General features: G+C 34.6%; 1 protein-coding gene and 1 pseudogene across 1 annotated transcript; both read left to right on the forward strand.

Moving 5' to 3' along the window:
- The first annotated feature begins 16,085 nt into the window (after positions 1 to 16,085).
- Positions 16,086 to 21,488, forward strand: LOC120131757 (annotated as a pseudogene).
- A 21,313-nt stretch (positions 21,489 to 42,801) lies between these two features.
- Positions 42,802 to 43,212, forward strand: LOC120131775 (stigma-specific STIG1-like protein 1). Its single transcript, XM_039148692.1, has one exon. The coding sequence runs from the start codon at positions 42,802 to 42,804 to the stop codon at positions 43,210 to 43,212; it is 411 nt and encodes a 136-aa protein (XP_039004623.1).
- Positions 43,213 to 62,180: the final 18,968 nt, after the last annotated feature.

Genomic DNA, 62,180 nt, shown 5'->3' on the forward strand with positions numbered 1-62,180 from the left:
ACAACAACTCCTCGACACTCACACAGTTTCACCTTACCCAATAGATTCGATAAAGCCCTCATATCCGAGATAGTATGACGAGAACGCGAACTGTGAATATCATGGTGGTGTGCATAGGCATTCGATTGAAGGTTGTCTCATATTCAAGAGGCTTGTACAACGAATACGGAACAAGAACTGGATCACCTTCAACTCTGAAACACCAAACGTCGCCCAGAATCCCTTGCCTAATCATCCGGAGGCCAAAATTAATGCAGTTATCACCAAAGACGATAAGAGAATCAAAACCAAAGTTTCAGAAATCAAAGCTTCTTTGGCTTGGGTATGGAGCCAAATGGTAAAGGCAGGGCTTCTTGTATCCCAGTCATATGTAGTAAAAAATGAAGGTGGTAGCTACTGTTGTTACCACAACGAAGAGGGGCATAAAGTGCAAGAATGCCCCGAATTCAAGACATTAGTCCAGCTCATGATGGACCAGAAAGAGCTGGAGTTTTATGAAGAAGTTCAGGATTCCCTAGAAGCAGACATTTGCGCTACCGGAGAATCATCATAAAAAAGACTCGGCAGGGGTAGTCCTTTAATCATCACCCCTAAGGCAAAGACGACAACGACAACTCCACAAGCAAAGGTGGTGATTACAACACCTCGACCTTTTCAGTACAAGGACAATCGGCAAGTGCCATGGAAGTACGGATGCCAGGTGAGTACTTCCAAAGGATGTGACAACAATGTGGGGAAAAGACAACTAGAGCCCTTCAAGAAAGATGTATTGGCTATCAATGAGCCTATAAAGGAGGAAGAAGCTAAAGAATTCCTCAAATTTCTGAAGCATAGTGAGTACAGTGTTATAGAACAGCTCCACAACTTGCCAACACGCTCTTCAATGTTGGTACTTTTATTAAACTCAGAAGCACATCGGGAGGCACTGTTGAAGGTCCTGAATCAGACATTCGTGCCACAAGACATACCAGTCAGTAAGATGGGTCGACTGGTAAATAATATTCAAGCTGATAATCTCATCTCATTTTCAGATGATGAGATTCCATCCGGAGGAAGAGGCCGAACGAAGGCATTGCACATCACTACCTACTGCAAAGGGCATGCTCTGCCAAGTGTATTGATCGACAACGGATCAGCCTTAAACATGATGCCTCTAGTAACATTGAAAAGGATGCCAATAGATACATCGCATATGAAAGCCTGTCAGAACGTGGTCCGAGCATTTGATGGGACCAAAAGAGAGGTTATTGGTAAGATAGATGTGTCACTGACTATCGGACCTGTCACCTATGATGTCGAGTTTCTAGTAATGGATATCATGTCTTCCTACAAATGTCTTCTGGGAAGGCCATGGATTCATCAAGCTGGTGCAGTACCATCCACACTGCACTAGAAGGTTAAATTTGTTATTGACGGGGCCTTAGTAATTGTCGATGCTGAGGAATATATTGTGGCAAGTGTGACAACGGAGGCCCCATACATCGAGGTGGATGAGAAAGCGGTGGAGTGTTCATTCCACTCCTTGGAGTTTGTGAATGCCACCTTTGTGGCAGAAGGAATAATGATTCCTAGACCCCGGCTTTCCAAGTGTACCAGAATGGAGATCATGCAAATATTGGGATGAGGTGCCATGACTGGAAGAGGGCTTGGAAAGTTTCTGCAGGGGAGGATTGATCCAGTCCTTCCTATTTCAAAGCCAGATCGGTTTGGGCTCGGCTTTTAGCCCAGTTACCATGAGAAGAGAAAAGAAGTTCAGAAGAACCGAGAGAGAAGACTAGCCAGATTGACTGGAAGTGAACTTCAATGGGAGCCCATGACATTCCCGCCTCCTTGCCACACATTCAAGTCAAGTGGTTATGCGTTTGAGACCACATTGTCAGACTTAGAAGCGGATTTAGAAGAATTGAGCATCAATGTTTTATCCACTGGAAATACTGATGACGCAGTTAGACCTGGGATATACCCTCTGCCACCTGGGTTCGTGCTTAGCCGTTAGTCAGTCGAAGAACTACCTGTGGTTTACAAGAGTCTTTCAGAGTAATATTTGAACTATCCCTATTCGCCTATACCCGGGGAAATAGGTGATCTTTTGTAAGGGTTAATAAACATTATGTTTAAGTTCAATAAAAATGCATTTTTTCTTTTCCCATAGCAAACAATTTTCCTTTGTTCCTTTTTGAATTCATTGTCTATCTTCTTCATTTCGATACATCATTTCCACTTTCCCTCGAATTTAATTCTTGATTATTTCGTGTGGGATATTTTCCTCTCACACATGCACATTTTCCCTTCTTTCAGATTCCCAGATAACAATAATGTAGGCACTAATGATCCTAATCCGGAGGTGGATTTTGAATCGGCCATTTGCCTCGGGGAATTTGATGAGTGCGACACTGAAGAGGAGTGCAACTTGCCTACTGAATTGTTGAGAATGGTAGAAAGAGAAGATAAACAAATACTGCCCCATAAAGAGACAATCGAAATCTTGAATCTGGGTACTGAGGAAGATCGAAAGGAGGTTAAAAACAGTATAACTCTTTCGACGAAAGCAAGATACAACCTGATAGTCTTACTTCAAGAGTACAGAGAGGTGTTCGCCTAGTCGTATCAAGACATGCCTGGATTAGACACGGATATGGTAGTCCACAAACTGCCAATTAAACCAGAATGCAAACCAGTGCAGCAGAAACTGAGAAGGATGCGACCAGAAATGCTCCTTAAGATCAAGGAAGAAGTTAGGAAGCAATTTGATGCTGGTTTTCTTCAAGTGGCCAAATATCCGTAGTGGGTGTCCAACATAGTGCATGTGATGAAAAAGGATGGGAATGTACGCATGTGTGTGATTACCGAGACCTTAACAAGGCAAGTCCCAAGGATAACTTTCCCATACCACACATAGACACTCTGGTGGACAATACAGCCGGGAACAACTACTTTTCATTCATGGATGGATTTTTTGGGTACAATCAGATCAAAATACATCCCGAAGATATGGATAAGACCACTTTTGTCACGATGTGGGGAACTTTCTGTTACAAAGTGATGCCTTACGGATTAAAGAATGCTGGGGCAACATATCAGAGAGCTATGGTGACTATGTTCCATGACATGATGCACAAAGAAATCGAGGTTTATGTCGATGACATGATTGTCAAGGCACAGACCGAAAATGAACACGTCGAGCATTTAAGAAAGCTCTTCCAAAGATTGAGGAAGTTCCAGCTTCGTCTGAACCCTAGCAAGTGTACTTTTGGGGTAACATCCGGGAAACTGCTAGGTTTCGTGGTCAGCAGAAAAGGCATTGAGGTTGATCCTGAAAAAGTTAAGGCCATCCATAATCTACATCCACCTCGAACACAAAAGGAGGTCTGAGGTTTTCTGGGCAGATTAAATTACATAGCTCGGTTCATATCTCAGTTAACCGATAAGTGTGATCCAATCTTTCGACTTCTCCGAAAAAATAGCCCTGGGGCATGGGATGAAAACTGTCAGATTGTATTCGAAAAGGTGAAAGAGTACCTGTCTCATACTCCTATCTTGATGTCCCCCATCCCAGGTAAACCTCTGTTCTTGTACCTATCTATATTCGAGAACTCAATGGGGTGTGTCCTGGGTCAACATGATGATTCTGGAAGAAAAGAAAGAGCCATGTACTATCTGAGTAAGAAGTTTACCAATTACGAGGTCAGATATCATCCTATCGAGAAAGTTTGATGTGATTTAGTCTGGGTTACAAAAAGACTCAGACAATACATGTTATATCACACCACGTGGTTGATTTCCAAATTAGATCCTTTAAAATACATGATGGGTGTACATGCTCTATCTAGAAGGTTAGCCCGATGGTAGATGTTATTGTCTGAATTCGACATTGAGTACGTGAGCCAGAAAGCCATAAAAGGAAGTGCCATATCAGATTTCTTAGCAAGCAGAACCAATGAGAATTATGAGCCATTAGACTTTGATTTCCCATACGAAGACTTGATGGCTTTATCCTTAGAAGAAACATGTACTTCAACAGACAGTTCCTGGAGAATGTACTTCGATGGGGTATCAAATGCATTAGGACATGGCATCGGGGCCATCCTGATCTCTCCAGAAGGGATTCACTACCCATTTACCAGCAGACTGAACTTCGATTGTACCAATAACATGGCAGAGTATGAGGCATATGTCTTGGGAATTCGAGCTGCACTGGGCAAAATGTAAAGACTTTGCGGATATACGGAGATTCAGCATTAGTAATCTATTAGCTCCGTGGAGAATGAGAAACCAAAGATACAAAACTGATGGAATACAGGAAGCTAATACTGGATCTGCTCGAAGAATTCGATGAAATCACTTTCCACTATGTGCCAAGAGAAGAGAATCGAATGGCTGATGCTTTGGCTACCTTGGCAGCTGCATTCAAAGTTGGCAGGGAGTAAGGGTGTTCAAATCCAATCTGATCCAAAAAAAATAACCGAAAACCGATCCAAAAAACCGATAACCAAAAAAAACCGAAACCGATTTAGTGTGTTTGGTTTTTTTTAGAAAACCGATCGGTTTGGTTCAGTTTCGGTTTGAAAAGCCAGAACTGATCCAAACCGAACCGAACCGATAGTGTTAGCTATCTCCATACGACACCGTTTCAAGTTTTGTGTAAAAACTGAAACCCTAACCCATTTTCCCAATTTTCTTCACGTCTTCGCCTTTTCTCATCCTATTCCTTTCCTCTGTCCTTTGACCCTTTGAACAGAAAGCCAAGCGGCTGATTTGCGACAATAGGTTTTACTTCTTTGGTTTTCTTTCAGCATTGCACCTTGTTTTCCTTCTGTTTTGCTTAATGCATTCAATTGCTAACCACTTTATTTTTCGATTGCAGTTTGGGCTGAGTAATTTTCTTGTTTGTTTTCCGGGAAAACTCAAGAAAATGCTCTTCTGATTGATCGTTGTTTCAGCAAAAGGTGAGCCAAGTACAGTTCTTTTCATATTTTCATACTGGAATTTCCCCACTTGTTCTGCTTTCTAATTGTCTTTTCATACTTATTGAAATTTGGGTTTAAGGATATGGTTTTAGATTGCATGCAAGTTCCTATTAATGGATCTGGTATTTTGAATTGTTTTATCAATTGCACATGGTATTTAAAGAACACATGGTATTTACTAATTTTCAAAATCTGATTGAAAGTTGCTCGATGAAAATTCAAGTCACTCATTCAGTGGGGACTAAGTATGGAAGGTAATGGTTGATAAGGAAAACTGATAAGCATATCAATGACTATATTTGATTTTAATGTAGTTGATGGGATTGAGAAGAAAACAGTACAATAACGTTAAGAGCAAGTTATGGAACAGACAAAATCCAATAGGGAATTCTTCACTCAAAACAGTACAAGATTCGTTCTGTATGGATGAACTTGATGGAAATTCTGTTCTTGGTGTTAGAACACACAAAGAGGTTGTCTGGTTTCATTTTTTATTGTTCAATGTGATGCAAGTGTAAAAATAGAATAATATTAACATGCACATTGTTGGAAAATGCTTGAAGTAACTGATTAGGCGTCTAATTCCTTGAAGCTTCAAAATGTATTTACCAAGTAAAGTTCATTTGAAATGTGCAATTTTTCCTTCTATTGAATGCTACCAGTGAATTTAAGACTGAGTTTCCTATCAACCTCATTCAAAATTTTGTTTCTAATTGAGCTCACCATGTCTTCCAGAGTTCTCTTTTGCAAATGAGAGTAAGATACTGTAAGAGCTGCCAGACATACGTACAGGGTTTTGACCACTACTGCCCTACTTTTAGAAACTGTATTGGTACTAGAAATCAATTTGTTTTTGGCAATACATTTTTTAACTATTTTTTTATTTGTTTATACCTTCTTAATCTGTTCTTACCATGCAAATAACCCTTTGTTTATAAGATTATTCTTAACTAAATATTATCCTCCTTTGCGATTGAAGTTTTTATGTCATCATGGGCAATAACAGAATTTTGAAAAATTAGAATCCAAAAACCGCACAAATCTAAACCGAATCAAACCACATTTAATCGTATCAGATTTTTTTAAAAACATCCAAACCGTAAAAAATTACACTTTCGGATCGGATGAATTTTTAGCCAAAAACCGATCCAAACCGACCGCGAACACCCCTAGCAGGGAGTCCGAGATGATGCCAATTGACATGCAGTCGTAAGAGTACTCGTCTCATTACTACCAGATTGAAGAAGTAAAAGACACTAAGCCTTGGTACGACGATATTTTACAGTATATCAAGCATCGAAGCTATCCAGAAGAGGCCACTGAAACCGATAAAAGAACCATTAGAAGGATGGCAGCTGGATACGTCCTTGACGGAGAAATCTTGTACAAGAAAAGCCATAATCAAGTTTTGTTAAGGTGTGTCGATACTGAAGAGGCAAAAATGATAGTGGAAGAAGTACATGACGGAGTTTGTGGATCACATGCAAATGGACATATGATGTCGAGACAGATAATGAGATGCAGATATTTCTGGTCCACACTAGAAAGTGATTGCATCAACTATGCTAGAAAGTGTCATAAATGTCAGATTTACGGAGATAAAATAAATGTTCCACCACATCCGCTTCATGTCATGACGTCACCATGGCCTTTCTCTATGTGGGGCATGAATGTAATTGGGTAAATCCATCCAAAGGCTTCGAATGGTCATCGTTTCATCCTTGTAGCTATTGATTATTTCACTAAGTGGGTAGAGGCTGCTTCCTATGTCAGTGTCACTCAATCTGTTAATTGTAAGTTTTTGAAGAAAGAGATCATATGTCGGTATGGTTTACCTGAAAGAATCATTACCGATAATGCTACAAACTTGAACAATAAAATGATGAAAGCTGCTTGTGAGCAATTCAACATAAAGCATCACAATTCTACTACCTACAGACCAAAGATGAATAGTGTAGTAGAAGCAGCAAACAAAAACATTAAAAAGATAGTGGAGAAAACGACCGAGACCTACAAGGACTGGCATGAGAAGTTACCTTTCACTTTGTTCGCTTATCGAACCTCAGTACGAACCTCAACCGGGGTAACTCCATTTTCACTAGCTTATGGAATGGAAGCAGTACTGCCCATTGAAGTAGAAATTCCGTCACTACGGGTCTTGACTGAAGTCAAACTAGATGACGCAGAATGAGTGCAATCCAGATACGATCAGCTTAATCTGATAGATGAAAAGAGACTGAAAGCCATTCACCATGGTCAAATCTATCAGAAACGAATAATTCGAGTACATGACAAGAAGGTACACCCAAGAATATTCCATGAAGAAGATCTGGTGCTAAATAAAATTTTGCCAATTCAAAAAGATTTCCGAGGAAAATGGACGCCAAATTGGGAAGGACCCTATGTCGTGAAAAATGCATTTTCTGAAGGGGCCCTTGTCCTGGCCGAAATGGACATACCTGACCTACCACATCCCATCAACTCAGATGCATTCAAGAAATACTACACTTAGGATGAAAACTTGAAAGGGCGTCCTAAGTAAAAAAAATGTTTAGGGTGAAAACCTGAAAGGGCGCCCTAGATAGAAAAAAAAAAAAAAAAGAAAAAGAAAAAAGAGCAAAAAGGTGGGTTCACGATGAAAACCCGCAAAGGGCGTCTTGCAACCAAGGATGGGTCCAAATTGAAAACTCGAAAGGGCGATTTGGATAATTCAAGAAATCCAGATAGTTGAAACCCCCCGGCATCTGAATTTTCCATAGGATCAATGAGTCGGAGAAAGGTTGCACTCTCCTGAATGTTGTCGTATTTTCAAAGATCCTTTGGAAAAGGCTGTATTCAGGGTCACCTAACGGCTTTTCAGTTCAGAAGTGCCCACATTATTGAAATCTAAGACATTCATTTATACCTCATCATGTCTTCGTCTTCCAAAATGTTTGTCATGTATTATTTGTTCTTTTTTCCCTCATGAATAAAAGACAATCCTTTTCTCTACACCAATTCCTTTTGAGCATCTTGGATTGAGCTTAAACTTAATGATTTATTCACTCATCCAAAATATATTCGTATATTACTGCACAAAGATTCATTGAAAAGTACAGGTACTCGGAGGCTGATCAGGGCTCATGCATATACTTGAGATGGTCAAGAGGCAGTTCTCGGATCAAGGATAAAAAATAAACATCATTTGAACATTTGAAGAATTCAAGACCAGGGTCTAAATCTTTAAAATTCCATATAGGCAACCAAAGATCGAGATTTCTCTCCAAATCCCATAACTTTTTCAAGTTTTAGCCGGAGTCAATTTCAACTTCGCGACGAAGGATATTGAACTCACAATTTGCTCGAGAGTAGATTTCAACTTCACGACGAAGGATATCTAGCTCAAAGCCAAACATCCACGATTTCAACTCCACGACGGAGAATATCATGCCACTCAAGACAACACAAGTTCAACTTCACGACGAAGGGACGGCTGGTTGTCAATAACAATTTTCAAATTTCGGAGCCAATTTCAACTTCACAGCGAATGATATTGACCCGAGATAACACAATTTCAACTTCACAACGAAGGGACGGTTGGTTGTCAACAACAACTTCCCAATTTCAGAGCCAATTTTAACTTCACAGCGAAAGATATTGGAGTCTAGACAACGCAAGTTCAACTTCACGACGAAGGGACCGTTGGTTGTCAACAACAACCTCTCAATTTCAGAGCCAATTTCAACTTCACAACGAAGGATATTGGACTCTAGACAACTCAAGTTCAACTTCACGACGAAGAGACCGCTGGTTTTCAACAACAACCTCCCAATTTCAGAGCCAATTTTAACTTCACGGAGAAGGATATTGGACTCCAGACAATGCAATTTCAACTTCACGACGAAGGGACCGCTGGTTGTCAACAACAACCTCCCAATTTTAGAGCCAATTTCAACTTCACAGTGAAGGATATTGGACTCCAGACAACGCAAGTTCAACTTCACAACGAAGGGACCGCTGGTTGTCAACAAACAACTTCTCAATTTCAGAGCAAATTTCAACTTCACAACGAAGGATATTGGACTCCAGACAACACAAGTTCAACTTCACGACGAAGGGACCGCTGGTTGTCAACAACAACCTCCCAATTTCAGAGCCAATTTCAACTTCACAGCGAAGGATATTGGACTCCAGACAACGCAAGTTCAACTACACGACGAAGGGACCGCTGGTTGTCAACAAACAACTTCTCAATTTCAGAGCCAATTTCAACTTCACAACGAAGGATATTGGACTCCGGACAACGCAAGTTCAACTTCACGACGAAGGGACCGCTGGTTGTCAATAAACAATTTCCCAATTTCAGAGCCAATTTTAACTTCACAGCGAAGGATATTGGACTCAAGACAACAAGTTCAACTTCACGATGAAGGGACCGTTGGTTGTCAATAAACAACTTCTCAATTTCAGAGCCAATTTCAACTTCACAGCAAAGGATATTGGACTCCAGACAACGCAAGTTCAATTCACGATGAAAGGACTGCTGGTTTTCAACAAACAACTTCTTAATTTCAGAGCCAATTTTAACTTCACAACGAAGGATATTGGACTCAAGACAACGCAAGTTCAACTTCACGACGAAGGGACCGTTGGTTGTCAATAAACAATTTCCCAATTTCAGAGCCAATTTCAACTTCACAGCGAAGGATATTGGACTCGAGACAGCACAAGCTCAATTTCATGGCGAAGGGGCGGCTGGCTGTCAACAAACAATTTCCCAGGTCCAGGACCAATTTCAACTTCACGACGGGGGATATTGGACTCGGAACAATATTTGGATTTCAACTTCATGACGAAGGATATCCAATTCTTAGGCTCGACTTCACGACGAATGGGCCATATACAATTCCAACCTCACAAACAGATTGACTCAACTTCACGAAGAAGGGGTCATCTGTAACATCACAACACCAAAGTCTTCAGGTCAAGTTCCACCTTCACGACGAAGTATATTGAGCCAGAAGACGACTCAGAGGCCACTTGTCAAAAGCTTTGAGCTCGTTTTCAACTTCACAACGAAGGATTTCGTGCTCAGAGTTTTCCATTTTTGACTCAACCTCACAATGATGGAGTCATTTTGTGATTGACAAACTAGTCTTAATATCGGACTTCAACTCTACGGCAATGATATTCGATATGGCCAAAATTTGTATCTTTTAATCTTTGCTCTATTTTCGTTACACGATAATGAGCAAAGAGGGGGCAACTGAAGATACCAAATTTCGCCCAGAACCAGACTACACGTGGCCCGACCCGGTTTAGGACCCGGACCACCCAAAGGTGCAGAACCCTAGTTCGCCGCAAGCCCTCAACATAGTCAACCCCACGATTCTGGGAGAGTCCCGATTCCGGTGGCAACGTCCTCCATTTTTCTCGGTGTTTGAAAACCACATGAAGATCAAAGACAAAGCAAAGAGTTTTAATCTCATTAGAACTATAAAACATCACGGAATAGGCTTTTATTTTTTCTATAAATAAGTGTAAAATCAATATGTAAAGGGGGGAGGAAGCAAGAAAAAGAGAGAAATTTCTTTCAATCGAAACACATTTATCAGCAATAAAAACAAGAATGAACTGAAATTGTTTCAACCAAACCCAAAGGTATTCCAGCTTTCGTTTTTCGTTCGCTTTCTTTATATATTTGTTAAATCCTTGGTGTAATGGAAATTTTGTTCTTAAGTTCACGTAAGTTATAGGCATAAGAAATAATAAATAAATAAATACTGGGAATTACCTTGTTGTGGCTTCGTTGTTTGGGTTCTCAACTGAGGTGATGAAGGCTGCTTCGGTTCGTGGGGAGCCAACTGCCGCGGGATGATGAGCCAAAGGAGGAGAAGAGTGAATGGGTGTGAGGCTGCGAGCAGATTGAAATTGGGGAAGAGATGGGTTTTCTTATTTTAATTTTGGGCAAAATCACGCAAAAGATCCTCATACCTTTAGCGTGTTTTGCATTTAAGTCATCAAGTCATGGGTTAATTATCCATAGGTCCTAAAACGTTAAGCATCTACTTATATTCTGGTCACTAATTTATAGGGTAAACCACCATTTTAGTCCCTCTTGTTCCAAGTGTATGTTATCATAACCCCCAAATCCGATTTTTAAACCCAAATTTATTTTGAATTCGACCTTCAATCGTGGTTTTCTTTCAATTTAGTCCTGTTACTATTATTTTGCTTTTTATTTGTTTATTATAATCGTTATTATTATTTTTAATATTGTTACTTTACATATATACATATTTCTTATTTTACTTTATTTTTATATTATTACTTTTTATTTTGTTTACAAATTATTATATATAAATTATTTTTATATATATTAATATAATTATTATTATTATTATTATCTTCTTTTTTACTCATTTATATATATATATATACTATTTATTTATACGTTTCTTTTTTTTAATTATTGTTTTCGTTTATTTGTTTTGGTTTTTTTAATATTTATTTATGTGTATATACGTATCTATTTGTTTTTTTTTGAATAATGTTTCCATGTATACATAATATAATTATTACCTTTTCTATTTTAAGATACCATATTTTATTTATATACATATCGTTTATTTTATTCTTCCTTTTATCATTTAATTTGTTTTCTCTCTTTTTTTTATTCACTCATGTTATCATTTTGTTTATTCTATTTTATTTATACTTACATTATTGTTCTCTTTTGTGTTTTGTTGTTGCTCTCATATTTACATGTCTTTTTCTCCTAATTCGATCTTGTATTTCAATATAAGTCTAATACTGTTAAACTTTTAAGGGAATTTTCACCAATCAGAAGTAAGTAATTGGGATCTTATTTTTTTAAACTTTAAATTTAAACTTATAATTTTCTTAATCAAAGACAACTGGAAATTATATAGTACCGAAAGGGCGGTTCGAGGGTGTTAATCCTTCCTTGACCGTAACCGACTCCCGAATCCGACATATCACTGGTAAGACGCAGATCAGGTAAAAAATAAGGTATCTAGTCAACCTATTTTTTCATAAAATAAATGATCGGTGGTGACTCCAATACATTTTCCTAAGTCGAAGCCCAATTTCGAGGTCCAACCGAAAAACAATTTCGACAATATCATTGACCGCCAATAAATATAATAACCCACCTTCTCCTCTTCCCCCTTCGCAGTTGTCGTTATTAGCTCATAGATTCTTGAATAAACATTCTCCTAACATTCCTCATTATTTTCTTTATCGAAGCCACACCTATCAAGAAAGCGACTATTTCTAGCAATGGAAACCCTAACAAGAATAACAAAAGCAGGAGCTCAATTGGTACGTAGGTGATCGGTGCTGCTGCTGCTAAGAAGACTGTCGTTATAAGCAGGAACTCAAATTGACAAGTAAAGAGGAACCATAGTTTCCTCTCACTGTTACTGTTTCCGCTACTTAATTTACCTCCACCGCCGCTTAAGTTTCGCCTCTATTCGGGCAACTAGCTTGGGTCATCGTCACTGTTTAATTTCTCACCACACTACCAATGTCATGTGAGGAGTTCACCATCGCGCAGCCACCGCCAACGCCGCTGGTTGAGCTGTTCAACCACCTCGCTGTTGAACCACCGTTCTCAAAGCCTTCATCGTTAATTTCTCCTCTCTAAAATTTTCTTTTATCCATCGTTAATCATCGCAACTATCACTCAAGACTATTACTTGATAAATCTGTTACTATTTTTCCGAGATCGGAGTAGTCTTCGTTGCCGGATTATTGATCTTAGTTATTTAATCGCTAATATTTATCCTCTTGATTTGTATTCACTTATTGATGTTGGAAAGTATAACAAAAAGAACAAAAGATGGATACCCCATTTCGTTGCATGTTGAATCGACTGTCATTTGCGAGAGTAGATTTGACGTGTCGACTTCGTCGTGTCTTTGTGGCTTCTAGAGTTTTTATTTGTTCAGTCTCGAATGTAATAGAGATTGTTTTTCGGACATGGGTTCTCGTCGGTGAACCATCGGTGTGGAAGGGTTATCGTGTGTGATGCCTTGTGTTCTTGAACTAAACGGCTCCCAATCTTTTGAGGAGGAACCATTGAAAGGAAAAAAAGAATAAATAATATATATGTGTGTGTGTGAATTGGAGAATAATTTTGATGTCAGTGGTGATAATTTTGCTGCTGCTGCTAATAATGTTCAAGCTTTTGATTGGAAGAAGAAGACACGTAAACTTTTTGTCTTTTTTTTCCACGTCACTTACAGATGATTTATGATGATTTGTTTATTATTTTTAAATTATCTCGTAATAGTTTTGTTAATGGATTAAAGAAGTTAAACGGTTGATGGATTTAAACCGAACAGACTAAAAACATAAGAGACTAAGCGCGTTTAATTAAAAAATCGATGACCAAAGTCGATCAAACCAAAACAAATAGGATTATTCGCATAGTTTACCCATAAATCATTTCATTACTGTTTTCATCGGATAACGGTTTGAGTCACAAGATCTTAACATACATTTCAGTTTTCCAATATCTTTAGGATTAAAATGTCTAAATTATACATTTTCACGAATATATGCGTAAAATATTTTTTTACTCATCTTGGTACTTAATGTTATAAACATTATCATTTTAGGTGTTCAAATCATCAACGACCATTAATTTCTTCTATTAAATGACACATAATATAATCTTAGAATTTTAAATATTTTATTTATTAAAAAATATTATTCAATTTTTGTTTAGAAAAACTTTCCCCTCCCCACGTCCTACCCCTTTCCCTCCCATTGCTTCCATGGCCAAACGATCAATTAAACAATCGACCTAGTGGACGACTATCATAGTAGGCTACAACGATATTTCATGATCGACCAAAGGAATTTAAGAGGTTGAGTATTTTAGATTTTAGGGTTTATAGATTGAAATTTAGGGATTTGAGAATTTTGGGTTTTGAGATGTTAGTAAAGATCGTGACTAGTCATTGGGTGGTCGACGATGTATAGGTGACTGGTCGCCAGCGAATGGGTAGCCGGAGATGACTAGTGGTTGAAGTAAATGATAACGTTTATAACGTTAGACACCCGTACTTAGATGAGTCAAAAAATAATTTAGACACCCGTATTTTAATATCCAAAGGAATTTAAGAGGTTGAGTATTTTAGATTTAGGGTTTAGATTGAAATTTAGGGATTTGAGAATTTTGGGTTTTGAGATGTTAGTAAAGATCGTGACTAGTCATTGGGTGGTCGACGATGTATAGGTGACTGGTCGCCAGCGAATGGGTAGCCGGAGATGACTAGTGGTTGAAGTAAATGATAACGTTTATAACGTTAGACACCCGTACTTAGATGAGTCAAAAAATAATTTAAACACTTACTCATGAAAGTATAGCTTCAGAAGTTATTTTATATTTAAGTCATATCTTTAATCTCAAATAAGACCACCTAAAGAAGCCCAAAGATGGAGGAAACGTTGAACTGCTGAAACCATTAACGGACCCAGAAAACACCTGGAGCCCAAAAAAGGAATTGAATTAGAAATTAAAAAAATAAATTAATTAGATTATTTAATTAAAAATCAAAATAATATAATTTTATTTTTTTAATTTTTTTATTATTTTAGTTTCGTAAATTGAAATTTAAATCGAATTCAAAATTCAGAATAAAAAATGATTTGAATTAAATTATTCAAACCACTCAAAAAAAAAATTATTTTCAAATCAAACCAAGTTTTACTAGCTTAGTTCTAATTTTCTAATTATATATATACATTTTTAATTTTACTCTTTAAGAAAACGTGTTGATTCCACAAAATTATCTCAGTGGTAAAAAATATAATTTGTTATCCTTAGGGGTTATTAGTTCGAGCACATCATCTATAAGGGTGTTTGGACGTTAATTATTAAATAATTGAATATTTCAAACAAATACTACTTACATGAATGGGCGGAGTAAACTCCCAAGTGCATCAATTGCACCATCATTATATTTCAAAAATTGTAAAAATTAATTTAATGCGTAAAGGGAAGACTGTATTTTTAAACTCATTGTTACTATCGCATAATCATCATAAACTAATAAAAAATAAAAATGAATAAATTTAAATTATTAAAATCATTTGAATAACGTATTTTTAATTTGATGTCCGATGCAGGCTAGTCTGTTAAAATAACATTTGGATTCGGCCGACTTGGAATTGATCAAATAGTGGAAGTAGAAAATTTAAGTATTCCGTAGGAAATGGAGTGGCCACGGTTTCTAGCTTGATATAATCCCTGGCAATCCCATGTTCTGACCCTACGGACGGTTGCTTTGCTCTCAAAAAGACCAACAACAGCACACTTCCTTTTTTTTTTTTAATTTCGTTTTTGTTTCTTATTTTCCCCAATATTATGAAAAGCATAGCTTAAAACATTAAAATCAAACAAAGGTAGCGTTGAATCTTGAAACCATCCGTATTTGCAAAAACTTTTGACTTCCCTTACGTTTATATTTGACCAGTAATTAATTACAATTAAAATGCGATAAACACTGTTAATCTGTGGGCGTCGTCTCAACCCCACGCATCCAACGCTGCATCAGGTACAACATCTTGACAACTTATTGTTCATTTTTCAAAAACAAATCCTCTTGACCGTGACCGCCACGCAGCTTACGCTATGGCCTATATCCACGCGGCAAGCATCACCAAACCTCAACCTCAACGCTCCCCAATCGCGATTTCTTGAATTGTTTACTAATGCGTTAATCCCACGCCCCTAGTCCCCGATTCAGACTTACGAAGAAAGTAGCCGTTGCAACACCCATGTGGCAGGATGCCGACATTGAAAGCTACCGTCACGCTTTCAGGGCATTTTAATTAATAAAAAAAAAGGAAACTCATACCCGTTGATCTGAAAGAAAGAAGGGAGATCCTACAAAACTTGACATCGACCCCAACTGCCAACTTCAACTAAACCATTTCAATACCGACAACCACAATCATAACCCCCGCGAAATTATTATAGTAATATTCTATTTCTTTTTCGTTTTGCTTTCTGGTTTTAGCTCCGGTTATCAACCAAGAACCATGGGTTTTCCTTTCCGGGATTTCGCTTCTTAGTTGCTTGCGCTTCACTCTCCTGTATAAGTAGTGTTGGAATGTTCTTGAAGCAAATCCAAACGCTCACCTAATTCCATCATCCAAAAGCTAAAGATAAAAGTATTCACTTTGTGATTTGTTTTGGCCTTTTAGTTTGCCCGGATATTGTTCCCTTTTTTGTTCCACTTGAAGATTCACAAACACAAACCGGTAGGATTTTTTTTATAATTGTGATTGAAGTTAATCCGTGTTGAGAGGACTTTAAATTATCCCCCCCTCCCCTTATGTTTTTATGGGAAAACAATGATTTTGCTGTGAGTTTTATGTTTTAAAGAAGTTAACTGTCTTGTGAGGTTTCTGCTTATACCAGGAATATATTGCATCCATGAGAGTTTGATCGTTTATCCACGGTAAGTTTTCTGATTTGGGAATTGTTTTTGTGTGTGCAGAGGAAATTTTATATAGATGGCGACACTGGGTGACATAGGGGTTGCAGCAGGCATTAATCTGCTAAGTGCTTTTGTATTCTTCATAGCGTTTGCCATATTAAGGCTTCAACCTTTCAACGATAGGGTTTATTTTCCGAAATGGTATCTCAAGGGTTTAAGAAGCAGTCCATCGAGGTCTGGAGCATTTGTGAAGAAATTTGTCAATTTGGACTTCCGTTCCTACTTGAGGTTCTTGAATTGGATGCCAGAGGCTCTCAAAATGCCAGAACTTGAGCTTATTGATCATGCTGGATTGGATTCAGCAGTTTATTTGCGTATTTATTTGATAGGGTATGCTGCGAGCCATATCAATTTCTTATTTGTTCATTTTTTTCTCACTGTTATTGCTTTGTTGCTTATGCGTTAAGTCTTACTTCTGCCGTATATGTTTATAAGTTTCCGTATTTATGTATATTTAAACCTTTTTTCTTTCCTTGGTTAAGATGATGCATTTTTCAGGAAATGCTTTATCTAATATTAGGCGATTGAATCACCTTTTTAGTTCACTTCTTGTTAAGCTTGTTCATAACCTCTGAAGGCTCTCTTATTGTTCTGGATGCAGCCTAAAGATTTTTGTCCCTATCACGTTCCTTGCATGGGCAATCCTAGTGCCGGTTAATTACACTAATAACACATTGGAGTTGCAACTGAAGAATGTTACTTCTAGTAATATTGATAAGCTCTCAATTTCAAACGTTCCAGATGGATCAAATAGGTAGGAATTCTACTAACACTGCCAACTTCTTATGTCTTAGCCTATCTTCAGGTAATATTGGAATAATATTTAATTCTTTGTTGTAGGTTTTGGACTCATATTTTAATGGCTTATGCTTTTACGTTTTGGACATGCTTTGTGTTACTAAAGGAGTATGAAAAAGTTGCGAATCTGCGGTTGCAATTTCTTGCATCAGAAAAACGACGGCCAGATCAGTTTACTGTAAGATGTATTCTTTGCATTATCTTCTAAATGAATTTAAACTTACTCTTCTAGTTCTGTTTATTATTTTCATGTGATCTTTGATCTTTATCATAATTTAAAGAGAGATGGTTTCACGGTGATTTTCTATTTATGAAATTGTTTATTTATGCTATCATCAATTTTGAACTTATTGACAAAAGTGAGGTCTTGAAAGAATTGGGAACAACATATCGTCCATTGCATTTTTAATGACTTTAAATGTCTGTTCATTCATTAGATTTTTGCTATTTGCTGTATCGTTGAAGAGAGTTGTGAATTTTGTTTTATTTGAGCACACAAACATTTTTGGAAAGTGTGGTTTATCCCATTTTGGAGTGTTTTTCATGCACTGCTAATGACTATAGTACTTGTCATGAAAGTTTAACACATTGAGATCAACCGACGAGCTATATAGCTGATGTTATAACTTTTTTCAGCAGACTTGCCCCTTGGTCTAAGAATTGTGAAATCATTGATGTCATTTTCATAGATATTCTTGTTCCCAATGATGTATTGATCCTACATGTTTAGTTTACCTATGTAACTTTATTGTTGTATTGTTCTCTTAAAGAAGATCTGTGACGCTTATGAAAGTCTCCTATATGCTAGTACACCCTTGATCTATTTTAGGATTGAGATATTTTACTAAATTGCATCTGAATGAAATTTGATTATTTTAGGTGCTTGTTAGAAATGTACCACCAGATCCAGATGAATCTGTTAGCGAGTCTGTGGAGCACTTTTTCCTGGTCAATCACCCAGACACCTATCTTACACATCAGGTGGGTTCCTCTTTGCATTTGTTCCAGAAATATTGATATTATCTTCATGTAGTTTGTTACTATTCTTCTATGTATTTCACATCCAGTGATGTCCAACTTCGAGATTATTATAGAATGCAGTTTATGATATAGCTCTCCTTGCATTCAGGTTGTATGCAATGCAAACAAACTTGCGAAGTTGGTGAAGAAGAGGAAAAGTATGCAGAATTGGCTTGACTATTATCAGTTGAAGTATTCCAGAAATAATGCCAAAAGGCCTCTTATGAAGGTAAGTTACTGCTGTCTGTCATGGCTTTAATATATTTCTTATTCTTGACAAGCGTATTATCTCTTTACCAGAATGGCTTTAATAGCCGGTCTTCCGCTGATGTTCAGCTTTGATTTATATATTTCTTATTCTTGACAAGCGTATTATCTCTTTACCAGACTGGTTTTCTTGGCCTTTGGGGTCAACAAGTGGATGCAATTGATCATCACATATCTGAAATTGAGAAGTTATCCAATGAAGTAAGTATTTCTTTTTCAACTTTTGCACATTCTCTTTAGAATAATTATCAAAAGATTCAAACCTGTTCTCCTATGCTGCACCCCAGCCACATCCATTTTCTAGATTAATTTAATTTATCGAGGATAGGCTTTTTTAAATTATGGAACAGCTTAGTTGACTATTATTATCTCAAGAAAACATCAAAAGATGCTTTTGATGGGGTGGTATCATTATTGCATTTTGTTTTCCTCCCCTTGGTGTTTTTCAACATGTGCTGATGTGGGTTGCATGTTTCAATATTCAGATAGCTGAAGAGAGGGAAAGGGTCCTAAAAGACCCAAAAGCCATAATGCCTGCAGCATTTGTTTCCTTTAAGTCTCGATGGGGTGCAGCTGTTTGTGCTCAAACCCAACAAACCAGGAACCCAACTTCGATGTTAACAGACTGGGCACCTGAGCCACGAGATGTATACTGGCAAAACCTGGCAATTCCATACGTCTCTATCGCTGTTAGGAGGCTAATCATGGCCGTAGCATTTTTCTTCCTGACTTTCTTCTTCATTATCCCGATTGCATCTGTACAAGCTATGGCCACTATTGAGGGCCTTGAGAAAGCATTGCCATTCCTGAAGCCCCTAATTGAAATGTGAGTTCCATTTTAATTTTGTAGTCTTGTGTCACTATTTAGATTGAAATAATGTCTATAATCATTAATTTTGGCCTGTTTTCTCTTTGCAGAAAATTTATTAAGTCAGTTATCCAAGGTTTTCTACCTGGTATTGTATTGAAGCTCTTTCTCATTTTTTGCCAACTATATTGATGATTATGTCCAAGTTTGAAGGGTTCACATCGATATCATCATTAGAAAGGAGATCAGCAACTAGATTCTACCTTTTCAATGTAGTGAACGTATTCCTTTGCAGTGTAATTGCTGGCAGTGCACTGGACCAGCTAGACACATTTCTTAAGCAGTCAGCAAATGAGTATGTATTCCTTCCATTTTCTTCTTTGTGTATCTGCTTTTAGAGATTCAATTGCTGTTTATGCATAGGGTGTGCTTTTGATGTTGGTTCTTAGTCAACCAGTGGGGTTTTAAGTTTGATTTGTCTGTTAAATTGCATAGGTTTAATTGGGTATATGGAAAGGCATCTTGTAGTAAGAGAATGTTATGCTTGTGACAATTCAAGGGTTTATCACACTTTATGCATAAAATCGGACCTCTATAAAATCTTTAGGGATTTTTTTGCGGACCAATTGGATATATGGGAAGTCATATTGAAATTAGAGAATGCTATCCCTGTGACAATTTAAGGGGTGATTACATCTTTTGCATAAATTGGATCTTTATAAATTCATTAAGGATTTTTGTTACGAACCTTATGTTGGACTTTCTAAGTCAATTGTTTCTACGATGCCCTTTCACAAGTTGGAAAGTATCTTAGTTGTGGAGTTCCATATATTTTGTTGCATACATAGCTAGTTTGTTTTCTGTTATGATTTTGGTGTCTAAATTTGCCTTCATTTTGATCTGAACATTTTTCACCTTTTTTTTTTTTGCAGAATTCCTAAAACAATTGGTGTGGCTGTACCAATGAGAGCGACCTTTTTTATTACTTACATCATGGTTGATGGATGGGCTGGAATAGCAGCAGAGATTTTGATGCTGAAACCGCTTATATTTTACCACTTGAAGAACTTTTTCTTGGTGAAAACAGAAAAGGACAGGGAGGAGGCAATGGACCCAGGAAGTTTGGGCTTCAACACTGGAGAGCCTCGTATACAACTCTATTTTTTACTTGGCATGGTTTATGCTACTGTGACACCTGCTCTACTTCCTTTCATTGTAGTTTTCTTTGGGCTAGCTTATGTTGTCTTCCGTCACCAGGTAAAGAACTTTGATACAAATATTAAATTAGTATAGTAAATGAATCTTTTGTTCTGCTTTATCTGATTCCCTCTATTTTGTTTGAAAAATATAGATCATTAATGTTTACAATCAAGAGTATGAAAGTGCTGCAGCATTCTGGCCTGATGTCCATGGACGCATTATAATTGCTTTGCTCATCTCACATATCGCTCTCATTGGATTGTTAAGTACAAAGCATTTGGCTCAGTCAGCACCACTTCTCATTGCACTTGCTGTCCTCACAATCTGGTTTTATCGATTCTGCAAAGCCCGATATGAACCTGCTTTTGTCAGACTCCCTTGCAGGTTCATTGATGTTTTGTATATTTAGCTGATGGTTTCTTCCATGTCTTCAATTCTCATCATAATTCATTAACTGAAGAATTAGTTAAATGATCATAATCTTTACTTTGTGCGTTGTTTATTCCAGGAAGCAATGATGAAAGACACTTTGGAACGTGCAAGGGAGCCCACCTTCAATTTGAAGCCCTATCTTCAAAATGCATATATCCATCCGGTTTTCAAAGACAATGGTGATGAAGAGGAGGAAGAATTTAGCAATAAGCTGGAAGACGAGAGTGTGTTAGTACCCACCAAACGCCAATCTCGAAGGAACACACCGGTGCCTAGCAAAATTAGTGGTGCGTCCTCACCATCCTTACCGGATACTGTTCCTGAACATTCAATACCCTGATTAGTCAACAACTGCAAACCAGTTTTTTCACTATACCGGGAGCTTAAAGAAGAATGGAGCTGTAAAATAAAATACTGTGTAAATTAAATGAACAAACTCTACATCTGTTGTATGCTTTTTGTTTGCAAGGAAGTTCTTGTACATGGGATTGGTATGTCATAGTTTGACTACGAAGCTTGGCAATGTGAAGGGGGAGGTCTGATAAGAAACTTGTGATATTCTTATACATTTTTTTAATTATTTTCTAGTGTTAAGAACTATGTTATTGCAATGCTCATTTTTTTTTGGGAATTGATTGCTGTTTCAAATATTGCCTACTATTATTAACAATAGCGAGGAATGAATAAAGTGTAAATGAAAATATGAAACATAATTCTCTAATTTTCTTAGTTTATACTTGGTTGCATTTCCTCCCAACTTCCCCTTTCTCATTGGTAAGAACATTTGATGAAGATAGCTTCACGAACGCAGAAGAAAATGTCTGGAAAAAACGGTTGCGGTTGCGGTGTGACTATGGGTGCTGTACGTTGATCTATCGACATCCTTGAGTCAACAGTGAAGACGCCTTTACCCTGCAAATTGCAAAACATGTTTTATAGCAGTGGTTATCAAAAACCAAGGGAGTCTTATAGCTTAGCATAATGGTGAGATTCGCTAGGCTGCCTATCAAATAACCTGTCCACAATGTTTATGCAGAGTGAGCTCCTGCAAGAAACACAGTAAAAACTTCATTAACTAACGAGAAACTGGCTGATTGTGACAGATTACTCGAGGTTTAAGCTTTAGATACTAAGATATCGAGCAATGTATCGACTGTTATGTTGGGTGGACGAATATTCACATCAGCTGCCTGGCGACTAGAAATGGTGGAATCCTTTATTTCAAAACGATAGTAGAGCTTATTTGTAGCATCTAAAAACCTGAAGGAGCAAGAACAACTACTGAAGTTGGACCCCAAAATGAACTTCATAGCAACAATTATCCTCAACTGATAAACCCTATTCCAATGTCCTCAGCAGAGGATCATAGAGTCTAGAAACCTGAAGGAGCAAGAAGGTAAACAAACTAACAAAGATTTGGTTCAAAATTAATTTATCATTTCATCTCTTTAACAAAGATTTGGTCGACTTACTCATTTGGCATCGTTGTTGTTGCAACAACTTAACGAGAACGCAAGTTCGAACATGCTTAAACATACCATTTCTTAACCATGCTTCATGTCCTGTCATTTCATGGAAAAGAGTGAAATTTCATATATCATGTTGTTCTAGTTAGTTCTGACTGAATTGGGCGTACCATTCATGAATTGATGTATCAAATCTCAACTCTGAAGCACTTATGATCCAACAAAGCTGCAATACTTGTTCAAGCATCTATTATTTTAACTTTGAATTCTTAAATCTATAATCATTTATCAACTAGTTGGTTAATTGGCTGAATAAGGATATTTATATAAATAATTTAGTTGTTATTTTTAAGAGAAAGATCAAATCAAACTTCAACTTTCTTTTATTTGGACCACTCAGAGCATGGAACAAATGCACAAAGTAAGCAAATAACTACCTTTCAATGTCGTATATATTTGTATAAAAAGAATTAATGATTGAAATCATAAATCGAGATGATGTTTGATTCCCATATTTAGATGAACACCTGTTTCAGGTTTTCCCACTTCCTTTCCCTGTTTTCGAATCTCGAGAATTGAAAAGGAAAAACAAAACAGATTCAAAAGAAAATGGAGATTTAAATTTGTTGCGAAGAACATATTTGGCTATCTTCGAATGCCATCTGCTGTTGATTCTTGGACTTGATCCATCTATACATTTCCAATGCCACAGCCGTCGAAGCTAAAACGATGAGCATTCTCACATAAAACCACCTCCATATCTCAGCAACATGGCTTCGGATATTGCCGATCCCTTCGAATATGTTAGCTACGCTAAGAACAATCACAGCATACCCCAAAACATGATGGTAAATCTCCCACAACTTGGGAAACACATCTTCCTTCTTCGGTTGCAGCCATAGGGCCAACATCTGAACCACACAAAAATTGAAAACCAAGCTCATGTAATCTTGTTAATGGAAACCAAAGGCACTCGAAGCTTACTTGTAGAGTCGCGAAAGTAAATATAACGATTCCCAGAATCCGATGAGCCTTCAAAGTGTACTGCCTGGAAGAATTCCCCAACCATATGTCGATGCCCCATCCAACTGTGCCAACTATGTACCCAGAAGTTTGACATAGCGTGTGAAGTTGGTACCATTCTTCTCATTTCAAAGGGAACTCTCTGAAATTTCTTGCCACTATGGCTCCTGTGGGCAATAAGAACCCCCATCCAATGATGTTTAGAATCCCATGCACCTGTTAAAAGGCTCTACCAAATCATATTCAATTGCATCATCTGTTGGTGACTTCATTATACTGATTCAGTAAACTTACATACATTCTTTAGGTGATGGCTGTGTCGCCAGTCATTTTGACCTTTCAATGGTCTAAGGCCTGATGTTACTCCACTTTCAATTCTCTCAGCACGTGTAGCTTGCAGCTGGTGCTCCATGGTTGCTGGCATTGGTAGAGCAAAGAGCATAGTAAAAATTACAAGGCAATAGAAGCACATGATCTTTATAGTTTCTAAAGTGACCTATATAAAAATATGTTCATTTAGGGGGGGGGGGGTAAACAAATTCTGAGACCAGCAGATTGTTAAAACTATTACATATATCTAAAACTTTAAGTGCTATACAAACTATAAGGAAACTAAGCTTGTTTCACATCAATGTTCTCCTCTGAAAGTAGTATTTGGGTTGTCAGCAGAATATGTGCCTTCCTTACCATAATGGGGAATCATGTTGTCAACACACCTTTTCATCCGGGTACAATACTCTCAACAATCCTAATTTAGTGGGATTCAGAAAACAAACATAACGTTAGAGTTTTACTAGGATTCAAACTCCTAAAAATATGATAGAGTTTAGAGCTGGGTATATGGGCTAAGGCCCGCGGGCTACCCGTTTAACCCACGACCAGTGCGGGCTTCGGGCCTAAAAAATTGAAGATCATTTAAATTGCGAGCTTTTTAGCCTGGATCGTTAAACCCACGGGTTTAATGGGTATAACCGTTGGGCTACTTGCGAAACCCGCTAAAGCCCGCTTAATTTAAAATTCATAAAATTTTAGAGAAAATAAACTTAAAGAATTTTATAGAAAAAGAAAATAAATTACCTATAAATATGATGTTACTTATAACTATTGTAGTTCTTAAATTTATTATGGCGTTTGTCATAATTTTACTGTTGTTTGATATTATTTTCATTTAAATATACATCATTATCATTTTGGTATTTAAAGATTTTTTTATTTAATTTTGACATTTTTTTCATGAAGTATGTTATCTATTTTGTTCTTTAATTATAAAAAGTCACGTGATTTTCTAATAATATATCACATGACACGTAATATTTAGATTAAAAATAAGAAAGAAAAGTAAAATTAAAGACTTTTACAAAATAAATATATTTAACAAATTAATGACTTATATTTTATCAATTTTAATATAACTGTATCTTTCAAATTTACTTTTATACTGTAAGTATTTTATTTTATATTTTCATATTATGTTTTAGTCTTTTTCTAAAGTATCCATAAAATATAATTATTAGGACCACTTGACAACTTTCTTGTTAAATTTGTATAATGTTTGACTTTGTTGAATTTTTATGTTTGAATTTATACTTTCAGACACTTCTGTGTCTTCATATTATAACCTTGAATAATTGTGTTTTATAAAAGTATAATATGGTAATTGTTTTATTTGTTTTTCAATTTGGTGATATAAGTGAATATTATTTTTTTAATTTGAGTTTAAGTAATTATATCATTATATATATATATATATTAATGATTAAAAAATTAAAAAAAATATTATTTTATAATCATTTCCGGCTATTTAAAATAAAATTTAAATATTAATTATTTTGACGGTGCTACCTTCCTTTTCAAGTTGCTCGATCATTTTTAAAGGTGTAGTAAGTTAAAATATTATTTTTATTGTATTTAAAATTATTTTTATTTAACGGGCCGCGGGTAAGCCGTTTAGCCCATGGGTTAAATGGACGGGCTGTGGGCCTTAAAATTCAAAACCGTTTATGAATGCGGGCTTTTTAGCCCGTTCCGTTTAAGCCCGCACCGTCAAAACCCGTGGGCTAAACGGGCGGGTAGCCCGTATACCCACCTCTAATAGAGTTTTACTATGATTCAAACTCCTAAAAATAAGATCTATAAGCATTATAAATAACCATTGTAACTCACTATTGTAACACACAATTGAGAGATAAAATACGAACAGAAAATTTGGAGCAATCAAAGCATTTTGTTTTGTAAAGTTTCGAAGGCAACAAAGGTAAAAAACCTTACCTTTTTCGGTTGTTAGGCTTACATGTGTTGTTTGTTTCTTGCTTTTGATTTGTAAAACCACAAAAACTCAAAAGGCCGATGACCGGAGGAGATTTTTTTCGAAACTAACTTTTTAACGGAACCCCGAGACTATTTTGTGAAAATCGTTCGGACATTTGAAAAGAGTAAGGGAAGAGCTTTAAAACATTTAATTTTTTTATATTTATTTTTTTCTTAGTATTATTATTATATATACTTCATTATTATTATTATATTTTATATGTTTTATTTTGTTTTATCCTTTTTTAATTTATTATTATTTTTTAAAACATTTTATTTATATGCATATTCATTATATTTTTTATCTTATTTTATTTATTTTCCTACCATTATTATATTTTTTTCTCTCTATTATTTATCTATATGTATTACTATTATATATATACGTTTTTACATTTATTTTTTATTTGTTGTAAATATTATATTTATTATTATATATATACATATATTTTATTTATTATTCTTTACCATTCTATTTTTATTTTCTTTTATTACTCTTTACTTACTGTTTTTATTATTATTAGTATTATTATTATTATTATTTTATTTATTTCTATTTACTTTTTTTTAATTTTTTCCTCTATTTCATTTTTATTTTTATTCCTTATTTTATTTTTTTTATCTTCTTTACATTTGCTTTATTTATTTGTATTTTATTTTTTTATTTACTTGTTTATTATGTATATATTATTTTCATTTTTTTCATTTTATTTTTTTTATCGTATTCATTTTTATCTTCACTTTTTTTATTCCTTTATTTCAAACATTTTTTTTATTTTCATTTTTTTATCTAACACGTTTCTTGACTCTCTTAAGGGTACACCTTTAAAACTATAGAAGGTAAGTAATTGGGATCGTATTTTTACCTTTTAATTTTAAATTATAATTTTCTTAATTTAAGACAACTAGAAATTGCGTAGTACCGAAAGGGCAGTTAAAGGGTGCTAACCCTTCTTGATTGTAACCGACTCCCGAATCTGACACATCTTTGGAAAGACGCAGATCAGGTAAGAAATAGAGATCAAACTATTTGTTTTAAAATAAATGATCGATGACGACTCTAATTGTTTAATCCAAGTCGAAGCCCAATTTCAGGGCCCAACCGAAAGACGGTTTGACAACTTGGCGACTCCACTGGGGACAGGTAAGTGAGTCAGGCTAAGGTAATTTCCAGTTGTTTTTTAATGAAAAGGGCAAGTTTAAATTTTAAGGTAGCATTTCGATCCTTATTACTTACTTTGATTATATTTTCGAGTAAATAGTTGTACTAACCGTTTTCTAATGATTTCAGCCCTTAAAGATTTTTCATCTAAGACTCTAAACCCGAGCTCTGAACCCGTTTTAAGTGGGGGTGAAAGCGACGCCTTCGTGTGAATTTATTCTCCGTATGGGCATAAGGGAATGCTTCCTCCCGAGTTTAACTTAGTCCATACAAGCTTGTAATGAGCTTAGGACTAAGGGTTTGGCAGGCCCAAGGGGGCACCGGCAAGGAGAACTCGGGTACCTTTTTTAGAACCTAAACTGGGAGACTACAGGAATTAGAGCCCACCCCAAAACCTCATTTCAAACCCTGGGATGCCTGAATTATTTCATGCTTTACTTTCTATTCAAAGCATGCGAACTAGACAAATATGCAGTTAGGATTTGTTTGAAATTAGCATGCGGGATAGAGATCATGTCCGGATAGGAATAATAAGCATGTGGGATAGATTTTTCATTTTTATTATTATTTTGATTTACCTCACTAACTCTTTTTATTTTTGTTCTCTTTTATTTTAATTTTCATCATTTGCGTCATTAAAAAAGAGGTGTTGATCCAAAAAAATGTGTTCGTTAAACGTAAATAATTTGTATTAACGGATAAAGGGGTTGTAATACAAGAGGTGGAAAGCGCAGGGGTCCGGCTATGGTTAGAAAAGACTCAGAAAGAAAAGAAGGACAATCTGCAAGGCAACTATGTGTCACATTCGATCAAGAAGACGTGGTTCCCACAATCAAGTACATCACAAGTCAACTTTTCAAAAATAGGTTGACAAAGGTGGTTGGGGTAAGACGAGAAAAAGGTTACTGACCTCGAGAGTCCCTTCAAAGACAACAAGAACAAGATGACAAAACGATAGCTGAATTGGAAGCCATTGTCGTCAAATTCAAGAAACAATCGAATGAACTTCAGATAATCCCTTTGATGGAGGATTTCAATGGCGTTTCCGTTATAGAATAGGTTCAGCAAAGGATGAAAGCCATAGATGCAGTCATTCGATACTTCTGGAACATGTACAAAAAGTAACTCGTCTCTTGCACGGTTTAGCCAGAGAAGCCGAGCGATTCGGCATGGTATTCGACCGGTGACAGACGAAGGGAGAAGACTAGCCAACTTGTTTCGGGTTTAAAGGACTTAGTCCGGATGTACCTTTAAATATGTTTATTGTCTCTTAAAAGATAAAACACTTTTGTCCCAATAAGGATTATTTATAATAACATACATGTTTTCAGATCAATGCCTCAAACATTTCATGCATTTTTGCATCTACATTTCATTTTTAAGTATTTTTATAAACATGAAATTTCTTTATGGAGGATTCGATGGAGTGTTCTTAACCACATGACACCATATAGGAAGCTTCAAACATTCCTCTAAGAACTGTGAGAACAAGATCCAAAACCTGATGGATTCAGGGGCATGGACAGTCGAAGAAGGGGGCATGACATTTACCATTTGCATTGAGAGCATTGTTTTGTTTGAACAAGCTTTTGATCTTTCATGTTTGTTTAATCTTTTAAACGATTGAATTTATGCTACCTTCTAAGGTGGAATAATTGAACAAATTTTAATCTTTAGTTCTTCGAATATTAAATAAATTAAGGATTCTTTTAATTCTTCAAGAATTATAGATTTTTGACATATGGCAAGATTAGACCTTTCTTATCCTGTCTCAAACCCCAAAATAAAATACCTTGATTCTTTACCCAAAATAATTCATGATCATTACCACAAGACCAGATTTTGACATTACCACCATTTGAAACTTTTGAACCTTTCTTTGAGTCAATAAAGTCATATCACTGTCTTTTTAGACTCAAAATTGACTTTTTTATACCACTAAGACCTAAGGCATTTAGTTGTTCATTTGAACATAAGACTTCTTCTAACTCGGGACATTTCACAAGGAGCCTAAACATTAAGACATGTCAGGACCAAGAAGCAGAAAGAAGAATTCATTCAAAATAATTATATCATGCATTAATTACACTATTTTCATGTAAATGAAATTAATCCTGAAAATCTATCCCCCTGGGGATACCTCTTATGCGAAAACTTCCATGCATGAAATGATGAACGACTTTCTTTCTTTGTCCCTTCACAACAGGAGAAAATATGTATCCCTTATGTCCCCTTTTGAGCCTATAGTATTTTTCTTCTGATTCAACCCTAACCAAGGATTACCCTCCACACTGGGGGGGCAAGGTGGAAGAAATCTGCTCACATGAGTGAAGACATCAATCCAAAGGAGAGACCAAATGTCAAGTGCGAAGATTCAATCAGAACAAAAAGAAAAAAGAGAAAAAAACAAAGAAAAACAAAGAGAAAATAAAAAAGAGAAACAAAAACAAAGGAAAAAGTGAAAAAAAAAAACAAGACGCATATGCAAAGATTCACTTGATTCCAATGACGCGTCGAGATTCAAGATTATGAGATTGATCAAGCACAATCATTCTAGTGACGCGTCGAGATTCAAGATTATGAGATTGATCAAGCACAATCATTCTAGAATCACTTCACTCGAAGATCATGGAACATCCAGAGAAAATCAAGAGAAGCACATACGAGCATATTCAAATTGAGCAAGACAAGATTGAAGGCATCAGAAGGAATTGATCCTTGGTTTAATACCCTGAAACACTTGTTTGGGCCTATTTATCCTATTCTTTCATAACCATGAACCATGGCCTACATGACGTGCCTTTAAAGTCCCTTATAATCATACATGGATTTCTAAACAGAAGAGATTATCTTCAAATTTCATCCCGCCTGTCAGGATTAATCTTTATTTTCAAAAAGATTTTAAAATCTTTAATGCATGATAGAGAAAAATAATAAAGGGGGTTTAAGACGTAAATTCTGAATGACGTCTTGAAACCAAAGGAGGATTCGAGTTGAAAACCTAAAAGCGGCTCGAATATAAAAATTATGCAGTTGAAGAGATCGCACAAATTCCTTAATGAGGCATCACACAATCCGAGCGTGACAATGAAAGCTGGGAGTTAGAGAACACTTCCAGTAGAGGAGCATACAAGCTACCCCATCAAACCTTTGAGCATCAAATAAAAATGTCAAACCTTTGACCAAACACAATAACCTAAGACTTGTTTATCATTTCCTTACTTAACCATTTCCCAAATATAGCTTTAATCTTGGCAACTGTTCAGACAACTACAATTTATTATAGGATTAACACTGTAATTAATTCTTTGATATCCAATGAACTCTAGTTTTATGATTCGTCTCAATTATAAAACCATGAAAGGGATAATATTTTTAAAACTTTAAATTAAACATTTTTCGAAACTCTTTTAATTGATATTTTCAGAACTTTGAAAATAAAAGAGAAAGAAAAACAATTTTTTAAAACAAGATAATCTCTAGAGTAGATCTTGGTAAATGACATGTGGCTCTCAGACACAAAACTCATGCTTAGAATAAATGCTAAAGCAAGAAATGAGGAACAATGGGGGAATCTTTGAAGATTTAATATCGAATATTGGGGCATCTTTGGGGATTCAACATCCTGATGCGAATTATCAGATCTTCTGAAGGTCTTTCCTCCACATGCAGGAACAATCAGACAAAGAATGAGGCTTCATCTAAGAGATACAACAAGAACTAATTCATTGTACATACATCTTAGACATACTTAAGAGCATCATATTTATCATTTTTAGTATACATAATTTTCTACAGCTTTTAGAGTCAAGTTTCAACTTCAAGATGAAATATACTCAATTCAAAAGCACATTCAGAAATTGATGGTGGTTGCTCAACTTCACAGCGAAGGGGCGACTGTCTGTCAACAAACAACTTTTCAGTTTCATTCAGAGTCAATTTCAACTTCACATCGAATGATATTGGACTCGAGACAACACTAGTTCAACTTCACAGCGAAGGGGTGACTGACTGTCAACAAACAACTTTTCAGTTTCATTCAAGTCAATTTTAACTTCACAGCGAAGGATATTGAACTCGAAGCGACAAAATTTTCTCGAGAGTAGATTTCAACTTCACGACGAAGGATATCTAACTCGAAGCTAAACTTCACAGTGAAGGGGCCATCCACGGTTTCAACTTCACGGCGAAGGGAATCGTGTCCACCTACTCCGTACAATACTTGGATTTTAAATTCACAACGAATGATATTCAAGTCAATGATCAACTTCACGACGAAGGGGCCATCCACAGTTTCAACTCCATGACGGAGGATATCGTACCCATATCCACGATTTCAACTCCACGATAGAGGATATCGTGCCCATACATTACGATTTGAACTTCACGACGAAGGATATCATGCCAACTCTACATTGGATTTCAACTTTACGATGAAGGATATCCAATTCAAAGCTCAACTGCACGGAGAAGGGGCTTCCCAGTTTTATTTAGAGCCAATTTCAACTTCACGGCGAAGGATATTGGACTCGAAACAATACAAGGTTGGATTTCAATTTCACGACGAAGGATATTCAAGTCAAGGCTCAACTTCACGATGAAGGGGTCATCCACGATTTCAACTTCACTACGAAGGAATCGTACACACAAGCAGCATCCATCTCTAGATTGGATTTCAACTTCATGACGAAGGATATCCAACTCAAAGAAGGAGTGTCTGTCACTAAACTTTCCAGTTTCAGAGTCAATTTCAACTTCACAGCAAATGATATTGTCCTCGAAACAACGCAACTTACATTGGATTTCAACTTCACGACGAATGATATCTAATTCCAAGGCTCAACTTCACGACGAAGGGGCCATATATGATTTCAACTCCATAACGAAGGATATCGTGTTCATTTGCAGCATAGCTCAAGGCTAGAAGGGCTATCTGCGACCAAAAGACCTTCGAGTTTGACTACGTTCAGCTCCAAGGCATATCATTTGTAGCATAACTCAAGCCTAAAAGGGTTATCTGCCACCAAAAGACCTTCGATTTTGATTACACTCAGCTTCGAGGGCACATCATTTACAACATAACTCAAGGCTAGAAGGGTTATCTGCCAACAAAGACCTTCGAGTTCGACTACGCTCAGCTCAAAGGCACATCATTTGCAACATAGCTTAAGTCTAGAAGGGCTATCTGCCAACCAAAGACCTTCGATTTCGATTACACTCAGCTTCGAGGGCATATCATTTATAGAATAACTCAAGGCTAGAAGGGTTATCTGTCAACAAAAACCTTTGAGTTCGATTACACTCAGCTCAAAGACACATCATTTGCAACATAACTTAAGTCGAGAAGGGTTATCTACCAACCAAAGACCTTCGAGTTCAATTACACTCAGCTTCAAGGGCACATCATTTGCAGCATAACTTAAGGCTAGAAGGGTTATCTACTAACAAAGACCTTCGAGTTTGACTACGCTCAGCTCAAAGGCACATCATTTGCAACATAGTTTAAGTCAAGAAGGGTTATCTGCCAACCAAAGACCTTCAAGTTCGATTACACTCAGTTTCGAGGGCACATCATTTGCAGCATAACTCAAGGCTAGAAGGGTTATCTACCAGCCAATATATTTGAGTTCGACTACGCTCAGCCCCAAGGCGCATCATTTACAACATAGCTCAAGGCAAGAAGGGTTATCTGTCAATAAAATTGTTGAGTTCGATTCCATTCAGCTCACTGACACATCAATCGCACTACTTTCCGGTTGCAGTCGAGGTTTTCAAGTCGAGAAGAGGACCTGGGTTAGACTTGCCTTAGTGACAAGCAACCATTTTCAAGAAGCATAGCTTAAGTCAAGAAAAATTATCTGTCAACGAAGATTTTTGAGTTCGATTCCGATCCATGGTCTTTAAACCGAGAAGAAGATTGAAAGGCAACGAGAAGCCACGTGTTGATTCAAATTTCGAACTACGGCTTCAATTCCATACCATTTCAAGATGAACTCGACTTCACGACGGGGGAGTCATCTGCAACTCAATTCGATAGTGAGTTATTGAAACATCAGAGTCAATTTTAAACTCCACCAAACAAAAAGCGTGTTTTTTAATCTTTACCCTATCCCGTTATACGACTATGAGCAAAGAGGGACAGCTGTCAACACATCTTTTCGTTCGGGTACAATACTCTCAACAACCCTAATTTAGTGTGATTTAGAAAACAAACATAACATTAGAGTTTTACTAGGATTCAAAATCCTAAAAATAAGATAGAGTTTTACTATGATTCAAACTCCTAAAAATATGATAGAGTTTTACTAAGATTCAAACTCCTAAAAATAGGATCCATAAGCATTATAAATAACCATTATAACTCACTATTGTACACACAATTGAGAGATGAAATACGAACATAAAATTTGGAGCAATCAAAGCATTTTTTTTACAAAGTTTCGAAGGCAACAAAGGTAAAAAACCTTACATTTTCAGTTGTTAGGCTTGCATGTGTTGTTTGTTTCTTTCTTTCGATTTGTAAAACCACAAAAACTCAAAAGACAGATGACTGGAGGGGATTTTTTTCGAAACTAACTTTTTAGATCTACGAAACCCTCAGGCTATTTTGTGAAAATCGTTCGGACATTTGGAAAGATGAGGGGAAGAGATTTAAAAAATTCAATTTTTTATATTTTATTTTTTCCTTACTATTATTATTATATATACTTCATTATTATTATTATATTTTATATGTTTTATTTTGTTTTATCTTTTTGTAATTTATTATTATTTTTAAAACATTTTATTTATATGCATATTCATTATATATATTTTTATCTTATTTTATTTCATTTCCCTACCATTATTATATTTTCTCTCTCAATTATTTATCTATACGTATTACTATTATATATATACATTTTTCCATTTATTTTTTATTTGTTACAAATATTATATTTATTATTACATATATACATATATTTTATTTATTATTCTTATACCCTACTATTTTTATTTTATTTTATTACTCTTTACTTACTGTTTTTATTATTATTAGTATTATTATTATTATTATTTTATTTATTTCTATTTACCTTTTATTTATTTTTTTACTCTATTTCATTTTTATTCCTTATCTTTATTTTTTTATCTTCTTTACATTTGTTTTATTTATTTATTTGTATTTTATTTTTTATTTACTTGTTTATTATATATATATTATTATCATTTTTTTCATTTTATTTTTCTTATCGTATTCATTTTTATCTTCACTTTTTTTATTCCTTTATTTCAGTTGTTTTTTTTTTGTTTTTTTTATTTTCTTTATTTTCATTTTTTATCTAATACGTTTCTTGACTCTCTTAAGGGTACACCTTTAAAACTATCTAAGGTAAGTAATTGAGATCTAAGGTAAGTAATTGAGAAATGGTTAATCGCGTTAAAGCTCTAGAGAGAGCTAAGATTGAAAGGATTGAAGAACAAAAATCTCAAATGATTAAGAGAATTGGTGCTTCATAAAGTTAAGCACCATCAAAGAAAGATAGAGATTATGGTTTTCAACTTTAAACCAAATATGAATTAGTTTTATTCTTCGCTAGAGAATAAAGCCAATCAGTTCAGACGGATTGGAAATTATAGTAATAAAGGAACTTTATCGTCCTGAAATAGAATAATTTTTTTACAGTATGGGCAAGATAAAGTGGAAGAGATTGATGTTAATTGGAGAATATTAAAAGATCAAGGAAGGGTTTAAGAATATGTATATAATGATAAGTTATAAGACAAAGGTAAATGGAATGGTTGAATTCGAACCAAAGGAATTGTATTATGGACGAATGAGAATGAAGGTTTGATAAGCATAAGGGAAAAAGGTAACGAAAGAATTAAAGTAATGAAGTGAAGATTATGATAGCATGAAAGATTTATTGAAGAGGTGATATGTAAAAAGGAATAGTAGACGTGTAAATAGTATTGTGTATAAGCAAGAGTGTGGATATGATAAGGGATTTGCATTATAGATGGAAAGAGCTAGCAATGGTTATCAACATTATGTGATGAAAATGTATTGGAATTATAAGATATTGTCAGGTTATGATAACCAAATATGAGTGGATTCGAATACAATGTATATTTTAATTATGTGATGTAGTGAATGAGATAAGGATTTGAATGTTCAACAGAAGATAAAGAGTAATAGAAAAGTTTGAGAGTGAGTATGTCAGTGAACAATTTATAAGATAAAGGAAGTTATAACGTTTGATTTTGGAAACAGAGGAATAGTACTGTGTGTGAATAAGATTATGAGTTTGAAAAGTTGAGTAAGATACAGTTGAGGAAAATTTCAACGGAAAAGAAGGTATATGATTGAGTTGATAAGGGTTGTATCATAGATTGAAAAGTTAAGGATTGTGTTTAGAAAATTAAATGTGCAAATGGATAATGTTAGAGGATCACCACTATTCTAAAGTGGAAAAGTTAGATGAAATAATTTAATTACTATGCAGTTAAGCTAAAATATGGTAAACAAATGTTATAATGTGAATAATAGAAGATTCATTGATGTGATTATTATTTCGGAAGAGTTTAAAGAAATAGATATATTGGTGATTATTTTATAAGATGGAATTCGTTGAAATGTTGAGTTTGGACAATGGAAATTACATAGTGTATGAGAATAAATGTGGACTTGATAAGTTAAGTAAACTATTGTTGAGATAATTCTGATTAGAAAAAATATATGATTAATCGATTAGGGCATGTGCCCTAGATTGAACAGTTGTTATTGACTAGCTGTAAGAGTAAAGGTGATAGAGTAATAAGATTGGAAGAAAAGATATAGTGAGTTAATCAAGTATAATATGGATCTGGATATAGTTATGTATTTTAATCATATAGATATGATGAAGGCAAGGAGATGAATATTTACATGTTTAAAAAGGAGCTTTGAGAAAAAAAATACCAAGTACAAGAGATGGTAAATAATGAGGTTCTATATAAGTGAAGATGCTTATCAAAGTTATAAAGATGTGATAAATATCGGTAATTAGAGATGAATATAAGAGAGATGAATAGAGTATGAAAACACTGATGAAATATATGATTTAGTTGTGGATAAGGGAATCTTGATTATAGAAAGATGGAGTTTAAAGGATCAGATATAAAAGGTTATATGAAAGTGTAGATTATAAGTTCGATGAAGAAGTAAGAAAAATGTGCAAGGTAATGTGAAAGATTGTTTGATTCTGTAAAATATATATGTTTAATCGCAATTGAAGAAGATGTAAGGTTATGTTCTTAGTCAAACGATGATGGAATAAAAGTTTGGTTATTGTTGCAAGGTAATTAAAATTTTATAAGGAATTTGATTGATTTATGATGTTAAGTGGTGAAAATAAATGTTACTGTCTATGTGACGAGTGATATTATATGGAATTTTAGAGAGATCAAAGGAAAATGTAGAATCGAAGGAAAGAAAAGAAAGAAATGGATAAGGTTACCGGTTACTGTTTATATGATAAACGACAGTAAATGAATAAATAAGGGAAAAAGTTAGTTGAAGAACTAAAGGAATGAAAGATCAACTAAAGGAAACAACATGAGAGAATTAAAAGATATGTTCTTATCAAAGTGTGCAATGAAAATTCGAGAACGAATTTTCTTAAAATGAGGGGAAATTTGTAACATCCCAAATTACGGGTTAGTGATTAAATTGTAAAATTTTAGAATTTAGGGATAAAAGTAGAATAGTTAAATAGTTCAATGATTTATATGGAGATATTTACTGAAAGTTATTAGTAATTATCAAAGGAATTAAAGGGTAAAATGGTCAATTGACAAGGAAATATTTTTTATCCCCTTTAATAGGAGATATACACGTGGGGGAGAGTAAGATGAAAACATTTCATCTTCTCCAACCGTGGAAGCTAGGCAAAGGTAAGAGTTTCTTTGTTTCTTGATTATTTGTTGAATTAATAGTTGGGTTTTGATCATTAGATGATAACTAAGCTTAAGGAAAGCTTAAGTTATCTTAAAATCAAAAAAATAAAGAAGTTATGACAGATTAAAGAAAATGTAAGAAGGTTTAAATGAATTTGGAGGATGAATTTGAATTGTCATCTATGAGAATAAGAAGTTAGAAGTGTTAGAATTAAGTTTGGATAACATGGAAAATTTGGTATGATTATTGATTTTTATTTTGAGGTTTAAGATGAAATAAAGGGATATAAATTAGTTTAAGTATGTATATTTGAGTTAAGAATATGAAAGGGAATGAAACATGAAGAATTTAAGTTGATATAGTGAATTTTCGTGCATGAACAGTAATTTTTGGGTTTGAACGAAAAATTCCATATTATACAGGGGGAACAGATACCCCTTGGGGGTATCGATTCCCCCTAAAGAAAAAAATATGGAATTTTAGTTCATTAAACTGACTTAAGTTATTAACATCAAGTTTAAGGTTTAGTCTTCTGATAATTATTTTGAAATATTATATTTATGTAGATATTGAGCCTAAACAAGTTTTGGAACAATAAAAGGATTAGGATCGAATCAAAGCAAGGCTAAGGTGAGTGCAATTTAATTTGTGTTTATGTTATAGAAGAACAATGGCTTGTGATGAGCCAGTGACGGAGTTACTATGGTAAGAAGTAACTCTTAAAATGTTATTATATATGACATGATTTACATGATTAGATGTATATTAATATGAATGACATGATATGTGATAAATCGTGAGCTTATATGAATATGTGATATATATGGTGTATGTGAAGCATATGAGAACAAGAGATGACAATGATTTATATGTCATATGAACACAAGAGAAGTGTTATAAGCTAAGTGACATATGATTATGAAATCATATGAAAAGTGAAATGTACATGTGAATATGTGAAAGTGAACCATATATATATATATATGAATATGAGAAATGATATAAGCTATGTGACATGATCTATATGATTACATAAATATGCAATATGTGATACATGTTATATGACATGAGATAGATGTTTACACATACATGTGGTATGTGACAGAATAGAATAAATATGTGATTACATGAAATGTGACAAAGAGCTATGTGAAAGAATGATGTGATATGAATATGTGAACTGTTATAAATGATAATGCCCATGTTATGTGATAAGAGAGCTAGTGGTATAGTTGGCATGCCAAGAGTCGAGGGTTTACCTATGTTCTACGGAACATATGGACAGTATATCTATGTTTTAAGGAATATATGGACAGTTTACCTAGGTTCTTCGGGACCTATTGACAGTTGTCGAGGTTCTTTATGACCTCTGGATAGGTCATTCGGGATAATTTATACGAGCTGTGGTGACAACATTAGTGCACAACCTCAATGTACTCACATACCTTCAGTTCTCAACAGTGTACATGGGCTAATAAAGAGACTACACAAGTATACTGAATATGATATGCATATGTGATTTTCTATATGGAATAGATCACAAGATTTATGTAATGGTGTATTGCTTGGTTAATGCATGATACGTTATGTATAAGATTGTTAAATTATAAGGATTAATGATAATGAATATGAAATGTTAAACGTGTTGATAAGGATATATGTGCATGTGGGTATATGTTACAGAAATGATATATGTTTTTATATGATATGATCGTAATAAATGTTCATGCATTTGATATGAACTATATGATATTAAGTGTATTTCTTTATGAAATGTTTTATGGTTTTCATTATATGTGTATATTCCTCACTAAGTCATCGACTTAGCGTGTGATTGTTTCACACGTAGGTTTGGAAAGCGAAAAGAGAAGTAAAGAGGAATGAGACATGTCAATTCTCCTTACCGAAGATCAGATCAGAAATGTAGATCAAATTACATGTATTTTGTTATAAAGAATTTAGTTGACATGTAATAAAAAAGATTTGTATTAGATACGCTCTGATCGAGTTTTGGAAATGTTTTAAACGTATATATGTAAATGGTAAATGTATAATGATGAAACCTTGGATTTTTATGAATTTATACGTATTTTATGGAAGTACTGTAGCAGTAATGTAGCAGGGTATCGATTCCCTATAATAGGGGAATCGGTTCCCCTCTAATATTCAGGAAAATTTTAACATTTGGGTACTGTTCACAGTATTGTTCATACGGTATTGTTCAATGTTAATACCGTATTTTATTGTTCATAAAACGTATATTTTATTAAATTGGTTATAACAAACATGATTCAACAATATATTATCGTATTTTCTTAAAAAGAGTTCAAACGTTTTGATATTTTGTAAGAATATCATTTTTAAAAGTCAATGTGACATCTCGGACTCGTATTCGGGTCGGATATGGGTTGGGGTGTTACAATTTGTATAAGTATATGTTAGTGTGATAAGTCATATGAAACAATATAAATAATCTATAAGATTATATGAGAATATGAAATATGTTATAGAAATTACATGATGCCATGTTTGTTCCTTTGTGTAGTGATATATGTGTTATATGATATGTATATGGTAAGTAAAAGGGATTAATGGTTATGATAAGAATAATAATAAGGATAATGAAATGACATGTATATGTGAATATATGTCTATGAGAAGATATAAGAATAAGATATAAGCAATGTAACAAGAAGTGTGAAATGACATGAAAAGTTGATATAAGATATGCAAAAGTGATTTGCGTGACTATATGTATATGAGATCCAAATTACGTGAACATATGAGAATACATGTCTATGTGATGAGCTATGTGAAAGTAAATACATGAATATATGAAGCATAAGAAAAATGCCCATGTTATATGATACGAGAGTTATAGGTATAGTTGGCATGCCAAGAGTCGAGGGTCTACGCGGTCCTTCGGGACAAATACATAGGTATTTCGAGACAAATACATAGGTCATTCGGGACAAATTTTATATGCCACTCAGTGGGACTTATACGAGTTGTGGTGACAACAATAGTGCACAACCTCAATGTACTCGAATACCTCAAGTTCTCAGTAATGCACATGGGCTAATAAAGAAATAATAACAAATACAATATATGTTATGTACATGTTTTTGGTGATATGAATTGTTTAACAGGAATTATATGATGTTATATGCGTTATATGATACACAGAAATGATAAGTATAAGATCATTTGATAAATGGGCTTATAACAAGTATTAAAAGTGTTGATATTGTTATATGTTATCATGTTATTACTCTTTACAATAAAGTACATGTGACATGATTGAATGATTTGATTATTTGTTCATATTTATAGGAAATACATTATTATTATGTTTTATATGTCTTACTAAGTCAACGACTTAGCGTGTGATTGTTTCACACGTTGGTTCCGAGAAGAGGAAGATTGATAAAAGTATGCAAGACATGTCAGTCCTCCTTACCGAAGGTCAGATCAGAAGATAAATAAATAACATGTATTTTGTTATATAAAATTTAGTTGACATGTAATTACAAGATTTGAATTGAATATACTCTGATCAGTTTTGTAAAACAATTTGATCGTATTTAGTAAAAGTTTTGTAATGTTTTAAACGTGTATATATATATGTAAATGATAACTTTACAAGGATAAAAGGTTAAATTTTTATGAGTTATAAATATATTGGTCGGAATTACTGTAGTAGGGTATCGATACCCCTATAGCATTCTGGAAAATTTTAGCATTCGGTACTATTCACGATATTGTTCATTATTGTTCACGGTACTGTACATACCGTATAATACTATTCATAAAAATGTTTATTTCCTTAAATTTGTTATAACGAACATAATTTAACAGTATATGATCATATTTTCTTAATATAAGTCCAAATATTTTTTTATTTTGTAAGGATATTGTTTTAAAAAGTCAATGTGACATCTCGAACTCGTATCCGGGTCGGGTACGGGTTGGGGTGTTACACAATCACATCAAATACCAGAAATTTTGAGAAAACAAACCTGAGTATAATCTCAATCGTAAGAAAATATAGTGCTTCTTTAACAAATTCAATTTAGAACATAACCGACTTATTTTGGTAGTTAAAAGGAATCAGTGTTATTCTTAAAGGTCACAGATTCGAGTACCAGTTACTACAACAAAGTGATTAAGAGTTCATTGTTAAATAATTTAGAATATTTAGAACATATATTACTTTGTGATTAATTAAACTCTTAAGTCCAAAAAATAGATATATAAATAATCAATACAAAAGTCAATTCATAGAATATTTATTAAATTATGATATATTTGAGTGCTCATTTAACGGGTTTTTTTTTGTCATCCAATCTTGAAGAGTTCTTTTGACATAGTTTGAACAACACGTCTCCTCTGAGGAAGCTGCAGTAATCCCCTCTATAATTGCACGTTGTTTCACTCGAAATATTCTCCTTGTAATAATTTGTTAATGATACGAATATCTTTTATTATTTTGATTAATGTGATATTTATATCTTCTAATCATGTATAATATCGTTTATATTCTATTTTTATTTTCTAAAATGTTCCTTAAAACTATGTTAAATAACAAAAACATGACAAAGAAAATTTGACCACGATGGAAAACAATAATTCTAAATTTTCCGATGAAAGGAATAAAAGAAGGGGGAAATATTTAAATAATCTAAAAAGAAAAAAAGTAAATTTTCATATACTCGTATATTTATCATGAAAAAATGTCAAGTTATTTTAAATTTTCTTACTTTTAAGTAATTTTTTTAAAGAAACATATAATACGTACCATAGTAAAGTGTCACGTATCTCTATCATATCATTATTTAACGTTGCTAGTCTTAAAAATTATTTTAAAACATTAACGTAAAATATAGAACATTTCATCAATAAGAACTACACACTCTACATTGATAAAAATACAAAATACAGATGATATTCATACCATTAATCTGTAATAGTATTATTTATGTTTACATATAAGTAGATACATCAAGAGATTAAATTGTTTATTTAAATATTTATCTAATATTTGCACGACCCATCTTACCTCAGTGTTAAAGGGATCAATTTTATTCTAAGAGGTCACGAGTTCGAGCACCAGCGATTGCAACAGGATGATTGAGCGTTCATTGTCAAATAGTTGAGAGTATTTAGAACATATATTATTTTATAATAAAAAATATTTATCTAATATTTAAATTCTTTATTAATATCCTGTGTTGTCATGTTTTGTAATCTGGTGAGCTTCCATTCTATTAGAGTTGATAAAACTTGCTCGAGCTTGCTTGTATATCTATATTAGTTTAAGTTTGTAACAATTTGAATTTGAGTTTGAAAAAAAAAAATTGAGACTGAAATAAATTTAAGGTTGAAATAATTTATGAAATAAATTTAATTAAAATTGAAAATTTTGAATCTATAAGTAAATAAAATTAGTAATTAATATAATTATATGATATTATTTGAAATGAAAATAAAAGTGAATAAATGAAAATTATTTAATATATGAATATGTATTTATAAATATTATATAAATATATAGTACGAACCAACTTATCTATTTTTGTTCTTAGAAATTAAAAGTTTAAGTACCAATGGCTACAGTAAAATAATTGAGCGTTGTGAAATTAAAACATATGAAAATATCCTAATTTAGTTGGGGGCGCCTAACTCAGTTTACTTAAACATCTTAAAAACTCAAGTCGAATTGGACCATCCCACTAACGGAAGTCTTTGCGAGAACGAAACCATGCAGAATTTTGTTTCTACTTAAAAACGAACTCCTTTTACCTTTAATATGAAATCTCAACCTCCATTTCTTCTCTATAAATACCTCTACAACACTATCCTCTCTTCAGACCCAATTATCCAGAGCATCGTATCATTTCGGACCAACTCCCAAACATGAAAGCTCTCTTAGTGTTTGCCTTGTTCATGGCCTTGGTCACCACCAATCTCTCAGCCGCCGATGAATCTTTGTTAGTTGACAATAACGATGATCGTAGCCGAGTCGGACCACCTTCTAGGAGCCGGTTTCTTGCTCGGAAACATCGGGGAGCGATGACATGTAATGAATACCCGAGAGTGTGCGGTGTGGTGGGCAGCCCGGGGCCTGATTGCTGCAAGAGAAGATGCGTGAATGTGGAGAAGGACAGGCTTAACTGCGGGAAGTGTGGTAGGAAGTGCAAGCACACGGAGATTTGCTGCAACGGGAACTGTGTGAATCCCATGTCTGACAAATGGCACTGTGGGGGTTGCAACAACGGCTGTGACAAAGGAAGTAAATGTTTGTTCGGGATGTGCAGCTATGCGTAGGCAGACATGATCTCCCTTCTTCACGATATAACTAAGTTCATCAAATATTCGAATCACTAGAAGCTGGCATACGTTTATGTCGTTATATAGTTAATTATTGTTTAGTGATTTCATGTAACTATTTGAAAATATATACTGATAAGATAAACTTATTTGTTTAATACAGTTATTATTTCTTAATCACGGATGTGCACCAAAAATCCAAGAAATGAGTATCAACGCAACGGAACTTTGAAATTTAAACACCATTTTAGCTCTACAAGCACGACAAGATGGCAAAGGTAGCAAGATTTATAGGAACCTGAAACAAGCTTATAATCTGCATATTGTAGACACCCATTTTCTTAAAAGATAGAACTAGCAAGAGTTCATCTCCTAAGAGGACTCTTCCACCACCATATCTTTTAAAGCAACAACCACACTAACAAACGTGCAACAATCGAGCAAGGAGTCTAGTTGCATTAGGATTCTATTGTTAATAGGATTCTAAAAATAGTTAGTTTTTTTCACTATAAATACATGTAATCCTCTCCATTTGTAACACACGATTTACATACAAGATACAGAGGAAAGCACGAAAAAATACAAAGGCAAAGCTATTGTAAACGATTCGAAAAGGAAATAAAAGGTAGCATCTTTTTTTTACATTGATTCGTTCATTTCTCGCATGTACATGTTATTTTTCTTGAGATTTGGTTTGAATAACCCAAAACATGTGTTGCGCCGATGACAAAAAAGGGGTGGGGTTTCGAAGTTTCGAACCTAGATCTACTCCCGAGGCATGTTCATTTTTTTAAAGTATTTAATATTCCCCCTAAGTCAATCTTAATCTTTAATTTACCTTAAAATTTATCCTTTAATTTTACTTTTATATTAATTTTGTCTCATATATATATATAATTATATTTTTTATTTATTTACTATATTCCTCTTTTTTTATTTATATTATATTATTTTCATTATATATATCTTATATCATTATATATATATATATAGATGTATTAATTTTTCTCCATTTACTATGTATATATTTTTTCTTAATATTATATTTTATACGTTTTATATATATTTTCTTAATATTATATTTTTATTTTTATTTATTTATATATATATATATATTATTTTTATTTTATTTTATTTATTTTATTATTATTTTCTTAATATCATGTATATCTTTATTTTTTATTTATTTACTTAGTATTATATATTTATTATTTTTATTTGTTTTAGTAAATACTACTTTATATGTACACATTATTTTTATTTCTTTTTAATTTCTTTTACTTTTTTTTTTAATTTTTTACTCCATTAATTTTTTCTCTTTATCTGTGTCTTTGTTTTTTTAACATTTTATTCATTTTGTTTATTTTTATTATTTTATTATTATTTTTTACATGTTTTGTTATTTTCTATTTTTTCTTGTTTTATTTATTATTCACACATTTGCATACTTGCTATCCTAATTCGATTTTACACTCCGCTATGAATCTAACGTTTTTATCTTTTAAGGGTATTCAAATCAATCAATTGTAAGTAATTTGAATCGGGTCTGTTAAATTTTAATTTAAATTTCAAATTTTCGCAACTAAGATAACCGACAAATTAATTGGTACCGAAAGGGCGGTTCAAGGGTGCTAATCCTTCCTTGACCATAACCGACTCCCGAACCCGACACATTTCTGGTAAAAACGCAGATCATGTAAGATGGTGTCCGACCCGCCTAAATTCATTTTAAAATGGTCGGTGGCGACTCCAATCCACATTTTTCAAGTCGAAGCTCAATTCCAGGGCCCAACCGAAAGACGGTTACGACAGCTTGGCGACTCTGCTGGGGACATGTAAGTGAGTCAGGCTGAAATTAATTTTTGGTTCTTTTTTTTTAGCGAAAATTACAAGTTTAAATTTTAATTTATTTATTCGATTCTAATTATTTATCTTTGATTATTTTTTTTCAAGGAAATAGTTGTATTGACATTTTTTCAATGATTTCAAATTTTTGAAAAAGTTTCCATCTCTAGCTCTATACCCAAGCTCTGAACCCTTTTAAGTGGGGGTGAAAGCGACGCCTTCGTGTGAATTTATTCACCGTGCGGGCCTAGCAAGTAGCCTTCGAGATTCATATACCTTATGTCTTCGTGTGAATTTATTCACCGCGCGGGCATAAGGTAATGTTTCCTCTCGAGTTTAACTTAGTCCACATAAGCTTGTAATAGGCTTAGGACTAAGGGTCTGGTAAGCCCAAGGGGGCATCGACAAGGAGAACTCATGTCCCTTTTTTTAGAACATAAACTGGGAGGCTATGGAGAATTAGAACCCACCCCAAAACCTCATTCCAAACCCTAGGCTGCTTTGTTTCATGCTTTACTTTCTGTTCAAAGCATGTGAACTAGACAAATATGCGGTTAGGATTTGTATGGAATTAGCATGCGGGATAGAGATCATGTTCGGGTAGGAATTAAAGCATGTGGGGTAGGACCTTTTATTTTCATTATTATTATCTTTACCTTACTAACTCTTTTCAATTTTTCTCTCTTTTATTTTACTTCCATCATCTGCATCATTCAAAAGAGGTGTTGATCCAAAAAAAAAACGTATTCCTTAACCATAAATAATTTGCATTAATGGAAAAAGGGGTTGTAATACAAGAGATGAAAAATGTAGGGGTCCGGCTATGGTCAGAAAAGACTCAGAAAGAAAATGAGGACAATTTGTAAGACAACTATGTGTCACAATCGATCAAGAAGACATGGTGCCCACAATCAAGTATATCAAAAGTCAACTTTTCAAAAATGGGTTTACAAAGGTGGCAGGGGCAAGACGAGAAAAATGTTACTGACCTCGAGAGACCATTCAAAGATAACAAGAACAAGATGGCAAGTCACTGTCGACAAATTTAAGAAACAAGCAAATGAACTCCGGATAATCTCTTTGATGGAGGATTTCAATGGAATTTCCGATTCAGCAAATGATGAAAACCAGAGATGCAATCATTCGACACTTTTTGGGAACCAGTACAAAAAACAACTCAATATTTTCACGGTTCATCCAGAGAGGTCGGAGTGGTTCAACAGGTTATTCAACCGGTGAAATACGAAGGCAAATGACTAGTCAACCTGTTTCGGGTCTAGAGGATTTAGTCCGGATGTACCTTTAAATATGTTTATTATCTCTTAAAAGATAAAACACTTTTGTCCCAATAAAGGTTATTTAGAATAACATACATGTTTTTGGATCAATGCCTCGAACATTTCATGCATTTTGCATTTTGCATCTACATTTCATTTTTAAGCATTTTCATAAACATGAAATTTCTTCATGGAGAATTCGATGAAGTGGTTTTAACCACATGACACCACATGGAAGCAAGATTGTAACATCAAAAGAAAAAACTAAGATCATAACGAATAAGCTCGATCAGTTGGTTGTACGACTAAGCCTGCCAAGATGATTTGAGAAAATAGTCCACATATCCTAAGGGCTACGATGTTGAAGATGTTTGCAGTTTCCACATAGGATGCTACTATCATTTCTTTGAGAACTATAAGGCGCTGAAGCGTGAGATCCAAAACCTGATGGGTTCAGGGGCACGGACAGCCGAAGAAGGGGCATTGCATATATCATTTACACTTAGAGGATTGTTTTGTTTGAACACGTCTTTTATCTTTCATGTTCGCTTAATCTTTTAAACGATTGAATTTATGCTACTTTCTAAGGTGGAGTAATTGAACAAATCTTAATCTTTAGTTTTTCGAATATTAAATGAATTAAGGATTCTTTTAATTCTTCAAGAATTATGGATTTTTGACACATGACAAGGTTACACCTTTCTTATCCTGACTTAAACCTCAAAATAAAATACCTTGATTCTTTACCCAAAATAACTCATTGTCATTACCAAAAAGACCAAATTTTGACATTATATCCCTTTGAAATTTTTTAACAATGCCTTTATCTTTTTGATACACCCATACATTTCTTTGAGTCAATAAAGTCACATCATTGTCTTTTTAGACTCAAAATTGACATTTTTATACCATTAAAACCCAAGGCATTGAGTTGTTCATTTGAACATAAGCATTCTTCTAAGACACAACTTGGGGCATCTCGCAGGGAGCCTGAACATTGAGACATGTTGGGGGCAAGAAGCAGAAAGAAGAATTCACTCGAAATAATTATAACATGCATTAATTACACTGTTTTCATGTGAATAAAATTAATCCTGAAAATTTATCCCCCTGGGGATACCTCTTCTGTGAGGACTTCATGTATGAAATGATGAACAACTTTCTTTCTTCATCCCTTCACAAAAGGAGAAAATATATATCCCTTGTGTCCCCTTTTGAGCCTATAGTATTTTTTTTCTGATTCAACCCTAACCAAGGATCACCCTCCACATTGGGGGCAAGGTGGAGGAAATCTGCTCGCATGAGTGAAGACATTGATTCAGATGAGATACCGAAAGGTGAACCAAATGCCAAGTGCGAATATTCAATCAGAACAAAAAGAGAAAAAAGAGAAAAAAAGTAAAGAAAAAATAAAAAGAGAAAAAACAAAGGAAAATTGAAGAAAAAAGAAGACAATATGCATATGCAAAGATTCTCTCGATTCAAATGACGCATCAAGATTCAAACTATGAGATTGATCAAATCACTGAACCACTTCACTCGAAGATCATAGAGCATCAAATAAGATTGATCAAGCACAATCATTTCTGAATCACTGAATCACTCCACTCGAAGATCATAGAGCATCAAGAGAGAGACACATACGAGCAGATTCAAATTGAGCAAGATATGATTGAAGATATCAGAATGATTTGATCATTGGTTCAATCACCCTTAAACACTTGTTTGGGCCTTTTATCCCTTTCTTTCATGACCATGAACCATGACCTACGTTACGTGCCTTAAAACTCCATTCTAATCATACATGAAGTTCTGAACAGAAGAGACTATCTTCAGATTTCATCCCGCCCATCAGGATTAATCTTTATTTACAAAAAATAGTATAATTAATGCATGATAGAGAAAAATAACAAATGGGGGTTCAAGACGTAAATTACGAATGACGTCTTGAAACCAAATGAGGATTCGAGTTGAAAACCTGAAAAGGCAACTCGAATACGAAAATTGGGCAGTTGAGGCGAACACACAAATTCCTTGATAAGACATCGCACAATCCGAGCATGACCATGAAAGTTGGGAGTCGGAGAACACTTCCAATAGAGGAGCATACAAGGTACCCCATCAAACCTTTGAGCATCAAATAAACAAAAAATGTCAAACCTAAACACAATAACCTGAGACTTTTTATCATTTCCTTACTTAACCATTTCCCAAAAATAGCTTTGATCTTGGCACGTGTCAAATAGCTATAATTTATTGAAGGATTAACATTGTAATTAATTCTTTAATATCCAATGAAATCTAGTTTTATGATTCGTCTCAATTGTAAAACTGTGAAAGGGGCAATATTTTCAAAACTTCTAATTAAACATTTTTCGAAACTCTTTTAATTGATATTTTCATAACTTTGAAAATAAAAGAGAAACATTTTTTTCAAACAAGACAATCTCTCTAGAGTGGATCTTGGTAAATGACATGTGGCTCTCAGACAGTAATCTAATGCTTAGAATTAATGTTGAAGCAAGAAATGAGGAACAATAGGGGCACTTTTAATGTTGGGGCATTTTTGGAGATTCAACATTGAATATTAGGGCATCTTCGGGATTCAAAATCTTGATGCGAACGATCAGATCTTCCGAAGGATTTTCCTCCACATGTAGGAACCAGAAAGCAAAAAATGAGATTCTGTCCAAGGAATAAAACAAGAACTCATTCATTATGCATACATTTTAGAGCATCATATTTATCATTTTTTCACATACATAAGTTTTGCAGCTTTAGAGTCAAGTTTCAACTTCAAGGCGAAAGATACTTGATTCAAAAGAGTTTGTAAAAATCGATGGTGGTTGCTTAACTCAGCAGCAAGAAGTCACACTTCAACCAACTTGACAGATTGAAAGATCGACATTCATCTTCTTATTCAACATTTCCAATATAAATTTTGCCTCGCTTGAGACAGTCTCATTTAATGCAGATGATTATCTCACTTGAGATTGATTTTCTTAAAACAGACTTTGTCTCACTTGAGACTATTTCACTCGAAAGAAGGCATTTTATTTCACTCAAGACTATTTTTAAAAAAGAAGATTTTATCTCGCTTGAGATAGTTTCCCTTGAAACAAAATATTGTCTCCCTTGAGACAGTTTCTCTTGAAACATAAACATTGAAAGCATTTCCCTTAAAAAGAATTTTGTCACTCTTGAGATAGTTTCCCTTGAAACGAAATTTTGTCTCCCTTGAGATAGTTTCTCTTGAAACATAAACATTGAAAACATTTCCCTTGAAATAAATTTCGTCTCTCTTGAGACAGTTTCCCTTAAAACAAATTTTGTCTCTCTTGAGACAGTTTCCCTTGAAACAAATTATTTGAATATGTTTTATTTGAAACAAATTTCGTCTCCCTTGAGACAGTTTCTTTTGGAACTAAGTTTTGTCTCTCTTGAGACAGTTTCTCTTGAAACAAATTTCGTATCTCTTGACACAGTTTCTCTTGAAACAAAATCTTTGAATTTATTTCCCCTAAAACAAATTTTGTCTCCCTTGAGACAGTTTCTCTTGAAACAAAAAAATCTTCAAATTTATTTCCCTTTAAACAAAATTTTATTTCCCTTGAGACCGTTTTCATGAAACAACATATATCTTTGAGATCGTTTCCTTTGAAACGAATTTTATCTCTTTCGAGACAACTTCTCTTGAAGCACCATCTGAACCGTTACACTAAGCTCAGACACATACTTGAGATGGTCGAGAAGCATTTCTCAAATCAAAAATAGAATGTGCACATCAGATTTGAACATTTGAAGAATTCAAGATCAGGGATCAGAACTTGAAGATTCAAGAATCAAGATTCCAGACAGGCAACCGGAGATCGAGATTTCTCTCCAGAGCCCTAAGATAACATATGTTGCATATGCATTTTAGGCACACCTAAGAGCATTGTATCCATAACATCACATATATACATAACTTTTTCAGGTTTTAGCCAATTTCAACTTCACGGCAAAGGATATTGAGCTCAAAGCGACACAATTTGCTCGAGAGTAGATTTCAACTTCACGACGAAGGATATCTAACTCGAAGCCAAACTTTAGAATAAAGGGGTCATCCACGGTTTCAACTTCACGGCGAAGGGAATCGTGTCCACTCGCAACATACAATACTTTGATTTCAGCTTCACGACGAAGGATATTCAAGTCAAGGCTCAACTTCAAGACGAATGGGTCATCCGCGATTTCAACTCCACGACGGAGGATATCGTACCCACACATCCACAATTTTAATTCCACGATGAAAGATATCATGCCACTCGAGATAACACAAGTTCAACTTAACAATGAAGGGACGGCTGGTTGTCAACAAACAATTTCCCAGTTTCATAACCAATTTCAACTTCACAACGAAGGGACGACTGGTTGTTAACAAACAACTTCCCAATTTCAGAGCCAATTTCAACTTCACAGCGAAGGATATTGGACTTAAGACAACACAAGCTCAACTTCACAGGGAAGGGGCGGCTGACTGTCAACAAACAACTTCCCAATTTCAGGGTCAATTTCAACTTCCCAACGAAGGATATTGGACCCAAGACAACACAAGTTCAACTTCACGACGAATGGGAGACTGATTGTCAACAAAATTTCATTCAGAGTCAATTTCAACTTCACAATGAAGGATATTAGACTCGAGACAGCACAAGCTCAACTTCACAGTGAAGGGGCGGCTGACTGTCAACAAACAATTTCCAGAGCCAATTTCAACTTCACGACGGAGGATATTGGACTTGGATTTCAACTTCAAGATGAAGGATATCCAATTACCAGGCTCAACTTCATGACGAAGGTGCCACTCACAGTTTCAACTTCACGACGAAGGGAATCGTGCACACAAGCAACATCCATCTCTAGATTGGATTTCAACTTTATGACGAAGGATATCCAACTCAAAGAAGGGTTATTTATCAATAAAGACCTTCGAGTTTGACTACGCTCAGCTCCAAGACACATAATTTGTAGAATATCTCAAGGTAAGAAGGGTTATCTATCATCAAAGACCTTCGAGTTCGATTACATTCAACTCAGAGATAAATCAAATTTACAGCATAGCTCAAGGCAAGAAGGGTTATATGTCAACGAAAATTATCGAGTTCGATTACATTCAACTCAGAGGTAAATCAAATTTACAGCATAGCTCAAGGCAAGAAGGGTTATATGTCAACGAAAATTATCGAGTTCGATTCCATTCATCTCAATCACACTATTGTCCGACTGCAATCGAGGTTTTCAAGACGAGAAGAAGATATGGGTTAGTCGTGCCTTAGTAGCAAGAAGCCTTTTTTCCGGCAGCATAGCTTAAGTCGAGAAAAGCTATATGTCAATGAAGACTTTTCGAGTTCGGTTTCATTCAGCTCGAGAGCATATCAACCACATTGTGGAGTCAAGAGATTACTTTCCAGTCGAATTTTTAGCCAATGTCTTTAAACCGAGAAGAAGACCAAAGTGGACTACAACGAGAAGCCACATTCTGATTCAAATCATTTCAAGATGGACTCGACTTCGCGACGGAAGAGCCATCCGCAACTTAATTCGACATAGAGTTATTCTTCAACTCCACTGAACGAAAATTTGTGTCTTTTTATCTTTGTCCTATTTTTCGTTCCACGAAAAAGGAAAAAGAGGGGCAACTGTAGACACCCATTTTCTTAAAAGATAGAACTAGCAAGAGTTCATCTCCTAAGAGGACTCTTCCACCACCATATCTTTTAAAGCAACAACCACACTAACAAACGTGCAACAATCGAGCAAGGAGTCTAGTTGCATTAGGATTCTATTGTTAATAGGATTCTAAAAATAGTTAGTTTTTTTCACTATAAATACATGTAATCCTCCTCATTTGTAACACACGATTTACATACAAGATACAGAGGAAAGCACGAAAAAATACAAAGGCAAACCTATTGTAAACGATTCGAAAAGGAAATAAAAGGTAGCATCTTTTTTTACATTGATTCGTTCATTTCTCGCATGTACATGTTATTTTTCTTGAGATTTGGTTTGAATAACCCAAAGCGTGGATTGCGCTGATGACAAAAAAGGGGTGGGGTTTCGAAGTTTCGAACCTAGATCTACTCCCGAGGCATGTTCATTTTTTTAAAGTATTTAATAGTCCCCCTAAGTATTTAATAACCGAAAGACATGAACTTCCTCAGGCTTTTCTTTATGTTGGCTATACTCTCTCCGACAGCACAAGTGAAACTTCTCATCTTTCTCCGGCGGATCGCCAAATGCCAACACCGTTTCGAGGAGCAGGTCGACTTCTCACCCAGAAACCTCGTCCCACCTTCACATGCGACCGAAACCCTGAAATTTGCGGCACGAGGGGCAGCCAAGGCCCGTTTTGCTGCAATAAAAAATGCGTAGACGTCAAGGTGGACAAATTCAACTGTGGGAGATGTGGGAAGAAGTGTAACTATTCCAAGATTTGCTGTCAAGGGAAGTGTGTGAGCCCATTGTCCAACCAGAAGCACTGTGGAGGATGCAACAACAACTGCGGTAAAGGAAACTCGTGTGTATATGGGATGTGCAGTTATGCATAAAAATTTGGTTCCTAGTATTGTGTGTATCACTAATAAGTAATAAATAAAAGCTCAGAAGGAAAAGGTAACGAATAAAGGGCGAAGCAGTTCTCGCATATGTTTAAGTATATTATTGGTTTTAATTTCCTCAAATATACTGAGCCGTCTCGAACATTTTCAAGTCCTAAGTGAAAATTCAAAAATAGGTCCTTATAGGACAAAAGTATATTTGAGGAAATTGTTAGATGGAGCTTGATTTTGAATAATAAATTAAAAAATAAAGAATAGCGTAGTATGTTATTGTTAGATTCAGATTGGAGAATACTAAAGTTAAAGAATATTTGGTAAATTAAAAAATAAGATTTGTAAAAAAAGATAAATATGATTAGATATAATTCAAAATTAAATGAACTAACGAGAGAGATGGAGAAAGGGATGAGAAATAAAGAATTTCTTAAATTGAAAAAAAAATAGAGGCCTTAATTATAAAGGTAGAAATTGAGATCGAAAAAAACTTAGGGGCATCAATTATAAAGGTATAATTGAGATTGAAAAAACTTAGGGGCCTCAATTATAAAGGTAGAAAGTGAGACTGAAAACACTTAAGGGCCTTAATTATAAAGTTAAAAAAGTGAGATTAAAAAATTAGGGGATTCAATTATAAGGGTAGAGATTGAGATTGAAAAAACTTAGGGGCCTCAATTGTAAAGGTAGAAAATGAGATTGGAAAAACTTAAGGGCCTCAATTATAAAGTTAAAAAGTGGGGTTAAAAATTAGGGGACTCAATTATAAAGGTAAAAATATGTATTGAAAAATTAGAGACTTCAATTATAAAGATAAAAAGTGAGATTGAATAAAATTAGAACATCAATTATGAAGGTAAAAAATAATAAAATTAGGAGCCAAATTATAAAGATGAAAAAATAGGGCCCTAAGCAATTGCTCAGGGAGCTCCCCGTAATAGTCGGCTCTAAAAATTTGTTTGGAAAAATGAGTGAATTTATTGATGTATTGAACTTTGAATATTAAAATATAATTATATCCTTTTTAATATTTTAAATTAAAATAATATCTATATAAATTTGAATATTAAAAGATATATATATATCTTTTTTGAATATTTTAAATTAAAAAATATTTATTATCCCTTTAAATTTAAATATTAAAAAGTATTTATTTTAAGTAAATCTATCTGGAGAATTCCCTATAAATATATATTGTGCTAACGTGCTAGATTAAACGCATCTTATAATTCAAGAACTTTAAAAATATTGAAAATTTCTTTTTTTTCCTCTTTCTCTAATTTTTGGTGATAAACAAAGACAAAAGATAATTCGTGATCTCTACAGTTATGTTAATGTACATTGATCATTAATCGAGTCGATCATCTATTCGAGTTTTATAGGGTCATGACAATATTAATACAGTAAAACCTCTATAAATTAATAATATTAGGAACACATAATTTTATTAATTTAAAAAATTATTAATTAATTGATAAAATAATAATTTATTAATTTAAAGATATTTTTTCTGATTCAACTTACATTTTTTGTCATGAATAAAACATATACATTATATTAACTAATTGAATGATATTTATATGAAATGTGACGAGGATTAATGCCTTGGGTATCACAATAAAATGGATGGCAATCACCTATTGGATTATCCGAGTGAAAATAATACATGTTCAGAGATCTCAAGTTTAGAAGAAATTGTAACTAGTGTAATTGAAAATCCTATTACAATGCCTTTGCAACCAAATAAGCATAAGGAAGCACTCATAGCAACAACTCTTCACAATTTTTTGTTATAATATGATAACGTAACACTGAAACTTTTGGATGCTGTAAGAAAAGTTAGAGATGAAATACTCTTAGATTTAAATTTTAAGAATAAGCAAATAACAATAGAATCATATTTTACTAAGTTGTCCTAATTATATTTATAACTTTATAGAATTATTAATTTATAATATTGAATGGACCATAAATTTATATAAGGGTGTTCCAAAAAATCATTCTTTTATTAATTTATCAAAATTATTAATTTAGACCTTGAGTCCCAAATGAAAACCAAAAAAATTATTAATTTATCGAATATTAATTTACACAAATTATTTGTAGTATTATAATAAACCAATCGGATTTCAGTTTGATTGTATTGGTCTCTACTTGGAACATTTGATGCAGTTCCGTACATTTAGGCAAGTGTCCACCTATAAGGATACAAACAAATTGGTAGCTTTGATGTAGGAATTTAATATTTAAAATCAATTTTTTTGTCGCAACCATTTTTATTATAAATATAATCATTAAATTAAATTATTAAACTTAGCTAATAATTTTAAATTTTAAATTTATATATAAATATTTTTTATACTTGTATACTCAAGCTATATTTTTATATATATTTAATACTGTTAAAAGGTAATTTTATATAAAAGGTGTTCCAACTCCTTTATTTTTCATAATCATAGTTTACGAAACTAAAGCCTATATATATACATCCAATAACAGTTATCAGCCTAACTAACAAACTAACAGATTAACAACAGCCTATCTAACTAAATAACTGAAAACTCACTCCCCCTCAAGTTGGTGGTTAAAGATGTTAATTAACCCCAACTTGGAAATCAAATATTCATGTTGTTGAACTCTTAAAGCTTTTGTTAGAATGTCTGCCTGCTGATCTATTGTCTTCACATACTATGTTTCAATTATTCCTTCTTGATTTTTTTTCTCGAACAAAATGGCAATCAATTTCAATGTGTTTTGTTCTTTCATGGAAAACTGGATTTGCTGCTATTTGAAGAGCTGCCTTGTTATCACACATCAACTTTGCTGGTCCTATGTTTTTAAACCCAAGTTCGCTCAGCAGACCTGTTAACCACACTATTTCTACAGCAGTCATTGCCATACTATGGTATTCTGCCTCAGCAGATGACCTTGCAATTGTATTTTGTTTCTTGGACTTCCAAGACAGCAAAGAGTCCCCCAGTTTCACACAGAAACCTGTTATTAACCTCCTAGTCATCGGGCAGGTTGCCCAATCTGAGTCACAAAAAGCCTGAAGTTAGCACTGACTTTCTGTACTCAACAACACTTCTTGACATGGACTGCTTTTGATATACCTGACCACCCTCAAAGCTACTCCAAGTGTAATTTCCTTGGTTGCTGCATGAATTGACTCAACAGTTGTACTGAATAAGCAATATCAGGTCTTGTGTTGGTGAGGTAAATTAACTTCCCAATCAACCTTTAATAGCTTGTCTTGTCCTTTAACAACCCATCTTCTTAAGTCAATCTTTTATTTTGTTCCAAGGGAGTTACAACAGGCCTTGCACCCCCTAGTCTAGTTTCTTCAATTAATTTCAATGCATATTTCCTTTGGCTTATAACCATTCCCTTTTCTGATCTTAATATTTCTAAGCCAAGGAAATATCTTAGTTCACCAAGATCTTTCATCTTGAAGTTTCTATTCAGAATTCCTTTGAGTTCTTCAATCAACCCACTGTCATTTTCAGTTATCAAAAGATCATCCACATATATGAGCATTATGACTATTTTGCTTCCTTGTGACTTAGTGAAAAATGAGTAATCAAACTTGTTTTGAGAATAACCTACCATTAGAAGAGCCTCTGTCAGCTTCATGTTCTACTGTCTTGAAGCCTGCTTTAGTCCATACAAGTATTTTTGTAGTCTCCACACGTATTTTTGTAGTCTCCACACCCTGGTCTCGCCCTGACTGCAAAAACCCTCAGGCAGAGACATGTATACCTCCTCAACTAGATCACCTTGGAGGAATGCATTGTATACATCCATCTGAAAAAGAGGCCATTGATGAATAGAGACAAGAGCCAGGACTATTCTGACAGTGACCAGTTTTGCCACAGGAGAGAATGTCTCAACATAATCAACCCCTTCTCTTTGAGTGTATCCTTTAGAAACAAGACGAGCTTTAAACCTCTCCACTTCTCCATTCGAATTATATTTGATGCGATACACCCACTTACTTCCAATGAGAGTCTTATTAAAAGCCAGGGGAACCAATGACCAAGTATTATTGGATTCCAAAGCTAAAATCTCCTCATTCATGGATCTAATCCATACAGGATTTTGAATGGCTTCATTATAAGTCTTAGGTTCAACTAAATGAGATATAGAAGAAAGGTAAAGTTGAGTTTTCATAGGAATATGAGAATAATAAAGAAAATTAGAAATTGAATAAGTACCTGGAAGAGATGAAGATTGGTAGGACTGCACATAATCATGTAACCAAGCAGACTATTTTTTAACTCTAGTAGACTGTCTAGGGGGGATAGAAATGATACCGGATGAAGAGTCATCAAAAACAATAGGCTGAGGTTCAGGTTGAGGTAAAAAGAGTTATTTGTTGAAGCTTGAGGAGATGCAGATTGGTTTGAAGACCCAGAAGGTATAGGAGAATTGGGTTGGGTGGTGTGAAAGGGCATGACTAGAAAATCAGAATCAGAAATCTCTTGAATAGGAAAAATATGGAAGAAGAAGAAATTGGAAGTTTAAAGGGGAAAATGTCCTAATGGAACTTTACATCTCTATTGAAAAAGAATGTTCGTTTTTCAAGATTAAACAGGAGGTAATCTTTTTGAGTGGCAGGATAACCCATGAAGATGGAAGGTATTGCTTTTGGGGAAAACTTATCCTTGTAGTTTGGTTGAGTGGCATAACATAAACAACCAAAAATTCTCATATGAGACAAATTGGGAGGTTTACCATGAAGGAGTTCAAAAGGGATTTTTCCAGCTAAAAAAGAAGAAGGTAACATGTTAATGATATAACAGGCCGTGTTGACATACTCTCCCCAAAACTTAATAGGGACTTGGGAATAAAATTTGAGGGCTCTAGCTACCTCTAACAAGTGCTTGTGTTTTCTTTCAGCAATACCATTTTGCTGAGGAGTATGAACACAGGAACTTTGATGAACAATACACAAGGAAGAAAAGAAAGAAGAACACTCATTAGTAAAGAACTCAGAACCATTGTCACTTATAATGAACTTAATTGTGACTGAAAAATGATTTTTTACATAGGCAAATAATTGTTTTAAAGAGAGGATTGCATCACTCTTAAGCCTCAACAAGAAAAGCCAAGACATACTTGTGTGGTCATCAACAATGGTGAGAAAAGACCTATAACCACTATGAGTGGAAATCATATAGGGTCCCCATAGGTCAATATGTATTAAATCAAAAGGTTTAGATGCTCTAAAAATACTTTGAGGAAAGGGTAACCTAGACTATTTAGCAAGAGGACAAATGAAGCATTTATGGACACTGCCAGCATGAAACTTATAAGACTGTAAATATGAAATTTTATGTAAACTAGAGAAAGAGGAATGCCCTAAATAAGCATGCCAAAGCTTTGTATTATTGATAGTTGAAAGGCTCATACAATTTGAATAACCCAAGGCAGGAGTACAAGAAAAAGAATTACAGTGAGGAATATAAAAAATACCAGAACCAAAAGTTGAAGAATAAAAAAAATACATATCGCGAGACTCTCTAATAATCCTCTTCATCTTTCCAGTGGAGAGATCCTGTAAAATGCAAAATTCAGGGTAAAAGGAAACACTACAATGAAGCTCTTTGGTTAGTTTGGAAATAAAGAGGAGGTTATGTGCAAATTTTAGAACAAACATGACATTTGTAAGGGAATTATTCTGGTTAAGGAAAAAAGAACATGAATGTGTTATGGGAGTTGTTTGGCCATTAGGTAAGTGTACAAATCTAGAGTCTGATGTGCATGGAACATGAGATATTAATCTTTGAAAATCTAATAACATATGGTCAGTAGCACCTGAATCTAATATCCAATTGAAATAAACACTAGTGTTTGCAGAGTCAATACCTACAATATTTGTTGCAGTATTTGTTGTTGGATCCACAGAAGGTGTCTTGTTCAAGAGGTAAAGTATCTGATCATACTGAGCTCGTGTGAACATAGGAACATTGGAGGCAACATCTAGTTGTAACTCAGGACTCGACTGATTGTGAGAACCGATAGTAGATCGAGTAGAGGCCAAGGCCACCTGATCGCCTTTCTTCTTGGAGAACTTAAAATCAGCAAGGAATCCAATTAATCGGTAGCAATTCTCACGTTTATGCCCTCAAACCTTACAGTAGTCACACACACCAGAGAATTTCTTTCTGTCAGTGTTCACAGCAGAGTTAGAGTACATAGCTGAGACCTTAGAAATTGGAGAAAGAGAAGAAGAGTGAATCATTTGCGATTCCTCCTGAACCAGCATCAAATACACCATATTCACCGACGGCAATTGTTACATAAGTAAAATCTGACTCTGCATAGTAGTGTACGTCTCATTGAGACCCATGAGAAATTGAAATAATTTCTGCTGTGTGTAATGAACAGTTGTGCGTTGTTAAAGGGCACAACCGCAAGGGGAAATCGGGGCCAAGGCTTTATACTCGTCCCAGAGTAATTTAAATCAAGTGAAATATGGTGAGATTGAAGAATCACCTTGAGTTAGGAGTGCAATTTCACGGTGAATGAAGAATGATCTGGAACCATCAACCTTAGCAAATATTTCCTTCAAATCTTACCAAACCGAAGCGGCACTAGACGCGAAGATGATCCCAGTGGAGAGCTCATTGCTTACTGTATTGAGGATCCATGATAAGACGGGAGCATTACATCTCTCCATTGTGGATGTAAGGATTCGTCGAAATCTTCTTTTCGGCAATCATTGGTGACAAAGCCTAATTTGTTCTTCACAAGCAAGGCAATCTTCATCGACTGACTCCATACACCATAGTTCTCGATACCGAGAAGCTGATGCGAAACAAGAAGATAGCTCGGTGCATCGGAGACATACAAGAACAGTGGGTGATTGAAATCAATTGTTGAAGTTTCCATGGTCGTGAAGGATGAGAAAGGGGAAGAAAAATCCCTAAATCAATTTTGACCAAAGAAACAAAGTTACGGGAACTGACTCATGATATCATGTTAAAAGGTAATTTTACAGAAAAGGTGCTCCAACTCCTTTATTTTTCATAATCATAGTTTACAAAACTAAAGCCTATATATATACATCCAATAGCAGTTATCGGCCTAACTAACAAACTAACAGATTAACAACAACCTAACTAACTAAATAACTTAAAACTAAAAAAATACATATCTATCTTTCTTATAAATTAGTTAATTTCGTTGGCATCAAGTGTTAATTAATGTTATATATCTCGATTAAATAAAGAAAAGATTAAAAAATAAAAATTCTAAAAACAATAAAAAAAAATTATAAAGGTGTGCGTGCCTTTCAATAACTTTAATTTTTTGACCACATAACTTAATAATTTTTTTGAAGTGAAATAGCTTGAATTGTAATTATAAAAATAGAGGAAGCGGGGAAAGGTAGTGGAGACACGGATAGAGTGTGTTAGTCTGGATCTTCTAATGTGAATATAACCCACTTGATTTTTGCGCAAATGCAGTCTATGTAGCGGACGAGTGTGATAATTTCTGGAAGCTAGTATGGTCAAACTTAAGAGCACCGAAAGTCGAGTTCCTTGAGGAATTGGTTAAGCGGGGAATCACAACCATGGAGTTGTTGGTTTTTTGGCAAAGTCCCACATTGGTTGTGTATAAGGAGGAGGGGAAATTCTTTTGTTATAAATAGAGCCATCATCCTCCTTAGTTAAGCATCCCACAAATATAAGCCTTCTTCTATATTAAAGGCTATTTATATTCTTTCTTTCTCTTTGTAATATTTCCTCTACTAGTGAAATATTATTTTAGTAGTGTTCGAGGAGATAGGCATAATTTTGGCCTAACCTCGTTAAATTTTAGTGTTATATTTATGTCTATTTAATAGCTATTGTCGGGTATAGTTGTTGTTAATTATTGTCCTATTAAAATTACTTGTCTTGGTAGTTCTATCTAAGGAAAGTGGGTTTTAAGAGGGACCATTGTGACCCCTCCTCTTTCCTGGGAATCTACCTTGGTGTGATTTTTAGTACAATCATTTTCACACTAGCCACCTAGATAATAGTTTTCAAGGTGAATTTGTTATTATTGGTGGAAATTAACCCGAATTAGACAACAATTGGTATCAGCGCTCTTGGTTTATTTTAGTATGCTTTGTGGTTGCGGCTTAGGCTGATCTTTCACATCAGAAAAAATTTCCTTGGGATAATTGCATTCCGCATTGACAGCTATTAAATAGAATTTGTAGCAGAAATGACAGACGCAACAAAAACATCCACATCGTCATCAACAGCTGTGACAAATGTTAGATTTGCAGTGGAGATTTTTTATGGCACCGGTCATTTTGGCATGTGGCAAAGTGAGGTTCTAGATGCCCTATTTCAGCAGGGTCTAGACATTGCTATTGAAGGAGAGAAACCAGATGATGTTGAGGAGAAATAATGGAAGAGGATCAATACATGAAAAAGAGATTGTTCTGCTTCAACTATGTACCAGGTACCACTATGAATGATCATATTACTAGCTTTAATCAGCTGGTGACTGATCTAATGAATATGGACGTGACTTTTGAAGACGAAGATCTGGCTCTGATGTTGATGGTATCACTTCCTGATGAGTTTGAGTATCTTGAAACTACTCTACTTTATGGGAAAGTTGATGTGTCTCTCAGTGAAGTAACTGTTGCCTTGTATAGTTATGAATTGAGAAAGAAAGACAAACAAGAAAACACAAGTGTCGAAACAGAAGCTCTTGTTGTTAGAGGTCGTTCGAAGAGTCAGAATAAAGGAAGGAGAGGGAGATCGAAGCCAAAGTCCAGATTGAGCAAAGATGAATGTGTCTTTTGTCGAGAAAAAGGGCACTGGAAGAAAGAATGTCCCAGGCTAAAGAAAAAAGGCAAACTTCAAAGGGGAAAGGCTGTCTCAGAATCAAATGTGGTCGAGTATGATGATGCAGATTCAGATTTCGCATTCGCTGCTACGCCATCAACCAGCTGTTCCAGTTCATGGCTGTTAGATTTAGCTTGTCGTCACCATATGACCCCCAATAGAGAATAGTTCTTTGATTTTAAAGAACTAAAAGGTGAAATTGTCTACACAGCAAATAATTCTCCTCTTGACACACTTGGGATTGGTTCAATTCGCTTGAGGAATCAGGATGGATCAATCAGAACCTTAACAGGTGTCCATTATGTACTAGATTTAATGAGAAATCTCATCTCTGTGGGAACCTTAGAGTCAAAAGGTTTAGAAGTGAGGGAAAAAGATGGGATTATGAGGATTAT

Source organism: Hibiscus syriacus, unplaced genomic scaffold (genome assembly GCF_006381635.1).
Source record: "Hibiscus syriacus cultivar Baekdansim isolate YM2019G1 unplaced genomic scaffold, ASM638163v2 tig00110556_pilon, whole genome shotgun sequence".
NCBI classification, from domain to species: Eukaryota; Viridiplantae; Streptophyta; class Magnoliopsida; order Malvales; family Malvaceae; genus Hibiscus; species Hibiscus syriacus.

Coding starts and splice junctions, on each gene's coding strand:
- LOC120131775 (XM_039148692.1), top strand. CDS start 42,802: ATGAAAGCTCTCTTAGTGTTTGCCTTGTTCATGGCCTTGGTCACCACC.